Raw genomic sequence first — 70,612 nt, 5'->3', positions numbered from 1 at the left:
ACTAAGAAGGGTCCTTTCTCTAGCAGAAAGTAGCAGGGATCCTGAGCAGCGTTGGGTCTACAGAGGGAGAGACACCAGAAATGCCAGCTCTCCACCACAGTTCTGGACACCTGTGTTCTGGAAGGTGCAGCTTATGTCTGAGTGGCGCCAGGGCTGGGCTAGAGTCACGGAAGGAACGGCTGCCCAGGAGAGATGAATGCTGGGTAGGGTGGCCTGGCATCCATCTCCCTCAATCCCTCATCTCAGGAAATTGAATTAAAACCCATATTTTTCAGCTGCTGCCTGCCCAGCTGGCTGGCTGGCTTGTGGAGAGGGATGAAGTAGTGAGCTGCTCAGGGTGGGGAACAGTGGGTGTGGAGGCCCCTCATTCTCCCTCTCTGGGAGGGAAGGCATATCCACCTGAAGAGGGCCCTGGGGGACCATTGCTGTGATGGTTCTTTAGCACAAACCCAAATACTTTCCAGAGCCTGGCAGCTAGGGTGTGGGTGGTGGGCTGTTAAGTATAGAAGGTCAAAGTTAGAACTTGACCTGCAGTTGACATTTTGGGTGAATGAGTGTAGAGATAAGGAGAGATCCTGGCTCTGTTCTTGAGATGACCAGATGCCACTCCACACGGGACTGTATTTGTTAGGAGGACGAGAGACAAATGCCCATGACAGGTACAGAGTAGCATAGGACACAGAAGCTCATCCCGACCTTATAGCATGATGGGAGGGGGTATATCACAAGACACCCCTCTGCTGGGGTATGGGGCTTTGTCTGGTAAGAAAGTCATCTTTGTGCCCTTGGGAAGTGAATCAACCAGGAAAAAGCACCACGACATACCTGGGTGGATGTGTCATGGTTTTCCATCTGCACTCTGCCCTTATCAGCTCTATTTAGGCTGGGTGCAAGTAGAAACAGAGGTCTGACTGCCCAGTCTGTCTGTTGGACATTTTCCTTCAGGCCATAGGCTTCGAGGCAAAGGAAGGACAGGTGTGTAGTGTGTGTGTGTGTGTGTGTGTGTGTGTGTGTGTGTGTGTGTGTGTGTCACTTCCTTCTGCACAGCTGGCTGCCTGGACAGAGGAAGGTGTAGGTCATGGGTACCTTCTCAGACACCACAGTGAGCACCTGGTAACAAAGAACAGAGCAGGGTTCTGCTTCCCAGGCACAGATGTGAAGAACCAAGAACATGAACTAAACCAGGAACTGGATTCACAACTTCAAAGTGGCAGGACTCCTATGGGGGACTCTGACTGTAACCATTTCTGGACTGAGTTGCCTTCCTGTAGGTGATCCCATCTCCCCGTTCCGTGCATCCCCGAGTGCCAATGTCCTGCATTTCATGCTTCACTTCCTATCTGGAGGTTCCCTTCCCTTGTACGTCTCACAGTTTACAGGTTTATTTTCACAGGTGGCATCTCATTTGATTGGTCCTACATCAGGGCTGGAGGCCGAGTGGAGAAGCTGACCCCCAGCTTGGGAAAGCAGACTAGAAAGAGATGCAGTGCATTCCAGAGAGTGGTCTTGTGGACACCTGCTTAGCACCTGGCTGTGCTCTTTCTCTCTATAGAGAAGGCTGGTGTTCTCTACTTCTCTTGCTCTGGAAGGTGGCCTGAAAGGAACACAAGCTAGTGTCAGCTAACAGTGAGCGAGGCAGTGGGGCCGAGGCTTACTGGGCTACAAGGGGGAATCATGGACTTGCTGTCTGTCTATAGGGCACTTCACATAACTTTTTGGGACATTAGGTTGCTCCTTATTCTGAGCCTTATTGTTTTCATTTGTGAAGTGGGGTGTAAAATGGTCAGAACTTATGTGGTAAGGTTCTGTATGGCTCCCAATCCCAAAACTCTGTCTCCCAGACCTTTTCTCTTCTGCTAGGCTGACCTTGACACGAAAGGCTCAAGTCCTTTCTCCTTCCCCCTTCCTCCTTGGGGATTCCTGAAAAGGCACTCTGTTCCCCAGTGGTTGGACCACAGGAAGGGTGGCCCAGAACTTACCCGAATGGGCAATGACAGACCTGTTGGGAGCTGAATGATGGGGATGCAGAGAACTCACAGGATGCTCTGGCTGGGGACAGCTACAACCAACTGGGTGTGGCACGAGAGTTGGCTATGTGACCTTAGCCTGCTGAGTTCTGCTCATTAAGCCTCCACTTACCCAATTGTATCAATAACAATAGTCATTTGTTCAGCCTCATCAGAGACTATAAGAGGCTAGTACAAGCCTACTACTGGCACACAGACTGTCCTTACTCAAAGCTGTTCTCATTACCCCAGAAATAGGAACCATGATTATATAGTGCAGGTGAAGAAGTCGAAGCTCAGAAATGCCCCAAACTGACAGTGCTGGCAAGGCAGTCTCATTCATTTTAAGAGACCTCCTATAAGCACCATCACTCCTATACAAGCTATAGAGGTATTCTCCAGAGTGTCACATTTGAGGACATCCAGATAGGCACTTGCAACCCAACCCTTGCAGACCCAGACTGTGGGCCGAGAAAGGCCCACAGAGGGCCTGGGACTTGCTCAGGTAGCCCGGTTGCCAGAGGAGGCTTGGGACACAGTGAGGAGAGGGAGAGGGCTTTTTCTCTCTTGGATGTTTTGCGGTTGGACAAAAAGGTGGCCAGTCCTGAGGAAGACTCAACTCAGCCCGGAAGCTCTGCGACAGAGCTGGGAAAGGGGGGCTGTTACCTCCGCCTCCGCGCCCTGGGTCTGCCGCAGCTCCTCTGGCTTGTGGGCTGGTGTCAATGCGGTGGTCCTCATCCAGCTCCCTATCTCTGCCCCGGGCCTAACCCCGCCCCCAGGCGCTCATTGGCCTGCACCCCACCCCCAGCCTGCGAGGTCCGGGGGTGGGGGGAGGTGGTGGTCTGTCGCCTCCCTCAGCCCGGGGCCTGGCTGCGCAGCAGAGGCGGCGCCTCTCCCGCAGGACAGAGCGGGCCGCGCGGCGCGGGGCGGGCGAAAGCAGACTAGGGGCTCCTGGCTCCCATCCCCGGCGGTGACTGGCGGTTGCTCTGGACCAGCGTGGTCCCCGTGTGCACATACGCACACGCCGCGGCGCAGGGACACACAGACCCAGCTGCCCGCGGCCACACGCACTCAGAGACCAGGCTCTGCGCGCGCTCCGCGGCTCACACGCTCCAGCCAGAGAAGCTCCAGGCACCGATTCGCCGGCTGCGCGCCCTCCTGCACCTTCGGTCCCGGCGCCCCGCAGCCGGCCCGGCCCTGTGACCAGCAGGTAAGGTCCATCCCGGGCCTGTCCCTCCGCCCCGCAGCGCACGCCCAGCTCCAGACCCTTCTCTGGTGGGGACCCTTGGACCCCTCCTCCAGCCCAGAGGTCTCTGGCAGCCACATGCTACGCCGACCCAGAGCCGGTGAGGGCTAGCGCGGGGCACAGCGCTGGAGCCCAGCCTCTCTCGCTGCCGTGGGCTGCCTAGCTTCGCTCTGCCCCATCTAAATGTCTGGGACCGTGACTTAGGGCTACCATCCCGGTAGACCACTCAGTGGGGATCGGCCTAGCTCTCTCAGCATTTTCTGGTGCCAGAAAAGAACATTAGGAGCAGGCATGACACTGCGGTCAGAGGGACCCCAAGAGATCTATCTGTCTCCAAGGTGGACCAACGCACCCACGCGGGAGACACTGGAGTGTCCTTAGGGGGACTCGTTTCCACAGTCTGTGAGGGTATTTGAGGGGTGGGCAAGCTATGTTCTGGGGATGGAGGTAGGGTACAAACCAGTTTAGTTTGTTCCCCAGTGGAGATAACCTTTGGGATTGTTTAAAAAGGACAGTCCTCTGGTTTTCCCGCTGAGCAGAGAGGTTGAATGAGAGATGCTTGGGCTTTGGTGGTCTAATAAGGAAACGCCCTGCAGGGCCTGTGGGAGAAAATCGCTGCTGGAGTGGGGTTGTTGAAGTGGGTCCACCTGAGACCCCTACTGACTGTTTTAAAGGCCCAGAGTAGCTAGCTACTGGGAGCAGGACTGTATCATCCATCGTCAAGAGCATGGCAGGTTTGGGGGTCAGAGGGATCAGGCACCATTGCATGGAACCAGATCTTTAGGAGCAAGCACGCAGCAAGGGGACTGTGATGGCATTTCACTTGCTGCTAGGGAGGGGAGCATCAATGCTAGAAGGAGCTCAGAGAACCTTCTGGACCATCTTGGCCTGAGCACGAGTCTTGGTAATTCTTCAGGCCATTTCAGGGCTGATGTGTGTGGTTACTTTTGTTTACTCCAGGCTATGTGTCCCACAACCCTTCACTCCCCAAACAAGAAGAGCAACAGGCCTCTGTTGGGATTCTTCTGTGGCAGTTCAGGTGCATTCCCGCGAGGGTATGTGGGAGTTTAGAGCCCATACAGAGCATGTTGAGGGCAGTTTGCCCTGGGACTGCAGTTGGACTGAGGCAGACCATTCTGAAGGTATAGCAGGAGACTGGAGGGTGGCTGTGGGCATGGGAAGAGGACAAGGTATGGTAATTGAGCCTTCTGGGACCCAGGGATAGCAGGTCGTTCTAGGTTTGTTCAGGAGGACCTGGGATGCATTTGGTGTGATGGGCAGGTGAGGCTGGAGGTGCCCCCATTTCCAAATGCGGGCCTAGGACTCCTGCTCCTCCCTGACCTTGGAGAAAACAGGCAAAGGCTCCAGTCTGGGCACAAGCCAAAATCTGAACACACAAATTAAAGACAGTACCTACTGGAGCCAGCCTTGAGCCAGATCTCCTGACCATTCCATCAACAAGTGTGTGTGGTGTGACTACGAGTCAAAGTCAGCTGTGGTTCCTCTTGCTTTCTGCCATCAGGGGTAGTTCATGGGTGGTGGGGCATCTGTCCTGAGATCCCCGAGGGTCTGTCTGTCTCTGTGTAGTGAGGGGCATGTCTGTGGTGAGCCTATCGGAGGACTTTTTCCTGCACTTCCGAGACTGAGCTAGGGTAAAGCCTGCATTCACATCCTGTTTTGTGCATGTTTCAGGCTGGCAGGGGGCTGATTGGTGAAGCACTTTGGAGCCTTGTTTTCTGTTTTGTTTTTTTCACACAGTCACCTCTCTGTCATGCTTCTACTTTTGGACACCCTTTCTTTCTATTTGCATTGAATGGTGGATGCATTCAGTGCATGTTTACAGGTCAGTATACAGATAGGACAGTAGTAGGGCCACAAGGTGGCTTTCTCACAGAGAAAGGGGCCTAGCAGGGATGTATTTCATTGCCCAGGAATGGCACCGAGTATGTGAGGGACCCTGTGCTGCCTGCCTAATGGCAGGGCCCAGGGTGCTCAATACAGGGTGAGACTTTATTTAGGACCAGGAACACCATGCTCACCTGGAAGCCACTCATCTTGGAACTGACCCTGAGGTGACTGAAAGGACCAGAGGATTCATATGAGCAGAGTTGTGATGCTCCAGACAGGGGACATGGGGGCTTTTTACCCCAGAAGGCTTAGAGACCTCAGAAGCTGCCTGCCACTTCTGAATAGAAGGAACTGGGCTTCTATGCCTGAATGGATTGGACTTCATGGTCCAGCTGCCTGGCAACATGGAGGCAGGAAAACCCTTAGCTGGGATGTGTTTGTACTGAGCTCTGGATACCGTCAGAAGCACACAATAATAACCACCCCCATACTGACACACAGAGGAGTGACACACAACTGGGGAGGCATGCAGGCTTCCCATAACACCTGCCTGGGATCTGGGATGAAATAGAGGTAGGCAGCAACAGAAACACAAGATCTGGGAACACTTGGTCACAAAAGCTAACCTTAATGAAGGCCCAGGTGTGTGTGTGTGTGTGTGTGTGTGTGTGTGTGTGTGTGTGTGTGTGTGTGTTATTTGTTCACTGTGTTGCAGGAGCCTAGACCATGGAATGTAGCTTTTTTTTTCTTTTCTGTAAATCTAGTAAATATTTTAGACTCTGTGGCCATCATACTTGGTTGCAGTGACCTTGTCCTGCTGTGTTAAGCTTGGAAGCAACCACAGGGGACATGTGAACAGAAACTAAACCTGACTATGTTTTGGTAAACTTTTTGGAACCCAATATTTTAATTTCATACAATTTGTATTTCATGAAATTTGATTCTTTTAATTTCTTGGCCATTTAAAAATGCACCATTTAGAAATCATACTTGACTCTCTGGCTGTGCAAAAATAGTGAACGAAGGGTCCCTTGCTCCTGGGCTAGATGGTTAGAGGCAAGAAAGTGTCCAAGAGGTTGAAGAAACAGGACATCTGGTCTTGGAGCTCAAGATGCCTGAGCACTAGTTGCTCCCCTTGGTCTCCCAGAGGCATTTGTTTGTAGGTACTGGGAGAGGCTCCCAGTGTGCTCAGGGGACACCCCACCCCCGAAGTATAGCTGGAGGCAGCATGCATTAAATACTTCTGATGTTGTCTGAGCATGCCAAGGAGTCCCTAAGCCCCTTCTCCTGTTCCTCTTATGAAGAAGAAGCCAATTCAAAACCTCACCTTGGATCTCACAGTAAACTTGGCAAGACCTCAACAGCCAAGTCAGGAGGGAGGGGCTCTTTGTTCAGAGCTGGGGACCCTCGGGTAGAGTGAGTGAGTAAGTGGGCTTTCAGGTGGTGGGGTTCCAAGCGTGGAGTGGCATCATTCCTACTAGCTCTCCTTAGATTCTGAGCAGTACCTGGCTCTTCCCACCTTCTCCCTGGCAGATGGGCATGTGGCATACTGGCTGAGCGCACTGGCAGCCACTGTGCACCTTGGACTCTCTTCACTGGGAACCTAAGGCTTGGGTAGCAAGGCCCCCTCCCCCACTCCTCTCTTGCCCTGATGTCCTCCAAGGACCTTTCTTTCCTCAACATCTTCCAGGGATACTTTGCTGTCACATTGCCCCATGCCTCAGAATTCGGCTCACTTTCCTTCCGCTTGGTCCTGATCCTGAAGGACCCTGTGGTTGTTCTGCTCAGTGGCCAGGAAAGTCTCTTCCCTTAGTAGGGGTGTAGCAATCTCTTCCCACTCAGTACTACCCATTTTCTGATGCAGTCCTCCAGTGTTCCTAGCTGCTAGGCTGGCTCCAGCCTCCCCTACTACCTGATGTCCTGCCTTGGAGGTGGCTCTGATGCAGGGCATATGTGGAACCCAAGCCTGTATGAAGAGGGCAGGGATGGGACAGTGTTGTCCTCATGTCCATCCCTTAGGGGCTTCATAGGGCAGAGGAGTTCAGAGTAGGGAAGGATGCAGAGAGACACCAGACTCCAACTCAGGTCCTGGACCAGCTGTGGGAGGAGTTGTAAGTGGCCTGGAGCAGAAACCACACCCCCACTGAGCATGGCAGATGGCCTCTTCTGGGTTTGGTGCAGTGAAGGAAACTGAAGGGTCTACAAATCCCCCCTTCTTCTGACGAGGAAAGTCTCGAGGCCTGTGCGTGAGTCACCAATCCTCCAGTGTGCTGACTGGTGATGCAGCTGCTGTTGTCAGTTCCTGCTCAGCTCACTGCAGAACTGCTGGTGCCCTGGGAGGGCAGGCCTTCTCTGGATAGAGGGGTGGGCATGTTCTGGGGTCTCCCAGACCCTCCAAAGCTCATTCCACATCCCATTCCTGTCAGGCATATCTCTAGGCTCCACACCATGTAACCTTGGGAAACACCTTCCGGCTCTGGTCTCAGCTTGGCCATGGCTTTTCAAGTTGATCTCAGGCAGGACTGAAATATCCTGTTTACAGCTGCTCTTTCAGAAGAGGGAAACAGGTACAGGTAGGCCTACATCTGTACAGGCCAGAGGCAACCGGTAGTAGAGGCTCTGCACACCTCTGAGGTGGGTGAGAAGTCACCGGGGGTGAAACAGGCTCCTTTACAAGTGATAAAGTGTCAGAAGTCAAGGAACACATACATTTTGGAACTACTTTCTAGCACTATGAGGTACTTCCTGTGTGACCTTGGAGAAGCTGTATAGTCCCTCTGTGCCCCTGTCACCTCCCCTATAGAACGAGGACAGTGCCAGGAGCTTCTTCATACGTATCAGTCAGGTTACAGGAGTTGACGGGTATTCAAGTTGGAAGAGTGCCCAGCACACACTGAGTACTTAGTAAGTACTGACCATTAGGAGATAAAGAGCAGCCAGCCTGCTGGTCCTCGTAGATGTGATACAGGGTGGAGGTGACAGCACAGTGGCACAAGAATCATGAACACAGAGTGGGAGACACCTCACAGATGCCAGGCTGTGGCACATCCTTGAAGTGCTGCCTTGGGGACAGGCATGGCTGTCATTCCCACTTTGCAGACAACATGTAGAGGCTAAGCAGGAAGCTTAAGGGTCAAGGCTCAAACCTCCAGGGAAAACATCCCACTTCTCTTCCACTAAGAGCCTGGAGGCAGACCTTCCCTGTTCTCAGAGCCACCTGCCTAATACAGTGCAGGGTGGGGCATGCAGTGTGGCCAAGTCAAAGGGCCTGATGTCTCTTCTCAGGGTAGCCTGTCTCATTCCATGACAGGGACCCTGGCATCTCCAAGGAGTTTTGAGGCAGAGGCAGACTGGGTAGAGAGAAGCAGCAGGCTGATGTGCCAGACCCAGGGGACACATATTGGAAGGCTGCCTGTGGAGGCCTGTGTCTGGGCCCCACAGAGCATTGTGGCATGCATGCGCTAGGTGCCACTGAGAAAGAGTCGGGGCAGGACAGAAGCACCTGGAAGAGCAGAGAGCCATGCTACGTGAGGTCTGCAGAGTCGGGAGGAGAAGCCAGGACCTGGGCTATCTGTGGTAGGGGTCAGGTGGAGCAGCAGTGGTAACCCAGGACCTAGCTCAATGCTTAGTGGTTGCCCCACCTGAGGTACTCACCTGTGTGCACTCATGGCTCCTGTTTCGACATTCTGTGCATCTCCCTGGGTTTGTCTAGGAGACTGTACACAGAGCCAAGGATCCCTGTCCATATCTGCAGGAGGGCGATGTGTCCGTGAGCCAGGAGTCTCCTCATAGTACTTTCTTCTGTACATGGTTCTAGGTCTCTATAAAGGGACAGATGGCCATAATTATGCTTTCAAATGGAAGCCTTGTGGAATAAAGTGGTTTAGTATCTGTGGACATGACGTATTTTGTTTCAGAGAGGGGAGTAGAGAGACAAGGAAAAGGAGATGATAGAATACCAACACCGCCCCCTCCCCAGCTCTCTGCCATCATGTTCCCGCCACCAGAGAGGACCTTAGAGTTGCAGCTCTCTTTGTCCCAGTGTGCATCCCAAGGTTCTCACAAGGGTTAATGCAGGACCACTATAAGCCCATCTCCACAACTCAACTGGAGGGCCAGACTGGCAGGTGACCCCAGGCTGCACGAGGCTGAGAGGGTCTGGGATGGCTAGGAGGTAGGTGTGTCTGGGGACAGCCTGCTCCTAAAGGGTTTCCCTGGGGACCACAGCTCCTGTTTTGGAGTCTTCATCTTAAGGTTACTCAAGGTGAAAGACAGCTAGCCCTGAGTGCAGAGGACATCCTGTTCTTCCTGGTTTTTCTGTCCTAAACTAGCTGGGAAAGATGGCTTCTCACTCCTGCTGAGGTCTCCAGAACTAGATATCCCTCTATCCTAACCAAGTCTGAAGTTATTTCTGCAGGCAGAGTCTGGGTCTTCAGACTGGTAGAGGTGATTGCAGCCTTTGGAGGAACCACCAATGCTACAACCAAGGCTGCCTGTAGCCACCAGGAGTGTATGGGGCTGGGAGGGATAGGAACTCAAGCCTGTGTGCCTGATCTTTATCTGTTCACAGCCTTCTCCCAGTCCACCCTGCCCTCCTTACCCCCTCCCTATCTGAGGCCTCCTCAGCACCTCTGGGTGAGCCATAGACTGGGGAGGGGCATCCTTCTCTCTTCATTTTCCTGTCGCTGGTCTTTATTCATTTGGGTATTTGTTTATTGCCTGATGGAGATTAAAAAAAAGGTTGAAAGAGAGTATTAAGATCAAGCACTAGGGGCACAGAGGCATGAGTAACAAAAGCTGGACACACAGGACATGTGGGCACAGGGGTGGGGGGGGCAGGGTTGTTTCCGCTCCGTACAGCAAGCGCTTCTGTGTTAGCAGTGCTCTGATAGGGCTACTTAATAATCCTTCCCACAGCAATGTAGTAATAACCACCATCACTCTGAAGGGATGACGGCGCTCTGCTTAGCAGGGCCAGTGTGATGCTGCTGCAGTGAGTTGTCGCATATATGTTGTTTTCTATCCAAGGGCAAACCTTCCCCAGTGTAGAGCTCCTGAATGGCAAGACATTTGTATCAGTGGTCAGTTTTAGAAGCAGAACAGGCCCTGTCTAGGTGTGAACTTGCTTCCCCCAGTTTCCCCAGCTGTCTGTTTTCTGCTCCCTCCTGGGGCCCTGTCCTAAGGTGTGAGTACACCTTTAGTAGTCACTGAGGACAAAGTGTGCTGAGACAGGGTGAAAGGGAAATGTCCTTGTCCCCACTATGCAGTGGGAGCAAAGAGGCCCTTTCAGAGTGAACAGCTGATATAGAAGTTCATTTTCCCATACCAGAGCTGTTTGGAGTTAGCTAGGCCACCCAGGCTGGAGAGGTGTCTTGCTGCCACAGACTGCACAGTGATCCTGGCTTCTACTCCAGTGTCATTCGCCAGCAGAATGGATTTATTCCATCTCCTCTTGAAGATGTGGGCCCTGCATTTACAAGGGAAAGGGAAGGAGCTGGGAGCATGTGTGCCCTGCACAAGAGGCTCACGCTGGTGCCTGAGAACAAGGGAGCTTGGTAAATGTCACTGCTAGGTGGGCCTGCATATGCCAGCCAAAATGCTGTTCCTGTGTGGAAGCAGACAATGTTGAGACGTGGAGACAGCTGGTCTACTGCAGAGGAATAAGCTGCCTTAGAGTGTTCCAGTAGCCTGGTGGCTGAGCTGGCATGTAACCACATGCAGTGGCCTACTGCGGGCCCAGTGCAGATGGTGCTCAACTCATGTCAGTAGGACAGAAGGGTGAAAAAAGAAGTTTGGGCCCCCAGGGTTAACCAGGCCTGGAAGCCAGGACTGGGAACCCACTGCAGTTGACACGGTGTTTTGTCTTTCCTTCCCTTCAGCCTGTGGACAGCGGCTCTGGCTCTGATTCTCCACTGCTGGGAGCAACAGCCAGAGATAGAGGCTGGGAAGCACCATGGCCAGAGTCCTGCAGGGCTCCCTGACGGCTCTCCTCCTGCTGCCTGTGGTAAGGGCCTAGAGTCTCCCTGCACAAATGTACTGAGTCTCCACCTGGAGAACCAGTTGTTTCTGTGTACTCTCAGCCAAGCTGTCCCTTCCACTGGCACGTCTGTCAAATTCTGCCAACACTCACCGCCTCCTCCCCCGCCACACACTGCACCACTCACGGTTCTGTAGTGTGAATTAGATAAATGATTTTCCTCAACTGGTGCCGATTGGACTGAAATTTGTTACAGAATTTACAAATCTATTAAGATGGTGACATGTGCCATCACATTTAGAGTTGCATAGTATCTGGATAACTCAACTGTGTGCAGGGTCTCTGGTTAGGGCCACGGAATGGTCTTCTGGTCCCCATCTCATGAGACCTTCTGACATCTAAACTCAGGGGCTTGCCCTCTGCTCAGATCTCTCTTAAGCAAGGATGAAGATCAGGAGAGGAGGAGAGTTCCATTTGGGTCAGGACTAGACTGTCCTTCGAGCGCCTGGTACCCAGCCTTCTGATCTGTATCTACCTATGTGACAGGACAGGAACATCGTGTCTCTGTGAGCAGCCGGGGTTCGACCTGTCTTGGGACATGGCCCTTGGCAGCTCAGATCTTTGCCAAGGGAACCATTTCTGACCTGGGGATTGATGGAAATAAACTTAGTCATCTATCATGATAGCAGGGTGTGGCTGTAAAGTCCCTGGATCCTGCTGTGGAGCCTGAGCTGGGCTTTGTACCATACCATCTCTGAGCCTGTCTCTCTTCCTCTGAAAGAGAGTGGAAAGGCCTCTGAATCCTACCATTACCCCTTCGTCTGCTGTGGAAGGACACTCGCTCTGGTAGCCCTCAGTTTACCATTTCTCACCTCCCATTAAAGTGCAGCAAGAGCCAACACACCAGATTCCAACTCTGTTAACGCCACCCATGTGTCTTGGAACAAGTTAACCAACATCTCTACTTGGTTACACATCTGCCACAGGAAGTGATGAAAATAAGACTAGTCCCTCCTTTGCAACGTCGATGGGCTTCTAGCATGCATGCACACACAGACGTTCCGCGGCTAGAGGGCAGCACATGCAATTGCTAATGTCACCATAGTGTGGTGGAGACTGAGGCTCAGGAGCCTGTGGGACCCACTCATTGAGTTAGGGTCTGGGGAGAGTCCTCATGGCATCTGTAACAAAGCAGATGTTGTTGCCCCTGCTGATCTGAGGTCTGTCATCCTCCTCCTTACCATTTTACTTCTAAGTCAAAGCAAGGGGCTTTCAATGGAGCTCCTTGCTCTCTCATTGTCTGTTTTATATGTCCTACAGGCTATTGCTATGCACTCTGACTGCATCTTCAAGAAGGAGCAAGCCATGTGCCTGGAGAAGATCCAGAGGGCCAATGATATGATGGGCCTAAACGAGTCTTCCCCAGGTGAGTAGGGTGGCAGATGGTCCTGGTGTCCTTAGCACATGCAAGCTAGCTTTGCAGAAGTGGCGGGAGGGTGTGAGAAACTCTGGAGCCTGCAGAATGCCCTCTGAAGGCATGGTGTTTGACATCTGCTCTGCTCAGTGACACTGGGATGTCTCTCCTTGTGCCAGGCCAGGCTGGGATGTTCTGGGTGGCTTAAAGTAGCCACTGTTTTCTCTTGGGCTTGGTCTGGATAGCAGCTGTCAACAAGCTTGTTCATAGGCCACCTGGGACCAGTGGCAGCAGGAATGCAGCTGTTACGACGGCTGGGCTATAGAATATGTGGCCAACGGAAACAAGGGTATAGTATCAGTTCCTATCTGCTGGGTCCAGCAGAAGCCAAGGTTGAAAGCAGAAGCCAACCCCAGGGCTTTGGTTAATGTGGAGTTCCTATATCCTGTATCCTGTGCTGGATGTGGCCACATACATTTTTAGCCCGTTCCCTCAGATAATCCCAAGGATTACAGAAAGTGCCTCCTAACAGTTCATGTTAGCCTCTTGTCCTGAGGGAGGGGCGCAGCTCCCCCTGCAGCTCTAGGGGAGGTTGGGTGGGCATCTTGGAGACGCTGTCCTTTTCTCCTGCTCCTGTCCTGCAGAGCAGGCTGCTTATGCCTGGGGGTGGGGCTCCACTCCACCCTGAGGGGTGCGCCTTTCCCTCTGGACTCACCCAGCCCTTCAGAGAACAATCTGCTTGAACACATGATTAATCCGCAGCCCAGGAAACAGAATTTCCACTGGGCCAGCCTTACACCAGCAGCTTCATCACAAAGACTGACCAGGGTGAGGTGCTCTCAGCATGGCATGGCTGCTTCCCTGCCAGACCAGAAAGTGGACTCTAGCCCACACCAACTAGAGAAACTGAGGAAGCAGGCAGACGGGTACACAGTGGGAGGAAACCCAAAGACTATGTGAAGGATCTCTGATCAAAGTGGCTCCTTTGTCTTTGTGTGGGTGGCAGAGTGGGTCCTGAAGGCAGTAGCTACCCAGTGCTTGTCTACCATGTGGGTAGACCCCATGCAGCCTGCCCTCTGACCTGGAGCCATTGATCCCAAATGGCCACCCTCAGGAGGGAAGGAAGAGAGGTAAAGGCATACTATATGAGGCTGTGTACAGTTTAATTACACTCCTCAGTTGTACACCCAGTGGAAGGATTTGACGAGACAGGCTTGCTCCCACCCAGGGTGTCCTTGTCTGAAGGCTGAAGCAGAAGATGTCAGGTGTGACTGGAGCACTCATATAAAGAGGGGAGGGTGGGGATGGGAGGGGCTTTAGAGAAGAAGAGGCAAGAGCCAGCAGGAACGGGAAGGGCTTGGGTAGCTTGGAATACCCACCCACCAGGGGTCTTTTTAGGAGAACATCCACAAGCCACAGTCCAGAATAAATGAGAATCGGCTTGACATAGTTACATGACATTCGATAGCTCCCAGGAGGTTCTGGTGAGACGCTAGAGCTATGAAAACCAGGGGGAGGGAGTGGGCATCAACAGCGGGTGAGCCAGGACCAGTGGGAGAACACAGAAGGCTGGGATGTTTGTAATCACTCCTACTTCATAGATGAAGAAACAGGTGCAAGGGAACTCTGCACCTTGCTTAGGGACACAGTTCATTGCAAGTGGGACCTGGGTTTGAGCAGGCTCTGTCCTTAGTCAATGCTGCAGGACAGCATACTCTGAGGTCTGGCCTGATTTCCATATCACTTTTGAAGATGTGGAACAGCTCTGTTTTCTTGGGTATAACGGAGGGGCGATTACTACCTAGCAGCTGTCATCTGCAGGAAGCAGGAAGGCTTGAGGACCTCAGAGTCACTGCATCATGGTGTGGGAAGCTATAGGCTTCCCACCTTCTGCTAGGTTAGGTTCTTCTGATGAGGTAGACACCATTTGGAACTCTCTGGAAAGGGTTTCTGAAAGAAAGGGGCATGTAGTCTGACTTTCTTGGACCGTCAGCCCCCAAATGGAGACATGGAGACATTATTAATTATAAAAACTTGGCCTTTAGCTTAGGCTTGTTCCCAACTAACTCTTATAACTAAAATTAACATATTTCTACTAATCTATGTTCTGCCACAGGGTTCTTTACCTCTCCTCCATTCTGTATGTCCAGTTCCCTCAGGGTCTCACTGGCTTCTCTGGAGCATTTAGATTCATCTCCAGTTCTTCTCCCCCCACTACCCCCATCCCCAGAAGTCCTTCCTAATCTCTCCTGCCTAGCTATTGGTCATTCGGCTCTTTATTAAACCAATCAAAAGGCGCCTTTCACATAGTGTGATCAAATATCCCACAACAGGGGAGAGCTGAGAACCAGCCCAGGCTTCAGGGAGCTGAGGAGATGGGGTGGGGGTGGGAGGTGGGGGGTGTGGGAGTAGGGGGGTGTGGGGAAGGGAGGGAGAGCAAGCAAGCCTAGGTAGGGGTGGCTTAATACAGGTGAGAACTGTGAGCCTGCACTTACAGAGTAGGTGCTAGCAGCTCAGGTTTGGGTCTTCAGTGCTCATGTCTGCACAGCTTGTCAACCTAAGTCAGCTGTGGTGCTTTCTTCCCTTGAAGATGAGGTCGCCCACTCAGAGAGCCACTTTCTTGCTTCCTTCCCGTTATCTAGAAGCTCATGCCAGGGTGGTAACAGCCAGCGGGTACTTTTTTTTTATTTCGAGACAGGGTTTCTCTGTGGCTTTGGAGGCTGTCCTGGAACTAGCTCTTGTAGACCAGGCTGGTCTCGAACTCACAGAGATCCACCTGCCTCTGCCTCCTGAGTGCTGGGATTAAAGGTGTGTGCCACCAATGCCCGGTGCCACTGGGTACTATTAGATAGGTCCAGAGATCTGAGCTCCCCCACTCCATGACACTGAAGTTGAAGAGTGAAAAGTCTCCCTGATTCCAGATTTCTTCTTTGCTGGACATACGAAGAGTTGTGGAGAAGGAGAAGACGACTTTGGGTCTGTGTTCAAGAGGGCCTGCCCTGCTCAGAGTAGAGCCCCACAAAGGCAAAAGGTGTTTGCGTAAGTGCTGCAGTGGTAGAAGGGCCCACTAAGGAAGGGCAAGAGCAGAGGAAGGCGGCCCCTTGGGAAGGCTGGGCTGAGTGAAGCATCCATCAATCTGTGCTCTAAGGGTCCTGTTACAATCTGCTGCAAACAAGCATCTGAATAGGCAGTTTCCAGGCATCATGCCAGGGTTCAGGGGCCAGGACAGCTAACCCCTGTTGTCAGCCCCCAAGGGAAGGCCTTCATGTTTTCTGAGCTTTGTATGAGCCTCATGCCTGCCTCTAGGGGTGCCTTCATCTGGGCCTTCAAATTAAACAACCTTGTGCCCCTAGAGCAGGGGCCATCTCACTGTACTTGGCAGTGGCCGCTGAAGTCCCTAGGAACAATGTAAGATAACCATGAACAGTCCTTTCCTACCTTCAGCCAAGGTCAGCAGCATCTGGACCCAGGCTCCAAGGAGGTGTGTTCTCAGAGCCAGCCTTTAGCTGATGGCAGAGTGTGTCCAAGTTTGACAACTCTAGAGAACCATTTCCACCACTGTGTCCATGTGAGTCAGGCATGAGGGAAAAGGCCACAGAGCAGGTGAATCAGCCTAAGATCGCATTATCCCTGGGAGTGGCGTGGGATGAAGAGCTGGGTTGTGTTGTTAGCCTTGCTTGGGGAGAGTAGGGATTGGTCAGCTGTGGTCTCCTTCTACCTCTCCAACCATGTTGTCCCTGAGCACTTATCTGCACAGACACTGCCAGAAAGTAATGGTGACCCCGAGACAGGCCTGAAAAATGAAGAAGAAAGCCTGCCAGTTTGCTTCAGCTCCCGGGAGTGTGAGCTCGGGGCTGCTTTTATACACATGTATACCCATGCATTCACTTGCTTCTCAATGCCATGGCCACCCCAGGGTGGTGTGGCTGGGTAGCCTCTTAAATCACCACACAGTTCAGGAATGCAGACCTTGGTGAGCTGGTCAGCCACGGCACATGGCCACTTTGTGCAGTCAAGAGACTGTAAATAGGGGACTTATGAGAATATGTAGCGTGTCACAATGCTTCGCAGTAAAACTGAAAAGTTAAGTACACAGTGAAATAACGATAGAAGTATAATTTATTGGATTCATGGGCCAAGAATTTAGTCAGTTATTCTGCACCATACATAATGTGTGTGTGCTGTGCTGTGTCACATGACTGGCAATGAGGTGTGTGTTCCCACCAGCATCACCGCAAACACTCGAGTGATTTTAACATGGTGATGGCATCACTGGTGGCAGGGATTTCTCAGCTCTAGTATAAGGTTAGGAGACAGCCATGGCATATCTAGAAAGTTGGGACTGTTGCAATGAAAGCCTGGTTTGTTGGAGGCAGGGGCCATGTGTGGTACTGTGTGGTTGGGGATAACTGTCTTGGCCAGGCACCTGTATTCCCTCATCTTCTTGATCTTCAAGCATTGGAAACACCACCCCTCTATTTTGAGCGTGTGTTAAAGGGGTTTCTTGGGAAGAGGATCTGGGATGGAGGTATGTTTCACCGTGTTGTTTCTCATTCCAAATCCCTGGATCCTGCATGGGACTTGAGCCAACTCTGAGTCTGGCTCTGCCGTATAACATATGAAACGGCTACAGCCAGAGGTGCTGTCACTGGCAAGTCACGCGGGGAGTCTCAGCCAGCTCTGGGTGGGTGCCCAGAACTCCTGACTGGGGAGTTCCCTTTCTGCTGCACTGTAGCAGTGCCCTTGGAGGAGGCAGAGGATGGGGAGGGGGCCTGCTCTGCACAGGGAACCGGGGCTGGTATATGCACAACAGGCCATGTAGCTCTGTTCTTTGAACCCTCTACCTGGATCAGGGTTTGTTTGTTTAGGTTGTGGTCAGCAGCACATTCTCTTTTGTAGGACTTTGAGCTGTGAGCACTGGGAACCTTACCGTGTCTGGGAAGAGCTGGTCTGGCTAGTCTTCAGTGAATGCCACATGCTGAAAGAGATAGGCAAGGCCAGCAGCACCGTGGCAGGTCAGGAGAGGGCCCTTCATGTTGCCTTTCTGGACTTGTCCTAGGTAGAGTTCAGGTGCCTAGACCAGCCAGCCCCAGCCCCACATCCAAACCTGTTGGCCTTCCAGAAGCTCCAACACTAACCAGCCCCAAGCAGGAGGAAGTAGGTGTCTATAGAACCCCTTGCTCTGAGGAACTTGCCTTATGTAGGCTTCATAAGAACCTGATTGAGGGCTTGCGCAGACCCATATTCTCCAGAAGATGGCCCCTTTGGAACTCAAACATATATCAGACTCTCCTGAGGGCTTGCTAAGAACAGATTGCTAGGTGGTCCCAGGGTATTTCGTACCTAAGTCTGGCTGGGGCCTGAGCATCTGTGTTCTAGGAGGCTGCCAGGTGTGTTGCTGGCTCCGGGTCACATTTGGAGATTTGCTGCCTTCAGCTCTGCCCTTTCCCCTTAGCACTGAAATGGGAGAGGGAGGGGTCCTCGTTTGATGAAACAAGAAACCTTGGCTGTCAAGTGATTTTTCAGGAAACTGAATTGTTCTTCACCCTCAAATTGCATGCTTAAATGGAGGGCTTTCTTTAAGAATACCTGAACATCCCTGGGTGGATCTTGAAAGGAAGGGAGGGCTGGGGCTTTTTCTGTCACTCTGGTGTCCCTGGACTCATGAGTTTTGAACTCTACGTGGAACTGGACAGAATCATCACCATGACAACCTCTGATTAGCTCCTCATTCTGTTCCCTTCAAAGACTAATGGCTCATGCACTCTCTGTCTCAGCTCCACGCCTAAGTAGATTCTGTCTCCTCCGCTGTCACAGGACTCACTGCTGCTTGGTATGGAGTGTCATGTCGGAGGGAAGGTGGGGACATCTCTCAGAGTGCGCAGACTTTCCTGCCTTCAGTCCTCCATAGGGCTTGTGTGTGTTCAGCTGGGAGGGCTGGAGTGGGGGCTGGTGCCAACCTAAGGAGTAGAGAAGAGGTCACCAGGGGGATTGGGTGGGGAGTCACCAAGTGAAGCAAGCTGTAAGGGGTTCAAGGCCTGCCCTAAAGGGGGAGCTTGAGCACCTTCTCTGAAACCCACGTTCCTGGCTGCTGTCTCACTGTCCTGTCCTACTTTTCCTTTGCAGCCTTCTTAGCCAGCTCCACTTCTAAGCCTTGGCATTCTGGGGTGTTCTTCTGTGAACTCAGTTTCTCACTGGATAATCATCCAGCTACCCTGGCCACGTTGCCCATTCTCATCTGGTTTAATTTTGGCTCTTACTTCTATCTCAAATCCAGCATACACCAAACATGATTTTCAACTTGTCTAATTCTCTGACCATTTGATTCCTAACTAGTCCATATATTATGACAGTCTATCCATCCATCTGCCGCTCCACCTACCACTTACCCACCCACGGCCCACCTATCCATCCACCTATCTATACACTCAAACATCCATTCATTCGTCCATTTGTCTATCCGTCTTCCCACCCATTTATATCATCATCCATCCATAAAGACACCGAAGCCAGAAACCAGGATGACAATGACATCAGTGATACTTTCTTACCTCTCTGGTACATGAGTCATCATCGCATAGACTATGCTGCAGTTATAAGTCAACCTTAAACAATGGCTTTCTTTTTCTTATACAAGTCACCAGTCAGTACAGTTAGCTATAGTGGGAAGATAGAATTTAGTGTTGCCTGGTCATTAAGAGACCCAAGCTCCTTCTCTGTTGGAACACTGATACCGTTTGTATGATGTAACAGGTTTTCTTTTGGGCCACAAACAGCTTCCAAATCATGACACAGAGACTTAATACTCAGCCTTATCTTATATTTGTCCCAATAGCTCTTATAACTTAAATTAACCTGTTTCTCTTCATCTACCTTTTGCCTCAGGGCTTTTTACCTTTTTTTCATTCTGCATGTCCTACTACGCATCTGTTTGGCTCCTTGTTCTTTTCTCTCTCTCCCTCTCAAACCAGATTCCTTCTCCTTTTTATTCTGTCTGCCCACCAGGACCCCATCCCTCTATTGCCTGGCTATTAGCCATTCAGCTTTTTATTAGAGCAATCAGGTGCCTTAGGCAGGCAAAGCAATACATCTTTCCATCATTAAACAAATGCAGCCTAAACAAATGTAATGCAGCTTTGACTAGTTAAACAAACATTACACAACAGTATGTGGTCTCAAGGGTATGGCTAAGAAGAAAGAGAGAGAATGGTAGTAGAGGCCCTGAGGGTAGCTTTGGAGACTGGTTCACCTCTTCTACCTCCTAAGGGCTTAGAGTTCAGGGTAGTAGTCACATGATACTGGAGAGCACTAGTCATCTATGCCATACTCCAGCCCTGTCTGCCACAATCCCTGTAGTTCCTGTCTTTAAACGGTCCTACACAGTCCTGTCCCTCTTTACTGCTATTACTCTGAATCAAACCCCTTCATGGTTCTTGGGATACCACCATATCCTGGCATGGCTTTCTGCTCCATTCTTGCCATTGTGCACCTCTCTGAATCACCTGGACTTTATCTTAAAAGTTCTCTATGGAAGGCACAGAAAGATCCCCTGCTACCATCTAGAGAGCAATTCTTACCTCTCAGCTCCCCAAACCTGCAAATGTGCGACCTTACCTGACAGGGGGACTTTGCACATAATCTGATGATATAGGGAGAGCACCTTGGGTTACCTGGATGAATGCAGAGTGATCATCAGAGCCCTTAAAAACAAGGAGAGATGGGAGAGTTGAGGAAGCTTAAGATGCCAAGCTCCTAATTTTGGAGCTTGGGGGAAGGACCGCAAAGCCGAAGAACACTGGTGACCACTTGAACTTGGGATCTTTGAAAGGCTCATCCCCTCAAACCTCTAGCAGTCTTGCTGATGCCCAGTTTTAGCCGGGTGAGACTCATTTCAGGCCTCTTTCCTCCAGGACGGTATGATAGCAACTTGTGCCACCCAAAGATGCTAAATTCCCTTATATAACCCTCCAGCCCCAATAGGAAACTAGCATAACACTCACTCAGCATAGTACTCCAAACCATTGTAAGTTCAGTGAGGCCCAGACTGGCTGCTTTTGATTCATCTGTACTTCCGAATTCATTGTGTCTTCACTTAATCTCTTTTGAATTAATGAGCAAATGAGAAGGAGAAGTAGAAAGGGAGAGAGGAAAGGATAAAAGAAGGGGGGTGTAAGAGCACAGGCATTGTGAAGGCTTCAGTTGCCACCAAAATTAACTTGCTGAGCTGTGGAAACTGCATGTGTTGTTCTGTGTGTATGGCAGGGACATAGTTTCTGTCCTAGCCAGAAAACCTAAAGGCCCTGTTGGGAGCCCACCTCCTGTCCTGTCTAAAGGTGGTCAGTTTTTATAGGTGTGTGCCTCCCACACACCCATAGGTCCTGAGGTCCTGGAGATCTTGTTTTGCATTTTCTTGCTGTCCTGGCCTCATGAGAAGACAAAACTAGGGACAGAATTTAGGACTGGGAGAGTTTCCAGGCTTGTGACAGGTAGGTCCTTGGGAATCCTGGGGAAGGTACTCGGTAGATACATCAGAAAGTAGTCCTGGTGGCTCTTGTCATCTCTGAGGCAGCAGACAGTCCCTGAAATCTCTGCTCCAGATCCTAGCTCTGGCCACTCTTAGTTGGGGGTACCGATAGCCACCTGGCCCTGGCTGTGACACTGGTCTGTTAGTCACAGCAGAGGAGACCACATGTAAATCTGGGCTCTTCTAGGCAGATGCAGAAGGGAGTCCCTCCCTGCCCTTCCTACAGCTTTGTCCTCTTGTGAGCTTCATGTACACCTGACACAGGGAAGTCAATGAAAAAACTCTAAGAGCATGTATCACTTATCCTGCCTCCCCCTCTGATCCCCGACTCAGGATACTGGCTGCTGCCACTCCTTGCCCCTCAGCTCTCATATCTTTGCCCTCTGTGTGGCTCCCTGACCTCAGAATTGTCAGCTGGAATAGCAGCTGGTTGTGCCAGGGCCTAATGTTCCAATTATGAGAACATCTGCTGGCCAGGGCTTCTGGGGTATGGGCCAGACGTGGCCGTGCTTCACGGGCATTTCACAGTTAGCGTGGGCCATGGCAGCCAAAGATGTACTGTTGGGTCTCTTTCAAGGACACGATGTCACAGACAATTGGGTGCTGGTGAGACATCCTGGGTGGACAGGAATCATTGATAGTGGCCTGATAGGACATAGATAGCTTTCCTCAGTTGGTTCACTGAGTGTCTATACACTTGGACTCAGCATATAGAGCTTTAACAATTTTCCCAGCTCCCAGAGGGTGTCGTTCCATAAGCAGGATGCCACAGGCCAGTGTCACTAGTGTGAGTGCTAAAGGAGCAAGGTCTAAATTCTGAGAGACCTATAAGCTGAGACTGTCTTGGGCTGCCAGAAGTCATTTTTATGACAGAGGAGCCATGGGGTCAGGAATCCTGCCCAGGCCACGGCTCTGCCTGCTCAGGTTTGCTCTGTGTCTATCAGCAGCTGGTCATTGAGTTTCTATGTCTCCAGCAGGGTTGCCTCTCTAGGGAGTGATTCCCAGGAGCATCTCATTGAAATAATAAAACTAAGGCTAATGACAACCAACATGCGTGAAGTCAGCATGCTGCTGATCATAGAACTTTCTGTATAGGAGCTCATTAGTCCCCCTAGCAGTCCTGGGAGGTGGGACGTGGCCAGTCACTCACTTCCCTTATGGGACACTGAAATTTTCCCACTTTGTAGACCCTCTGAAGGTCAGGTTCCTTTCCCGAAGCTCTCTGCTGCTGTCTGACATGCTCTGTACCCCTCCCCACCCCCCCTTCCGCACTTTTGTATATATTCTCCACTGCGTCACTAGGCGTGCTTCCTTTGTTAACTCCTAAGTGTGGTATCCTGGGGCTTCCTCCTCCTTGCTTTTCTTCTTCTTCACATCCTTTCCTTGGGAGACATGACTCATGAGCTAGAGAGACGGCTCAGCCATTAAAGGCCAGGCTCACAACCAAGAAGACATTTCCTCGCCACTCATAAGCTAAAGGGGAAGTAAGCCTGGCAGGCCAGGTAGGGACAGGGACAGGTAGGCAGGGACAGCAGGTGTCATGCTTATGAGTTGGGGATCTTAATGGTTGGTGTGGGGAGTCACCAAGCCATGCAATTTGAAAAGATTCTGGTCCTAGCTGAGGGAGATCTGGGAGGAGGCTGTGATCCCAGTGAAGGCAGATAGGGTCCATGTGTGTCTGGAGGAAACCAAGAAGGACTTGATACTGTACCTGATGGAGATGCAGTAAGCGACTCTCAGGTATCGAGCTGGGCTGAAACCAATGTGACGTTAGTAGGAGAGTCTGGGTGGAGTTCAGAACTCCCCGCATTTGGCTTGTCTTTGGCCCCTAAAAGTGGGAAAATCCAGTAGGTAACTAACCTTGGGGTCAGCCCAGAGAGTGGCTAGAGGCCAAGGACTAGAAATGTCTACATGTGATTCTATGAAGGCCCTGAGCAGGGTGAGCTCATCCAAGGTGAGTGGCAGGTGGCCCAAGACAGGATGTCTCCCAAATCTGTAGCCAGTCAGGTGGGCAGAGTACAGCCCAGCTGGAGTTGAAATTGTTCCTAGGATTTGGCAGAGAAGAGTTGTTGTTGACCTTGATGAGTGCTGCCGCAGTGCAGGGGAGGGGTGGGGAGAGAGGGTAGCCATTCGGGGAGAGAATGCACAGAAGGACAGGGGGATCTCAGGAGCCACCAAACCTCCCAAATCAGAGCCAGTTGAGCCTGGAATACTCTTCTTCCTCACCGCTCACTCAAGCAAGACTTGGTGATTCCTAGGTCTCGCTGTGTACCTGTCCCTCCCCCTCTGCCAGCCGGTCCCCACCACAAGACTCTGACCTTGGCCTCCTCAAGGACGCTGCCTCCATCATCTCTCTCTGTACCAAATCTTTCTACAGTCACTTCCATGCTTCTGTCTGGATACTTTCCATCCTCTCAGCTGGGGAAGCTGTGGCTTCACTTCGGGGGGCAGCTTTGTGTGTGGCAGATTCTTGCTCCAGGCCTATGCTGGGAAGGAGGTGGGTTGCGGGGTTCAGTCTCAGGCCAGCTGGTCTGGCCTCAACCCATGGAGGAGTGAGCTTCACTGTGGAGGTGAATATGTTGCCAGATCCCACACTGGTGGTGAGATTAGGAGAATGCAGGTGTCTGGCAGGTAGCTGGCAAACTGTGGCATGGAGAAGAAGGCCTTCCACAGAGCATCCTGCTCTGAAGTTCCTACAGTGTCTTTCCAAACTAATCCTGGGGGGCTTTTCCGGGTGCAGGAACAAGCCTTTCCCACACAGGAAGACTTACCTTCTCTCTTTGTAAACTGTTTGCCTTCTGCAAGGGCCAACTTCTGAGCAGTTCATGCAAAGTGTGTGTACGTGTGTGTGTGTGTGTGTGTGTGTGTGTGTGTGTGTGTGTGTGCGCGCGCGCGAGCGCGCACGTGCGCGTGCGTGCGTGCGTGCGTGCGTGCGTGCGTGCGTGTGTGTGTGTGTGTGTGTGTGTGTGTGTGTGTGTGTGCCTGTGTGTGGTACTTGTGTATGGTGTGTGGCTGTTATTTATCAGTTGTCACCAAATTGCAATACCTAATAGAAATAAAAAGGGAAGATTTATTTTAGCTCACAGTTTCGGGAGTTCTGTTTGTGGTTGGGGAGGCCCAGTAGAGTAGCTCAGCTTATGTGTGGTGCCTAAGAAGCAAATAAATGGGGAATTCTAGCACCCCACTCACTTTTCCTTTCCTCCCTTTAATTTGCCCAGGATACCAGCCCACCCACCGGTAATACCACCCATATTCAGGGTGGATCTTTTCTCCTTAGTTCATCCTCTCAAAAGATGCCCTCAGCATCACCAGAGGAGTGCCTCACTATCTCCTAGGTGATCCTAAATCAAGTTGATGTTTTAAATGAACCATTACAGAGGGGCATGTATGTGTACATCTATCTTATATGTTGTGTGTATGTGCACCTGCATATGTGGGATGTGTATGGTGTGTTTGTGTTTGGTTGTGGTATGTGTACATGCGTGTGCACATGGTGTGTATATGGCGAGGCATACTCTCATGGTAGCTCTCTCCTCCAGGTTGTCCTGGCATGTGGGACAATATCACATGTTGGAAGCCTGCTCAAATAGGTGAGATGGTCCTTGTGAGCTGCCCTGAGGTCTTCAGGATCTTCAACCCGGACCAAGGTAAATAGAGCCCAGAATCTCTCCCGGCTGTGTTAGTTTAGCCTGTAATCCACAAAGCCATACCCCTGCCTGGAGCTCAAGAGTACCTGATGGGCAGATGGCAGATGGCAGACAGGATGGGATGGTGTTCTTCATGTTGGTATAGGGCATGGAAATGCTTCTCCAGGTATGCCAGGTATGCATTGCCAGGTGAGTGTCTTGGTAGGTGAGAGCAATCTGGGTTCTAATCCTTTTCCCATTAGGGACCCCCAGCAAGGCAGGCCATCCTCAGAATTTTGGTTTAGCAGATGGTAATGTGACACAGAGGCTGTCTCTCAGATGGTTTGTAAGGATAAAGTGAGGTCACTTATAGAGATGCTATGTAGCACCTCACCTAGTGCATTTTGCATATTCAGCAGTAAAGTTAGCTGACATCGTCACAGTTACCATGGTGATGACATAGCCACGGAGAAACCACAGAGGCCTGGAGGAATATATGCATGGGGCTCTATGATCAGACACTTGTACCACATTCTTCAACCACTTGATGTGGACAGGAACCCAACCCTCCAGCCTGACAGCCCACCAGCACACCCGTTTGCTCAGCAAAGCATATCCCTGGTCCTTACTGCCCTCAGATGGCTGTGAGGATTCAGGGAAGAGGAGTTGGAGTCCTGCTCCTCTATCCCCAGCTGTCCAGGAAACGGCCTCGGACACCAGGGGAAGTAGTCTATGACATGTGGACAGTAGCTTCAGTGATATGTGTGTGATGGTCTGTCTTAGTTAGGGTTTCTATTGCTGCAATGAAACACCATGACTGATAAATCAAGTTGGGGAGGAAAGGGTTTATTTGGCTTATACTTCCACATTGCTATTTCATCACCAAAGGAATTCAGGACAGGAACTCAAGCAGGGCTGGAACCTGGAAGCAGGAGCTGATGTAGAGACCATGGAGGGGTGATGCTCACTGGCTTGTTTTCCCTGGCTTGCTCAGCCTGCTTTCTTATAGAACTCAGGACCGCCTGCTCAGGGATGGCACCACCAACAATGGTCTGGGTCCCCCCCATCAATCACTAATTAAGAAAATGCCTTACACTGGATCTTATGGAGGCATTTTCTCATTGAGATTCCTTCCTCTCAGATACCTCTAGTTTGCATGTCAAGTTGACATAAGACAAGCCAGCACATGGCCTGTGCTAGGAAACCAAAGCTGGGTGGAGGGTTCCGTGGAATTCACATGGAGTGTCTGCTCATGATCTGGTACCAATGAAATGATGTGTAGACTTCCCGGGGTCAAATTGGGATCCAATGGGCACTGTGATATTGTATATAGAAATGTGAATCAGGGAGCAAGGAGATACTCTGCCCCAAAACAAGACCCCAGTGTGCCTGACTTCATGGAGCTGGTGTCAGGCCTTTTCTGGGAGGCCACAGCCAATAATTTGCCTCCACCCAGGCTTGCAGGAGGAGGGAGAGAAAGAGTGGTATTCTCTGGGGTCCTGAGCCTCCATCTTTGGTTTCCCATCCAGAGCACAGAGAAGGTGGGTTTATCTATATAGCCCTCCTCACTTTACCCCACATCTTGTCTACCTCCTGCTAGCCCAGAAGAGGCTATTTTCTGAATGTTCCTATCCTGAGGGCTTGGCCCCAGGGCAGGCCAGAGGGTAAATTCTGGAGGAGGATCTAGGCAGAGAGGCAGAGTGAATAGAGGGAAAATGGAGGCTGTCAGGGACAGGGCCTGGCTACTAAGATTTATTCCCGTGGAAGCCAGCTGAATCCCTCCCTCCAGGAGCTGCCCATTGCTTTATTTCAGTTAGTTAGTTGAAGCTTCTGGAGCATCCTCCCTAGGCAAAATTCCAGCCACAAAACCTCTCCTCCCCCCAACAGTAGCAGCCACAAGAGGTGACAGGAATAAGGGTAAAGTGATTTTCTTCAGCTGCACCCGCCTCAGGGAGCAGGGAATGTTATTTACACCTGGCTCCTAATGGTTCATTAAAGCAGGGCCTTTAGCACCTCTGTTCACAAGCCTGGTAGTGAGACCTGCCCTCCCCACAGAAGGGAGGGAACTGTAGTCTCTCTTTGCTTTCTCATTCATGGGAAGCTCAGTGACAGTGGTGTTGGGTAGGCCTTCCCGAGGTGCTGGCTTTGTGGGAGCCCTGGCCAATGTCTCCCCTTCCTCCTCAGGTACTGACCTGGGGGTGGAGTTAGAGCCACTCCTGATCCTGCTATGTCCTAACATGGGATCCTCAGGCCCTCAGGACCATAGCAGAGTTCTCTCAGAGTTGGGGGGCTGGGGGGAGAGAATGCCTTGTGTGAACAGACCTTACTTCAGCCCTGCTTACCTCTGCAATCATATTCATATTCTCTCTCTCTCTCTCTCTCTCTCTCTCTCTCTCTCTCTCTCTCTCTCTCTCTCTCCAGTTTGGATGACAGAAACCATAGGTAAGAGAACCCTTGGGAGGACAGACAGAATTCCATTTGCCTAGCAGGAGTTCAACCTTAGGAGATCCAATGCCCCTGACTGCTGGAATGATGGTCAGGTGGGGTAGTGAGAATGGCAGGACCATCGGGGACCAGCCTCTTCCCTCCTCCCCACAATTTGGCCGTCATGGAGGCTAGGAGAGATGGAGGACACAGTGGTTGGCTTCAAAGCCCTTTAAAGCTGGACCAGGAGTTTGTCACCAATGGAGGGGTTGAAACCAAGTGTGTGCATAGTGCTTGCATGTTCCTACAAGTGGGCTAGCCCTGTGTGTGAGTTCATGCAGACTGTCCTTCCAGCAGCAGGGAGGTGGGAAGGTACCCATTGAGCAAGAGAACAGAAGAGAATTAAGGGCAGATTACCCAGGGGTCAGGGAAGAGGTCAGGGCAGACTTCCTGAAGGAGGTGGCACTTCAGCTTAGAAATGGATTTTTAAAAGTTGAGAGGAAATGGGGTTAACTTGTAGCCCGTCCTTAGACAAATATCAGAAGATGGGAGAAAACTGCAGATGAACTTTTTGGGATTTGGGGGGTCAGTCCCTTTGGTTAAAAAACAGACTTGGAGCAGCATTAGAGGTTGAACTTGGAGAACGAAACCCCAAGCCCCAGGCTTATCCACTCCCCTTTCCCCACCCTGGAGGCTCTCTGGTGGTGACTAAGCCATGGACCACTCTGAGCATCACAGCCACACAGGTGCCACCCTTGTGAGGTTGGTGCTGCCAGAGGGTGTGTGCCAGAGGGGTGTGCAGCTGCTCAGTGTGAGGCAGCCTCTTGATCCCTACCCGGCTCACTGCAGACTAGGCGGCCTTAGCCTTGGATAATGGGGCCAGTTGATAAATGCCGCATTCTGACCCATCTTTGTGTTTTGCAGGGGATTCTGGCTTTGCCGATAGTAATTCCTTGGAAATCACAGGTAAGTGGGGAGCTGGAGCTGCCTTGGGCTGGTGTGGGTGGAGGGCAGCTGCTGTGAGAGCTCTGAGACAGGCTTTGTAGCTGGACTTTATCCTGTCTTGAGTGTGTGGCTTCTCTGAGAAAGCTGAGTGTTGTCTCCTTGGAAGATGGCACTTAGGTCCCCAGAGAGAAGATGGTATGTAATGGGGGGCGGGGCGCAGAGCTAGGGGTGTCTTGAAGCCCTTCATGTATTTCGAGTGTGGAGCCTCTGCATTACAAGGCTTTGGTGGCTTTGAACTTCCCACAGAGGTTCTCAGACTTGAGCTTTGCACTCCAGTCACCTGCATCAGTCTGAGCATCATAGCCTTACAGCCACAGCCACAGCTGGGGACTGGAGCTGCAAGGGGCTGTGTGCCAGAGAGATGTGCGGTGGCTGGGTAAGATGCAGCCCGCCTCCATTCCCGCTCTCTTCAGACTTGGGAAAGTGCAAATTGGGGTTTCACCCCAGTCTCTGATGTAGCTACCTGGAATGGGGCCAGTTGCATGGCCAGTCTCCAGTTGATAGGGTGGGGCCCTATCAGGGAGGGTGCTGTGCTCCTACGGAATTGCTGGAGCAAAACAACCTAGTGAAAAAGATGCTGTCACTGTGAGGTTGTGACAATCTGGAGAGTTCCCATCTTCCGGAGATTTCTATCAGAACAATATTCATAGAACCATTTTGGGAAGAGAAAGGTTTATGTTTTTCTGAGCCTACATCGTGTTATTAAAATAAAGAGTGAAAATAAAAGACAGGAAATGGCTTTTCCCTCTAGGAAGCCTTCTTTTTAATTGATTTTCAAATCCCTCTGTACCTTTAGTCCCTTTCTTCTTCCTACCTCTGTGAGATAGGCAAGGCAGAGTCAACCAAAGCCCAGAGAGGCAGTGGCTTGGCCATCTGGCTCCCAGGGGAGGTAGGGTGGGAAGGCATTCAGAATTTCTGAACTGTTCAAGAGCCTTGAGAGGAGGTTGCTAGCGGCAGCAGCCTGAGACACATTTTTCAGAAGAGGAGACAATCTGGTGACAACATTAAGTGTGAAGTCCCTGGCCTGCTGGACTCCCTTCTTGGCTTGTCATGGGTGTCAGAGAAGCCGCAGAGACCCTCCCATTCGGAGTAGATTATTCTTCTGGGCAGGGTCATGGCTCTGCCATCCCTCCCAGCCCCATTCCTCCAAATCCTAGGGAGGGTATGGCCAACGCTCTTGGCTGAAGGCAACTGGCCTTACACCTTCAAGAACAGATGCTGGTTAGAAAAGTGACGGGTCTTTCCCCCTCCCTTCTGCCTCACACTGATCCATCACCTCCTTGTTGAGCTATCCAGAGGCTACCTTGATCACAGAGGACAGGATCCTTCCCAGCAGTGTGTGCTCCAAACTCCCTGACCACAGTGGTCTTTTACCATACTCAAGTTGCTGGTCTCTGAAACCCATAGACGACATCAGAGAGTGCAGGATGAGGTCCCAGAATCTGTGCTCTACCAAGCCCACAAAGTGACCAGGGTGTACAACTCAAGTTTGAACCTCTCTGTTCCATCTCTGGGGATTTAAAACTACCCCAAGTCCTATTCCTTTCAATGTTTCCTAAGAGATGGGTAACTCTTGAGCTGCCAGCTAGGGACAAGTGTATGGTGCTGGCTGGAAGAAAAGGCCTGCTTGCCTTGTGCTTTCCTGGACCTTAGAGGCTCTCCCAGGCTCAAAATGACATGATGTCATTCAAGGCTGAAGCAACCCACTCACATAAAAAATAGCCTACACTCTGCTTTGCAGGTAGCAAATGCCTCTTTCAGTAGCTGTGACTGTTCTGTGCCTCCAGCGTCCCACACAATGGCCTTAAAGTCAATGAAAAGAGAATGAATACGCACTGACGACAGGAGACAGACTACAAAACTCTGAAAGGCAAAAAGAAAGCAACAAAACAATAAAGGCCCACCAAGCTTTGTAAGGTTGGAAGTGAGAGAGAGAGAGTAAGCCTGGGCTTGCCAAAAGAGTAAAGCCAGGTACCCTATAAGTGCAAGAGGTTCCAGCTGCTGGGAGACCCAGAGCTCTGTGCTCATGTGTGCCAAATCCTTACCTCACACTCACCCAAGGAGGTCTTGAATATACCGGATGCCTTGTTAGGGTCCCTGGGACTGGGGCTGAGGTTGGACTTGGAAGCTGCATTTGTGATGAGTTTCTAGGTGCTTCTGCTCATTGACCTTTTGAGAAGTGCTGATCCAGGGCCCAGGGGCAGGCTCCAGATCCTCTTGTGGTAAGTGGTTCAGAATATTCCAGAAGAGGTACAGGCATGCTGGATTCTAGGTTAAGGGATCAGGTTGCTCATTTATCCTACCCCCACGTCCCCATCGTCATTAATGAAAGATGAGTGCCAGGTTTTCAGCAATCACTCAATCTTGGGCCTTCTAGCTTGAGCCTCCAGGTGAACACATGGGTTTTCAGGAATTCCCACTCTGAATAATTTTCAGCGTCATTTGAAGCCATTCACACACATTGCTTAGCTTTCTGTTCTCTGCAGACATGGGGGTCGTGGGCCGGAACTGCACGGAGGACGGCTGGTCAGAGCCCTTCCCCCATTACTTCGATGCTTGCGGATTTGATGACTATGAGCCCGAGTCTGGGGATCAGGTAAGCTAGATGGAGGGTTAGCTCTGAGGAGCTCAGGGCTCTGGGGAGCACACACAAGCACCTGTTGTATACTGATTCTGAGGAGCTCAGGGCTCCGGGGAGCACTCATGAGCACCTGTTGTGCACTCATGAGCTGGAAACATGGAGGGGAGGGTGTTCATTCACCCTGCTGGGGCTCTGTCCTACCACAAGTCCCCTCAACCCGGGCTACTTTTTCAGGACACTGCCCTCCATATAGCCCAGCAATCGAGGGCCCAATACTGGCCTAGCAGGGAGTTTCTTCCACCCTTCTTCAGGTGGCTAAGGCTGCTTTCTATTCTGATTGATCAGGGCCCTTGCTTCAATATTCTAAACATGTTTTGGGTACTGACCTTTTGCAGACAGGAGCGGGCATCCAGGAGTGGAGTGATGGCAGAGAGGGATGGTCTGGGACACTGCGTGTGGGTCTAGGGGGTAGTGGCTGGTCCTAAGTGGAGCCCTGCATGTCCTGTGCCCTGCTCCAGGATTATTACTACCTGTCGGTGAAGGCCCTCTACACAGTTGGCTACAGCACTTCCCTCGTCACCCTCACCACTGCCATGGTCATCTTGTGCCGCTTCCGGTGAGAGCCCAGAAGTGTTATAGCCAGAATTGTCCATCCTGTTCAAAGTGCTTACCTCCCACCATCCCTGGGTGTCCTTGGATGGCAGGACCTATCTCTAGCATAGCAGATGGGAAGGTGGCCTGAGAGGGCAGCTCATGTTTCCAGGATCACACATTCGGGCACTACCCCTTCCAGAAGTCTCCTTTGCTTAATTTAATCTCCCTGACCTAAGTAGAGAGGCTGTAGGAGGGAGAAGTCTGGGGAAGCAGAGGATTATTGAGGTGGGAGACGAGGGTGGTTTGGGAGAGGGACCCCCATAAAGATGAGCCAGGAGTAGACCCAGAGCAGATGCCTCACCCCCTGAGGACGTGAAATGCTGTGCCGCTCATGGCCTCTCCATCCTGGTCCATGTAGGAAGCTGCACTGCACCCGAAACTTCATCCACATGAACCTGTTTGTGTCCTTCATGCTGAGGGCCATCTCCGTCTTCATCAAAGACTGGATTTTGTATGCCGAGCAGGACAGCAGTCACTGCTTCATCTCCACTGTAAGTGAGCCAAGCAGCCCAGACATCCCAGGACTCTGCCCTGCCAGCACCCTACAGGGAAGGTGTCCCTGCAGGTGAAAGCCTCGTCCCAGTCATGTGGAATTTCAAGAGTTATGGAGTGATTACTGTAGCCAGTGTATGACTTCTCTCCCAGCCAAAACACAATCAGGCGTGCGGGGCACTTGTACATCGTGTGATGTACTTGTATTGCTGTGATTGGTGTAGTAAAAAGCTGAACTGTGAATAGCTAGAAAGGTGTGATTTCTAAGGAGAGAAAGAAAGAGGAAGAGGAAATTAGGAGACCCAAAGCAGATATGGAGAGAGTTGGACACCCAGAATGAAAGAAAAGTAAAAAGCCACATGGTAAAATGTAGATTAATAAAAGCAGGTTAATTTCAGTTATAATAGCTAGTGGGACAAGCCTAAACTAAGGCTGAGATTTTATAATGAATAATAAGTCTCTGTGTCATTATTTGTGAGCTAGAACCCAATGAAAAATCCAGCTCCACAGGCCCTCAGCCTGGACATTGGACCAGGAATGCCATGTGATAATGAGGCTCAGACAGGTCTTACCCAATCCTTCACTATGTAACCAGTCATGTGGAAATCTGTGTGTCACCTCTCCGGGGTCTTTGCAGATGCTTCCCCAGCACAGATGTGTGAAGGAGGTATATGCAAAGAATCGGCTTATAATAGGATGGATAAGAACAGACTAGGCTTGGGGGCTTCACTGGGAGGGCTTGGTTTGAGAATCTGTTTGAGAAGAGATTTCCCAGGACCAAGGTGTGTGTCTCTACCTGCGATGTGTCCAGATCCTTATTTTGTAGCAGTGTCCTGTGGGGACTGCTGGTTGTTTCTCTTCCTACTTACCTGGTTACAGTGCTGGGCAAGGGAGAGAGGGTAGGAGAGAGGAGCTTGGAGCTTTAACCTGTTATCACCTGTCTTTGTACTTTGTTCCTGGCTGAGAAGGTTATCCTGAGTCCTAGGATGCTGTGTATTCTGCCTCCTCCATCCAGGAACGCCTATAATCTTAGGTCCTTGGGGTACCTGAGGCTGAGCGGGCCAGTGCGGATAGGCTCGGGATTTCCCCTTGTTCTGTGGAACTGGATTTCAGAATTTACCTGGGGGCAGGGCAGAGAGCTCACCTTTCCTCTGCTGTCTGTGTAGGTGGAATGCAAAGCTGTGATGGTTTTCTTCCACTACTGCGTGGTGTCCAACTACTTCTGGCTGTTCATCGAAGGCCTGTACCTCTTCACACTGCTGGTGGAGACCTTCTTCCCTGAGAGGAGATACTTCTACTGGTACACCATCATTGGCTGGGGTAGGTCACTGGTTGAGTCCACATGGGCTCAGGCCTTCTGGTCAGTTGTGTCTTTGGTCCCAGCTTTTAGAAACATCAGGTGACAGAGCCCTTGCCAAGGCTGTGGGTTTCTCGTTAATTCTTAGAACCATTTCCTTTTATACTTACTTCCTGGGGGACCCCATTTTCTGAGGGAGAGCTCTACCCAGGGGTCATCTTGGGAGACCAGATGGCCTGAAGTATGAGAGATAGTTGGACCCCCATGTCCGCACCCCCACCCCCCCCAAAGCTAAGAATATCCTGGGCAAGTTGGATTTCCTTTTCCTGTTCTCCAGGGACCCCTACTGTGTGTGTGACCGTGTGGGCTGTGCTGAGGCTCTACTTCGATGACGCTGGGTGAGTACAGCTCCAGAATGAGGCTGCAGCACAGAGTACATTTTCAGGCATGGGTTCCAGTGTCTGCTTGGCTTCACATGCACTCCCTACATGTCGTTCTGAATAAAACCCAGCCCTGGCCAGATCAGTCTTGTCTCAGCCCCAGACCTTAGCCTGGTCCCAGGCTCCTACTTAGTGTCACCCTTGCGGTCAGCCTTGTCTTAAGTGACACTCCAGCAAGAGAGTGGGTACATTTCTGAGCCCATCTGGTATCCTTTGGAGAGAAGGAGGAAGAATGTTGAAGGTGAGGTCCCTCTCAACCCCAAGGTTATCCTAAGGACCCTGGAGCTCAGTGGGATACATGTCCCTTCCAAAGATCCCACTATGATCCTGATTCTTGGGCTCCAGTCTCTGCCATGACAGAGGAGCAGAGGGAAAAAGCAAGTTTCCCGTGAGGGCTATCCTTCTAGCCAGTCCAACTCTACTTCAAGATTGCCCTGGTCAGGGAGTATTGGGGGGGGGGGAGGGTTGCAGGCTCCCAGCTAGAACTGTGTTTTGCAGGGGTCTGTTATAATTTCTCCTCTTTGCCTGCCTTTTAGCTGCTGGGACATGAATGACAGCACAGCTCTGTGGTGGGTGATCAAAGGCCCTGTGGTTGGCTCTATAATGGTGAGTGTCCTTGGAACAAGAAGGGAAGGGAGAGACAGACAAAGAGAATATAGGAGAGGGAAGATGAGCTCTGTCACGGCCTTATCATATGCTGTAGCACTGATGCACAAATTATTAAGTTATTCCTCTAGTGTTGGACTAGGCTGTTATTCCATTTTTAATTATTATGAAAAGTGTTAGGAATAATTTCATGCATAATTTTGAGCATTTTTAAGTTTTTCTTTAAAATGAATCTCTAAGGTGGAATTGCCGGTCAAAGGGGTGTACATTTAACATTTCAGATCCTTCACCATTTTGCAAAAATGCTTTAACAAGTCACACCCCCCCTGGTGGTTTTGTTCCCCAACACTCCCTGTACCAGTCATTTGATGGTACACAGTCCTAGGGAGGGTGATGGTGGCTTCTGAATGGCATGTCTGTTTCTCTGTGTTGTTGGTGGGCCCAAGTCCTTACTTCTAAACAACTTTTTGGTGGCTTGTACTTATTTTGAATATTCCTGTGAACTTCTTTCAGTCTGTCCTCTGGCAGATGGTTTTTTATCAGTGGACACTTTATCAGTGGGTACTTTGTCATGTTCTCAGGACAGTGTGACTTCCATGCATTGGGGTCCTCAGGCTTCATCTTTATGACCCCCAACCTTAGTTCTTATATAAGGAGGATTTCCATTGGCTTAAGCTATGCAACCAATCTCCTCTTAGTTGCTTCACTACATGGTTATGGTTTAGGTTATCAATGTATTTTTTAAAATGTTGTATTTATTTTTTGTCTTTTTAAAAATGCTATTTATTTTTCTACTTTTATATTATATTCTCAGTCTTCTTACAGAATCTTATATTGTGAAAAGTTGTTTATCACAAATACCTACGCACTGTGAGTTGGAGACCTTTGCCTTTGTGCTACTCATATGCCTGTCCAGGTGGCTATGCCAGCTACTGTGACCCTGTATGTTTTAGCTCCTTATATGTAAATTTCTTGTTTGTTCTGTTGAACATTTCTTACACATTCACTTAGCCAGGTAGATTTTGAGTATCCTTGCTAAGTTGTTAGAAAAGATCCAGGGAGATCTGCATTGAATTATGTACCAGTTTGGGGGAAAATTGATTTTCTCCAAGAACAGGACAAAATTCCCTGTCTGATGCATCTTTCTTGCTGCCTTGGGCCTTGGTTGAGTCTAGGAATCTTTCCTTCATTGTAGTATGTGTTATTGGGGTCTTATAGGAAAGTGATCAGTTTTTGTGATTTCTTGCCTTAGCTACAGTTTTGAATTCTCTCATGAGTTCAATCCCTGTTATTTGGTTCATACGGGGTTTCTACATAGAAAATTATGCAACCTGTAAATGAAAACAGCTTTTGCCCATCTTTCCCAATGTTCCTTTTATTCCTTGTTTTTATAGAGGACAATGTTTGCTCTAGTTTTTGGCAGTTGCCTTGCATGCAATTGGGCAAGGGTTTCTTCCTGGCTGGCTTTTGTGTGTGTGTTGTTATGAAGTTAAGCAGGGGTATTTGATCACATGTGCTGAAGAGACCATGCCCTATGTCAGAATAGAATAATATACTAGTCTGGTTTTTCTCTAGTGCTAGGGATACATTTGTATCTGGCTTTCAGCACCTGTGCTTATGTCTTTGGGATAAATCACTAGGAGTAAGATTCTGGGACAATGGGTGTGCATTTACTCTTCGCATGGCTAAGGACAAGGAGCAAGGATGCTCACTTCCCGTGCTCCCCATTCTATGCTGATGCTCCTATTACTAATTAATTTGCCAGTCTCACAGGGATGATGGAGCTTGTTTTTTTTTTTTTTTAATCTGTCATCATAAGGAATAATTGTACATTTCTTTGCATTCCTAGGATGAAATCTTTGTGGTTATGATCTGCTTGCTCTTTTCATGGAACACTAACTTCTGTTTGTTAATGTTTTCCTTAAAGACTTTCCATTGTTCTCCATGTATCTTAGATGTCAGTGTCAGCTTGTTTTTGTTCCTGCCTGGCTTTTGTTTTGCTTTGCTTTTGAAACAGGGTCTCACTGCATAACCAAGGCTGGCCTCAGACTCATGGTCTCCCTTCTTCCATCTCTTAAGTTCTGGAATTGTAGGTCTGCGTCACCATGCTCAGCTTTTTTGGGGGGCTGTCCCTGCCCCCGTGTGTGGAAAGGTCAGAAGAGATCAATCTTTGGTGTCATTCTTCAGAATTTGTCCCACTTGGGTTTTTCCGAAGGGTTTCTCACTGCCTGGGAATGCAGTCTGGGATCTGCCTGTGTCTGCCCTTGGGCCCTCCGATTATAAGCACATGTTGCCACGCCTACCTTTTCCTTCCTTTTTCCCTTCTCTTAAGCTGAGTTCTAGGGATCACACTTAGTCCTTATGCTTGGAAGTTTTTACTGGCTGAGCTACCCCTCTGCTTCCTCTTTATTTTATTATTATTATTTGGTAGCAGGATCTTTGACATTTTGTTTTTACTTGCTCAGAAGCAATTACATTTCAGGGAAATTGCATTTTCTTCGCAAGTTTGTACAGTTACCTGGGCCTATTGCTTTGTAATGCATATACTTTTGCCTATTGTTAAGTTTCCTTCTGAACTTATTGGTCTTCTCAGGCCTTCCACTTTCTAGTGAGTTGTTCTTGCTCATTTTAGTTTCCTGGTTTTGGTCAACATTCTCTCAGGATTTGAAAATGTCTGCTTCTTTCTTGTGTTGTCCTCTTTCTCACTCCTAGATATTTAATGGTACTTTCTCCTTAGCAGTATTTGCTGAGTTAGCTTGAGCATTAATTAGACAGCAGCAGAAGCAGAAGCAAGCATGGCAGAGAGCAGGGGTGTGCTTTCTTGTTCTAATTGATCTGTGAAACAAAGAGAGCAAACAGTATCCTTCTTGATCAAGCCCCCTATTGCTCGCTTCTGGTTTCTTTCTCGTGACTCTTTACCTGCTTAGTATTCTCTCTTGTATAAGAGCATTCTCCAGCTTTTGGATACTTAGTTGTTCTCAGTAGCTGTTATTGTTTTTAAATAGAATCGTGTTGTTCTTTTCTTACGGCGACTTTGGCTTTGGCCCAGGGATGTCGCTGTGCCGTGCTGTCTTCTTGTTGTGCCTCCTTTGCATTTATTTGCAGCCCTTCCTCCTCCTTTCTCAGTACACACGCAGCTTCCCACTTTGTTTGGAGAGCATCTGTCCCTGATGGCAGGCACATGCTGCTATTGCTGTTCCCAGGCAGTCCTCTAATTAGGAACGCTGAGGCTGCCTTCCTGTATTCCACGACTCCCCATCCATGCCCCACCTCTGCCTCTCTGTCTCTGAGTCAGGATCTTGCTGTATATCCCAGGCTGCCCTGGAATGCACGATCTTCCTACTTAGGCCTTGCATGCCCTGGGATTACAGGCCTGCATCCCCACCATCTGCTGAGCTCGGGGTCACCTGTGCAGTCGCCTCTTCAGTCACTTTGTCACCCTAGTCCTCTCTCCTCTCTCTCTCCCAGACAGTGCCCACCTCCTGGCTTACTCACTGTGCTCTCTATTTCCAGGTTTTTGCATAGAATTCTTCTTGTTGTATTTTTCTTTCAGTCTGTGGGAGACTTAGAAGTCTGCAAGGGAGCTCGCCTGGCCAGGAGAGGGTCCTGGGAGGGGGGAGGATGCCAGGCTGGACAGAGATGTGAGTTTGCCTTTAATTCACTCCTCAGGTTAACTTTGTGCTTTTCATCGGCATCATCATCATCCTTGTACAGAAGCTGCAGTCCCCAGACATGGGAGGCAACGAGTCCAGCATCTACTTGTAAGTATGTTATGTGGATATGTGGATGCCATAGCCATTTCCGACCACATGGCCTGCACTCGGGGTCACAGGCAGGACAGAGCTTGAACTTTGCTGGCAGGTTGACCTAGCATGGGCGTTTGCAAGATATCTTCCTCATTAAAGTGCCTGTGAACTACAGCTGCCCTCCCAGGCCTCAGCCAATGCAGAGCTCCTCAGCTATACCGGCATTGCATGGAAAGGGAAAGAGAGAGAGAGAACGACAGAGCCTCTGGTGGCAGGAAAATCAGTGAAGAACTCCAGAGTCCCTGGGGTAGCTAGGGTCTTGGTTGTTTAGAAGTTGGCTTTCCTTTGGGGATGCTGGTTCTGTGGGAAGAAGAACCGATTGGAGGCATGGCTGGGACAGGCCACTCCCCCTGCATCCACTATGCTGAAACTGCCAAGTGCCTGGCAGTCAGCAGGGGGACTTTCTCCTTGGTCATCCTCTGCATGGGGACTCTCTCTCCACCTTCCCTCAGAACAGCTCTGTCCACCTCTGTGTCTGTCTGATCTTCTGCCTCAGCCACCTCTGTCCCCCATCGAGGCACTGAGTACAAGGCTTTCACTACACTTACAGACATTTGAGTTCCGAGAAATAGTTTTGCAGTCGTTACTCTAGAAACACATGGCTGCCCCAATCCCAACCCCTTCCCATTCTGAAATCAGACGGAGCTTGGGTTGACTCACCCTTTGGGCTCAGGAATGGGGTGTGGCGTGTGGAGACACCGCTAATGCTAAAGAGAAAGGTCAGAGGCTCTGTGAGGTTGATGCCCGGGAGGGACATAGTAGCAGCCCAGCGTAGAGGAGGGCGGCCATGGGACTTCACAGCATCACTGGGTCTTTGTTATGAATCCAACCTGAGGCTCGAAACCTTGATGGCTTCCCTGAGAAACATGAGGGGGACAGTAGAGAGAGGGAGGCAGATGGCTCTACCAGCCGTTCTCTTAGGGAGAACGCTAAGGAGTGCTGCAAAGAGGCTGAGCCCCAGGCCCTCCTCAAGGCTCCTTTGGGGGAGATGGAAACCACTGTATCCCTGTGCCAGTGGTTAGTTAGCACAGGGACTTTAATATTTACTGCTTGTTCTCTGCCTCTGAAATAACTACATAACATTGAAAAAGGACACCTTTGTGGTTATTTTACGGCCTTCCCCCTGCCTGTTTCATGTTTTTGTCACAATTATTTAATATATTAAGCACCCTTGTCTATTTTTCATGTTTGGCAGCTATTTATTTATGTATTTATTTATTTACTGCTTTTAAACAACATTTCCTTGTCTGTGTCTGTGATGTAATAGGGAGTTATTGATATAAGCCCTGACCTCTTGTTAAGGCTCTATTGCTTCTTGCCCTGTACTGGAGAGAGGCCCTTGTCTCAGGGAGTCACAAAAAAACCCCCTTCTCCCCCCTGCCACCTCCTTGTCCAATGTAGGAAGCCAAAGTCACGTCTCTATGCCAAGCCTCAGTTTCTCTTGCTTGCTTTGTAGACTGGCTCCCCTATTGACTGTCACCGCTTGTCATTGGAGCTGGTGAGAAGCTAATTTAACCTCATTCCCTCCTGAGCACTGTCAACCTTTCTCAGTCTCCTCCTCTTCCTGGTCAGATCTACATCTTCTTCTTCTGAATCATCTTCTTTGGGCTGAATGGGAAGCTCCTTCCTGCTTCTCCCTACTTTGCCCTTTCAGAGATACACACAAGGGCTCGGGCTTAGTAAACAATGATGCACTGGGAACACTGATCACACATTTGCCATATCAAATGCCTTGCCCCAGACAGCAACACTGTCCATGGCCTGATGGGAAAGAACAGTGGGCCTTCCTAATGCATAGATAAGAACCACTTGTAGTTAGCACATGGTATATATTTATATTTATACTTATATTCTGATGTTAATCCAGAACTTTGAAGAAGCAGCTAGTTGGTTTGCTTTCTTAGTGTAAAAACAGCTATTTACAGGTTTGACCAGTGTTATTTGGTAGAAAAAAATTCTAAACCTATGATTGCCTCCAGTGTCAAAGATTAAAAAATCATGTGGATGAAGTCTGTAAGCCAGGGAAAGGCTAAGGCTAGACAAGGGATCAGCTTGATCCTGTTGAATTCAGCTCTGTGTCTGAGTGTTCCCAGGGTCACTGAGATCTCATTGATCTGGGTGACAAAGCCTCTGAGAGCTGCAGATCGTGAAGAAACACTTGCACACAGCTGATGCTCACAGGCACAGCTGGGCAACATGGGCAGGCTATCCCTAACTAGAAGCTCCTTCTACAGTGGAGGACACTAGTGCTTCATGAGGTTTGGTGAATGCAGGAGGAAGAGGCTAGGCTGTGATTACAGTGCAATCAGTCAGTACCAGAGCTGGCTTGTGTCATCTTTCCTGGTCCCTGGGAATCCACAGATTGTAAAAGATAGGGTTAAGCCAGTTTGTAAAATCAAAGTCCTCCTGGATGAAGATCCCTGGTAGGCTCCAGACATCCCCCCAAAATTACTCCACTCCCAGGGCTTTAGGGAAGCTGGCTCTAAGGGGAGGAGGTGCCTGCACTGGGGAGGAGGGAGAACTTGGGGAGGGCAGGGCATGGTGGGAGATTCCAGGGCTGTGCCTGGGATCCCACATGTGTGTATTTTGCTGTAAAGCCCCTTCTCATCTGCCCACAACAGCTCTCTGGTTTTTTCCTCTGTTTCCAGAACAAATTTAAGACTGAGAGTCCCCAAGAAAGCCCGAGAGGACCCCCTGCCTGTGCCCTCAGACCAGCATTCACCCCCTTTCCTGTAGGTTGGTTCCAGCTGTGCAGATGCTAAGGGTTTGTCCACTGTCAACCAAGATGCTCCTGGCTCAACCTTGAAGGACCTACCGGATGTGGGGCCCTATGGAGGGCAGGGAAGCCTGGGACTGTATTAGGGTCAGCAGGGGCTTAGGTTAGGGCTGTGCAAGCATTCACCCCTGGGCGGGGCTGGGTTGGTTTGCTTTGGCCTGAAGCCTGAGTTTCTGCTGGGCACAGCTCCCTGACTCTGGAGGGTGGAGGAGAAGGACATTTTCTGGAAGACTCAGAATGAGCAAGGAATGGCGCAGTCCAGTCATGATGTGGCCTGGCTTCATTCTTAGTGCCCATGACTGGCTCTACTTTTGGAGGTGGGCATTGGAAGCTACCTCTTAGGTCTGAGATGGGGAGGGAAAACCTATGTGCACCCCCCACCCCTGCAGGGATTCTCCACCACCTCCTAGGACAGGCTCTGTGTGGGCAGACAGCCCTTCAATCAGGATGATCGGACAAGGGCTTGACTTACAGCTACGGCCTTCCAGTCCCTGTACTCCATAAACCCTTCCCTGCCAATGAGCATGTGCCCCAGAGTTTTGTAAGGGTTGGTTTGGGGAAACTGTTATCCTGAGAAACCCAGGAAAAGAAAACCACCCAGCAAGTCAGTGGCCACAAAGCCTCGAGCCTGGTGTGGATGCTGTCTGGGATCCCAGGCTCATTGTGTCTCCTTGTTGGAAGAGGAAGTGATGAAAAGCCATACTTCTAGCAGGGATGCTATTTCTGGAGAATGTTTCCTGGGGACTGGGCAGTGTTCTGAAGGTGCAGGTGAGCTCAGCGTCTGGAGACCACCATCACCTGTAGACTGCCAAGGAAGCAGTAGTAGTGCATGGATTCTTAGGCTCAGAGGTGAAGACGATGGGAGTGCTGTCTGCACAGGGCATAGATAGCTGTCTGTCTAGTATCCTATTGGATGTTTCCTGGTGCTGCAGTCCAGCCAGACCCTCACACAAAACATGCTATTTTGTGTGCCATTTCCCTGGATAGATGTGAGAGCCGAGTGCCTGGAATAGCCCTGACATTCCCACAGATGAAGAGAAGTCATGTCAGAGCTGGACCTAGAAGCCAAGGTTCCCTGACTTGCAGAGGGGGCACAAATTCCCATAGGCCAACCACTCCCCCCTACCATGAGAAGTCTCTGTCTTCTGATTGGGGGAGCCCACCCAGCACACTACTGAGTCTCCTGTGCTTCCTTGGACTCTGTGTGTGGGGAGCCCTCCAAGTTGGCCTGGGTGTATCTCTAGATGAAACCCTTCTCCCCTCTTGCCTAGTTATCCTGGGAGACCTACATACTGCCTTTCTCATTCTCTGGTCAGCTCTTCCGCCTCCACGCACCCTGTTGCTTTTCAGTGAGTCTGTTTGCAAGTCACCACAGGCCAGGGGCAGAGATTTGGGAGAGGGCCTCTTCCCCTCTTTCTCGGCATAGTCTCCCCTGAGAGCCCTCTGGATATCACCCTTGCTTTTGTTGTTCCTGGATTTGATCTTCCTCTCCCATCAGGGCCACCCATCCCGGTAAAATGTCACTAAATTGTCCTTTTGCTATTTTCAAGAATTTTTAAAGGAAAATCAAAGGAGTCTGTTTTCTGTAAAATGTCATGGATCCCCAAAAGGGAGGGATATGGGACAGTTTTGGGGGGAATGGAGAAGTTTTGGGGAGAAAGGCTAAAGCTTGGAATTCAAGGTGATTGAAACTGAGCAACAGATATGTGGATATTCAGTGTCTTAGACTGGCCCTGTCTACTTCAGCCAGGGTTGAGGGTTCTTAGCCACTTGGTCTGGGCAAGGGAGAAGACAAGGCAGGAAGAGCCACTGTTCTGTAGACCTGGAGATCCTTATTTTCCTTATTTTGATATCTCTCTGTTTCTGTACACACAGACACAGACAGACGGTCAGACAGACAGAAACACACACACACACACACACACACACACACACACACACACACACACACGGTCTAGTCCTTTGTCATTTACTGAGGAACACACAAGAAACTTCTCATGAATACCTTGCAATAGTGCTTCTCCATTATACGCCCAAGCTTAGGTTGAAATGCAGTTTCTGAGCTGCAGGTCAGTAGGCCAGAGTGGCACCATAGTAAATTACTGATATGCAGTCAGGTACTGTTCCTGCAGTTGGTCTGGGGACCTCTTGAGTAGCAAGGTATCAAGTTACACTTATAAAATAGGACTACAGCACCCACCTCATAGGTAATATGAAATAAAAGACGCCATTTATTGAATAAGTACCACAGGCCTGGAGAGGAACAGCCTGCTGGGAAGGCTGAGGTTTGCTTCATCTGGAAATATGCAGTACATGTTCTTGCCTCAGCAGAGTAACATGTCTCCAGATTCCAGCTGCCTTTAGACCCACTCTCAGCTGGCTTCAGAAGGCAGGTCTCTGAGTGTTAAGGACCTAATTGTTCCTGCATGCTTGTCTTCATTGGCGTCTAGTCCACACCTGATCAATGCATTCACTTGCCAGTCTGAGGTGCCCAGAGCCCTCCATGGGGAGGTAACTTGGTATCTAGGTGACATGACTCTCAGTCTCTGGTAGGGAAACTAGTGTCCCTGGCTTATGCCAGCTCAAGCATGAGCAGGACCAGAAAGACTCGGCAGATAAAGAAGTGTAGCTAGATGCCTCTGTGACTGGGGACAGCAGTGTGCACAGCCGGCCTGGCCTGGCCCCTGTGCTGCCTCCTCAAGGTTCTTGTTTCCGCAGGCTTTTGCCCTTTAGCCTCTGTCCATATACCTGGATGGAGCAGTCTAGCTTAGTGTTGTTCCGTGGAATTCCTCAAATGTCCTGTGTTTTTGTATCCAGCGTGGTCACTACTAGCCATATGAGACTAGATTGCTGAGATAGTAGAGTTTTCATTTGATTGGATTTTAATTAATTTTAATTTGAGTTCCACCTGGGTAGTGGCTACCTTAGTAGGTAAATACAGGTCTAGACTAATGAACCCATTAAGTCTGGCCTGACGCTTCTCTCCTGTGTCCTTACACTGAGAGGAGGTGGGGGTGGGAAAGAAGAGATGGTCAGAACACCCAAGGTGATCTTTGCTAACAAGCCCAGATCTCTATCTCCTGCCAGCTGTGCTTGAGGTTCACAGCACGAGTTTCCAGCCATTTATCTTACCGGGTAACCTTGGCAAAGCCATGCTGTCAGTATGGGGCTGACACAGAGATGGCCTCTGGCTCCCTGTCTGATTCCCAGCTCAGGTCTTATCTCCGGAACACACCTGCCTTTTAATATGACTTGCCTACTAGTGGCCACAGAGTGTGTGTGTGTGTGTGTGTGTGTGTGTGTGTGTGTGGTCTGACAACCGTACGCATACACATGTACTAATGGACATGCATTCCTTTGTCCAGAGCAGACTGTGTTTTTAGTCCTTAGCTTCCTCCTTCTCTCTTAGTGACTTCCTAGCTTGTCTCCATTCCCTCACTTCTCTGCCCTCCCTGTGCCCTGTGAACTAAGTCCTCCCAAGTCCTACTGCAGTTTCGTCATTGCCCAATGTCCCCGGCTGACAGAAGTGCTAATCTTGTCACACCCAGCAGCTGCGTGCAGAAATGCTACTGCAAGCCACAGCGGGCTCAGCAGCACTCTTGCAAGATGTCAGAACTATCCACCATTACTCTGTAAGTGTGTGTGGCCGTGGCTGTGGCCGGGTGCCCTGGAGGGGTGGGGGATGCATGCTGCTGTTGCTGCCACCGCCTTGTGCCTGTGTTCTGCTAGGCTGGAGGAGTGCCGAGAGCCTCCCAGCCTGCCCTATTCCTGGCTGTTGCATGTTGACATGTGTCTCGTGAGTTCTCTGGAGTCTTGTGGGTGGGGCTGGAGGGCCTGTGGATATTAGAGTTGTGGCATTGCAGGCATCTCTTGACTTGGTGGCTACTGCTGATGCCTGCCTCATTCTACAGTTAGTGGCTTCTTACAGAAGCACGTCCTTCCTCAGATCCCCACTTCTCTGGGCTTTAGTCTTGGCAGTTGCTGAGCCCATGTGCTACTTGGCTGAGTTCAGTCTTCACACGGATCCTGTAAGGTGGCTTCTTGCACTGTCTCCATTTTATAGACAAGAAAATCGGAGCATGATGAGGTTGAGTAAGTCACATGACTGGGAAGTCAAGGACTGGAACCTACAGTATCCTAAGAATCATACCCCAGGTCACCCATGACACCCACACAATGGGAGGTGTGGACTTCCTGGCAACCCACAGATAGTTTGGGTGGCCCTGTGCATCAGAAACTCTTCTTGGGACTGTAGGACTCTTCTTCCAATTGATGACTCTTCAGGATAAGAGATCAGAGGTAGAGGCTATGTCACTGCCTTTCTGGGTTAATTACACTTCACGGCTTATAGCTTACCTGGGAATTCCCATTCCCACACAGTCAGCTCAGACATCTGCAGGTTCCACACACTGGGTTTATGAAGGCTCTCATCTGTCACCTCTGCCCTGTCTGCCAAGGGCCCCTGAGGTGTTCTGAGTCCCCAGTTGTCATCCTTGCTTCAGAGCTGTGGGAGAGCAGATACAGCTCTTGGACCACACTCTGGGAAACTATCTATTCAGCCCCTCATCTGCCCTGTGGCTGGGAAGGGTCTGACACTGTTTCTGAAAGTCAGTTTCTCAGCCTGAACCCAAGACATGGACTACTACTGTGAAACTGGCGAGGCTTGGCATCTTGGTTCCCGGGTTCCTTTTTACTGTGCTGGAGCAAGAACTTGGAATGGGCCCACTGTAGAGGGGAAGTTGGAGGAGAAAAACAGGGTCCTAACCTGCTCCCAGCTCCTCCAACTTCCATTCTGTTCCCACACACATGGTGCTGCTTTCTGGTGACAGATCCTGGGCACTGAGAGGCAGGAGGGACCTGGTTCCTGGGAGATACTGGGTTTTAAGGACTAGCTCGTGTGCCTGGCAGCCCTGCTGCTCTTCCATGTAACAGGCATTTCCAGTGTTGACTATATGCCTGAAGGTACGTGCTGTGAGATCTAACAGATAAAAGAGGGCCCTATTCAGGGCCACCGGGTATAGACAGCAATGAGGAAGGACTGCTAGCAGCCCAGGTGGGCTCATTGCTGGGATTCACTCACATCCCATTTGCCCCATGCTGCCTTCAAGCAAGGTGGACACTGTGAGCCCCACAATTGTGGGCTCCTTCCTTTCTGGGCTGAACCTTCTCCTAAAGATCACCTCAAGCTTCTATTCATTTCTCCTTCCCCTACTCTCCCTCCTTCTCTTCCTCTCCCCCTCCTCCTTCTTGTCTTCCTTCTCATAGAAGCCGGGACACCAAGGACCTTATTCAGAATCTAGAGATCTGGCTTTTCTAGAAATCTGGAGTCTGACATTCAGTGGAATGCTTTTTTTCCAGAAAAATTGGGAGGGGGAGATGAGGGGCACATGGTAGAATTGCTCCCAGTCAAATGGTCACCCTTATATTTACTGTCCACTTCTGAGGACTAAGCTGTGACAGGATAGGGTGAGGCTGATGGTCCCAGGGTAAAACATCTGCAGAGGAGAGCTGGGCTCTTTGGGGAGACTCCTAGGGGTCCAGTGTCCTGGGATGGGGAGAGATGGGGCCCACCCTGGAAAGCCCCTGTAGGAATTTACTCCCTCCAGTGCAGCCTTCCCAGCCCACGTGTGCCTGAAGGACCTCTTCTGTCCCTGTACTGCTAGACAGGGTCCTGCCCTACTCTTGGCTCTATCACAAGAGCTAAGAGCAGGAGAGGGTCCCAGGAGGCATGGGGTGCTCTCTTGCTGACCCATCCTCAGGGTGGACCTCATCCTTTGTCTCAGTTTCTGGGGAGCAGCTTTCTCCTGTGCAGGTAGAATTTCTGCCCAGCCAGCAAGTCCTTCCTTAAAACCATCCCGTGTTCCCCTCTGGTCCACCTAGTACCCTTCCTCCAAGTCATCAACATTGCTCTCAAGTGTCCCTAGTTATCCTCAGACTCAGAAAAGCCCTATCTCCATGGGTCTTCAGGCAGCTCTTTTTGGGTCATGCGGCTTCCTTCTGAGCCAGGACTGGTTTACTTTGGCTCAAGACACTGGATCCTATCCTGAATTTTCTTCCAAATTACATACTATGCAAGGGACCCTATAAATGATACATTTTCAGTGGCCTTGCAAGATACTGGCTAGATACCCTGTAGATTGGGGAAGCCTCCTTACAACATCCTAGGAACTCTGGGCTCTAATTGGCTCCCTTACTCCAAGTCCACTTGCACCAGTGAAGGATGCCAAGCAAGTCTGTGAACAAGGGCACTGAGGGGTTCCCAGGGCTGATGACAGGCCCTCTGCCCTCTCTGCCCACAAGCCCTGCAGTCCCATGAGCAGATTTTTACTTTCTCCTGACAGACGGCTGGCTCGCTCCACCCTGCTGCTCATCCCACTGTTTGGAATCCACTATACGGTATTCGCCTTCTCTCCAGAGAATGTCAGCAAGAGGGAAAGACTTGTGTTTGAGCTTGGACTGGGCTCCTTCCAGGTAGGTATGATTCATGCAGAGGGCATAGCTCATTGGAAGCTAAGCCTTGACCTCTGATCTGCTGACAGCTCCATAACCCTGTGAATCCTGACTTCTAACCCCAGTGCTTGTCTCTGACATGAGTACTAGAGCATAAGTTCCCTACAGTTCTTTCTGCTGTTCTGTGATGCAACAAAGTCTGGCTGTCACTGTGCCGGGGGATACTGACCCTGAGATACTTGAGATAAAAGCTGTCTATAAAGCCCATGAAAATGGATGGCTTTAAGACCCTTGTGCTGTGACCACATCCTAACTTCAGCCCTGTACTCCAGCCACGTGAAGACTGGAGCTCTCTTATTTACCTTGAGTCCCTGGCGCAGGGGAGCCCAGTCAAGGGCCTGACACAGAACTGAACAAGCTGGAGGTTCCTGGACAGATCCTTAAATGAATGGTTATGGGGACAAGAAGAAGAAAAGAACAAATGCATGAGCGGGAGTGAGTTGGTGCCTATAATGTGCGCACACATCACAGCTAGGAAGTGAGTACAGGCACTAATGGTGGTGTATTGCAAAAGGGGGCATCTCTCCCTAAGCCACATCTTTAGATTGGCATTTGAGTTTGATGGTCAGAAAATACTCTGCCCAACTGCCTTGAATTTTAATTCAAAGCCCTTTCCTGTGATTTCACATTCTGGTGAGGCTGGGAGCATTACAGATAATGCTCTGACCCAGGAATTACAACCCAAGGCTCCCATCTTTACGTTTGCTGGCATTGTCAAGCCATCAGTCCTTTGACATTTTCAAATGACAGCCCAGGGTTGTAAGGTCCTACTGACCTGGTTTCCAGCATTTAGGAAAAGGTTGCTTTGTTTCATGCAGAAGAGCTAAATCCGTGCTCTGCCAAGTACTTGCCACACGTGAAGCAGCTTGCAAAGGGAGGGCAGAGCAGGGTTAGTGATGGATAAAGATCATATGGGTCTCTTCTGTTCCAAAGGAGTCCTGTTCTCAGGAGCCTGCTGAATAGTAGCAGAGCCCAGAGAACATTCTGCCTCCTCTAGAAAGGGTGAGTGGCTTCCCTAGGGCTGAAGATAGTCTTCAGCGATGGGAAGGATTTGGCCACGTGAATGTGAAATCCAAGATGAGATGTCTGTCTGTGGGGACTGGTCTATCAGCCATCTGGCTTCATGGAAGTGCCTGTCTTGGTGGAGTAGGATGCATTCCACATTACCATGGAGCTTTGCACAGGCGTACCCTAGACAGTGTCTCAGGAGGTCCCTTGCTGGTAGGCTCATGGTTGCTTGTGTTCTCTCCCCAGGGCTTTGTGGTGGCTGTGCTTTACTGCTTCCTGAATGGGGAGGTAAGACAGTTTTCCCACCTTCCTTAGCAGTACAGGTGGGCTTTGCAGGGGCAAAGACGAGCAGATTCCTCAGATGGGATTTCTCAGGTTCCCAGTACTGAGGATAGGTGACATAGATGCCAGTGCTATGTGGCACCAACATCTCCTGGAATCCTTCACCCATTCCAGAATCACTCCAACCCTACAACTAAGGCCAAAACTGAAGACAGAGTAGAGCACAGTTAGTGAAGTCATGTCTGCTGAGAGCACAACTCCAGGGTACATTCTTGCCACAGGACACGCCTCAGTGAGCAGGGTTAGTACCTATAGGTTAGCAGGCTGTGATGGGTAGAGCTGCTGAGCTCTGGTAAGCCAGCCTGACTATCTCTGCTAGCACAGAGCCTATGAGAATTTGGAAGAGGCCCTAAGAAGAAACCTAAAGTCTTCCTGAGGTGTTTCATTCCCAGAGCTACCATTTGGGGCTCCTTCTCTAGATTTCTGGGGTAACATTCTGGATCAGGGCCCAGGATAGAGGTGCCAGGGTAGTGTTGGGGACTGGCTATGAGGATGGGGTTTCAAGTGGAGAGAGGTCTTTTCCCCAACACTCTAGTCTTAGTGGAAAGATCGTGGCCTCATCAGGCTCTCCCTCTTGTTTGCATCTAAGACTCAAAACAACTAAGGATCCATGACCAGAAGGCCAACCTGGATCAGACTGTAACAGATCAAGAGAGCCCAGAGAGGCCTTGCACAAAGATCCTCGGAGATCTGTAGCTGGGAGTGTGGGCAGCTTGTCAGGAGTCTGCCGAGGGAGTGGAGGCACGAAGTGGAGAAAGTGGGTGTAGATGCTGTTCCTGGTCATGCAGTTTGTGTACTGCACAAAGGTGCTTGGCTGAAGTGGCACATGGAGGGTTATGTTTTCTTGGCAGGGCCAGCATTTACTATATGCAGAGCTACATGGGGGTTTGCCAAGAGGCATGGGCTGTTTCCTAATTCTCAGTCTCAGAAATCTTCTCACCTTGGAAGCATTCAAAGCTGTGGATGTCTAGGCTTATCCAGAGACGTTGATATCACCATTCATAAGCTTTGGGCATCAGGGACATTTTAAGCTATTTGAGTAAACCTCATATGCACCCCACAGTGACCAACAGGGGTGACGATCTTTATTTGATCCATTTGCTTCAAGAGGGTTGCTAGGAGAACTCTCTTTGACAGTTCCACAGGACTGGTCTCTGAGAGGCCCAGACAGCAGGAAGCTGCCCCAAGCCCCTAGGACAAGGCTGCAGGATACAGCTGGGAAGTAGGAGTTGGGTGGATAGCCATGGTAGCAGCTGGGAAAGCACCAGGCCAAGGCACAGAAGATGCTCACCGGGAAGTCACGGACACACATTGCTCGTTGCAGGTACAGGCAGAGATTAAGAGGAAATGGCGGAGCTGGAAGGTGAACCGTTACTTCACTATGGACTTCAAGCACCGGCACCCATCCCTGGCCAGCAGCGGAGTGAATGGAGGGACCCAGCTGTCCATTCTGAGCAAGAGCAGCTCCCAGCTCCGCATGTCCAGCCTACCAGCTGACAACTTGGCCACCTGAGCCCTGTCTCCCTTCTCTTGCACAGGCTGGGGCTGCAGGCCAGTGCCTGCGTGTGTTTGTACCTCTCCTCTCTCCTTGGGCAGGCCCTGGGTAGGAAGCTGGGCTCCTCCCCAAGGGGGAAGAGAGTGATAGGGTGTAGGCTGATATTGCTCCTCCTTTTTGGGTCCTACCTACTGTGGTCCATTGAGCCCAATTTGACATGTAAATACACCTCAAATTTGGAAAGTTGCCCCATCTCTCTCCCCCAATCCATGCCCTTGCTCACCTCTGCCAGGTTCCAGCTTGACCTATTGTGTCAAGGCCAGCCTCAGTGATGGTCTGATCCCAGGTACAAGGCTTTGTGAGCTGAGGCTGAAAAAATGCCTGCTTTGGAGAGGCTGGGGTAGTGCCCACCCGAGAAGCCTTTCACTAAATTGACTTTGGATGTGGGCTCTTCTCAGCCTGTACCAAGTCCTACAGTCAGCCAGGGATGCATCTCAGTGGCCAGAGCATCCTTTGGAGTGGGTCAACCTGAGGCTCCTTTTGCTTACCTGACATCTGGGTTGTCCAGGTACTCAGTTCCTGCGTGCCTGGATGATGGGAGGGTTACAGGGCTCTTCCAATCAAAGACTTAATTTGGGGTGGGGTGAGGGTCAGGGGATGTTCTGGTGCTTTTCATTTGATCTGAGAGCCGAGAGCCAGGAATGCAGATGCATTTGGGAAGGAGATGGGATGGCTGAAGATCTTACAGTGTTCACGACTGTGCCCTGACTCAAGACTTGATCGTGTGGTAGCTTCACTTCTACCCATCTTGCCTACGATGGATGGTCTGAAGAAGCCGTTCTCCAGCCGTGCCAACCACAGAGAGCCCCTAGCTCTCCTCTCTCAATTTCCCCTGAAGTCAAAGCCATGTCTAGAATGAACCAGTCACCTTGCAGTGATATCAGTGAGTTCTGAAGCAACTTTCAATTTCCACAAGCCAAGTCCTGGGTCCAGGGATCCCCACTGCTATACTTCTACTGATGACAAGGAACTGTAGACGCCGCCCCCAGCCTGGACTCCATTACTAAACTCAGATGTCTGCAAGACTTCCTCCATGTCCCCTTGACATTTGAATCACATGTCGGCCTCTTAGAGTGTTTGGAGGGATGCTGTGTCTGTCATGCTGATAAGCAGAGGCTGCAGGTGGGGGGAGTGGTGGCTATCTAGTGCCCATCTTGACTCTCCAGCTGTAGGTGGCACAGCCATAACTTAAGACTTTAAAACAAGGCCACACCCAGATTTGGGAAGATAGAGGGAGAAAAGTAATGCCATGGGGCCATGTGGCCCAGCTCTTTCCATGTCGGTATTTGTTTTTGTCCCTGCCTCTGTGGACTTGTTCATGGTCATGCTCTGGAATGCATGGGGAATGCCTGGCTTGCTGTTGTATTAAGTAGAAGGAGCTAGGGAAGATTTGAGACAGTGTTGCTGGAGAAGCCATTATTAGACTGGAGAAGGTTCTAGTTGATACGGTGTAGACATGTGTTCTGTGTGCTTGACTAGTGAATTCAGTGTTTGGATCTTTGGCAAAGCCAGAAGGGGAAAGCTCCTCCTTGTTCCTTCCCAGAAATATTTGGTGGCTTGGACCAACCACTGGGTATACATTGACCCTTTACCCCGAACCTTATCCCCCTCCCTATCTCCTCCTCTGTTCTGAGAACCAGCTTATCAGCCAAACAAGAGACAGCTGATCAGCTTGTGTTTTAGACACCTCTAGGGAGCCTGAGCTATTTAGAGGAAGCTGTGGTTCAGGGTTCCTATTGACTCAGAATGCTGTGACTGTGAATGCATGTGTGCTGTGCTGGGCTGACGCATCCTTGTTTGTGAGATGAGGTGTTTTTTAGTGCTTCTCCAGGTTTGGTGTTAGTTAAAAACCAAGGCAGGTAAACAGACATGTATTCTTGTGTATCTTCCAAAGGGTGTGCACACATGTGTGTGCATACACGTGCATGTGTGTGGTGAGGGGAATGGTGTTCTGCTTATTTTCCATTTGGAGAGCGCAGTGCAAGTTTGTAGAGCAAAGGAAAGCTCAGGCCATGGTCATTTGAATAGGGCCTCAGATAAGATGTGCAGAACTAGTCTTCTAGGCCGGGCAGGGACAGGTGGCCTGTGGCACCCTCTATCCAAGGTGTGGCCCCAGGGCTACGAATCCCATTCTCTGTCTTTACCCCACCAGTGGGTCTGCTTCACTGTGGAAGAAGAAACTGTGACTTTCTAGTTGCATCACTGCAAAACAGCAAAAACCAGATCAGCCCTGAGCCCTCGCTGCTTCCTGAGCCCCTGCTGCTGCTTTCTGAGCCCTGGGCCTGCATCCTAGAAGTTCCAGGTTCCTGATGCTTTGTTTTTCTGTCTGAAGGATTATTATTGATATTATTATTTTGCTAGTCTTGTGAGCAGATGTACCTGAAGAATTCTGCATGTTCTGGGAGGGTCTGGCTCTCAGGCCACAGGCAGTCAAGGGACAGCACAAGGCTGGGTGAAACCCTTCCCTTTTGACCCTCTTACATCTATAGCGCAAGCAATAAGACTTAGGGATTTGGGTGTTGCCCAGTGTACCTCTGGGGTTCTGTCTAAACACCTACCATCTTCTCTTGGAACAGGCCCCAAGCAAGGCTTGCAGTAATACAGCCTGGACCCAGAGAAGGGAAATTGACTAAGGAATCCTGTCTGGTGGGTGAAAAGGGCTTCATGGACTTAGACACCCTGAGGCAGTGTCAGAGTCGATCCAAGGGCACCCAGCCTGTAGAGGATCATTCCTGAGAAGTGGGGTCTTATTCTATGAAACTCTGAAGGCTAAATCTCATGGACCACATTGTTTAGGAGGGAAGGACACCCTTGTCTTGTCCCACCTCCTGTCATGACTGTCCAGCTACAGGGTAAACAGGAAGTGTCAAAAAGGGTCTAGTCCTCACAAAAGGGCATCTACACTGGGAAGGCTTAGGCTGCTGGGAAGTCAGAGGGATGGGGGGTCCTGCGGTGGTTTTTATCCTTGGCATCCACCATGCTTAAGGCCTAACTATTCTCTCAGTGTGCAGTGGTGAGGTTCCCCTTGACATGCTCAGGAGCCCTCGGCGAGTCCTTCCCTAACCCCATCTCCCCGGACTGTCTTCTCTGGGGATGGGGATTGGGAGCTTGATCAGGGCCCAGTGCTGGAAATAACCCTGCACCTGTCACCCAGCACCGGGTTTCGTCTGTACCCTCTCTTCATTGGAGGAAGAGCTATGAGAGACTCTTTAATTCCTTGTATACCCTTTGTCCCCTGCAAAGAGAAGGCTGCAAGAACTGTGACACTGCAAATACCACTTGAGTCTAAGGAGCTTGGAAACCAGCTGGAAGAGCCTTGAGCAGGAAGCCTGGGACTTGGGGTTCCCCAGCTTAGCCACTCACCTGCTGTTTGACCTTGACTCATCCCTATAAGGGGAAACTCAAAGACTATTAGAGCTGGGGGTGATTTGGAGATCTGAAGGGTGAACTTTCCCTATGGGCTCATGAGGAACCAGGTGGGACTAGCATGTTTTTAAATGAGAATGTGGCCCTACCAGTATTGTACAGCCCTGTGTGTGAGCCAGATACAACACTCCAAGCAGCCCTATGGAGTGTACCTTTTGCAGGAGTGGCTGCACCTCCAAACAGTCTGGGAGTCCATTATATAGTACAGGAGAAGCAATGGAGTTGGTGTGGTATTAAGGATACCTGCTAGCGAACTTAGCCCTCTCCATCTGTTCTGGGTCTCCATACTTATTCTCAACCCCTAATCTGTAGCGGTGTGTAGCGGTGTGGCCATGGTTACATCATCATCTACCCCCTAGCTAGGGATGAGGTGGAAGTGAAGTGCTCCCTGTAGGTTTCCAAGCTCTGAAAACCACACAGCTGTGTGCTCATTCTTAGGGTGAAGATCCTCAAAAGATATCCCTTGCAACCAGTCTACTGCTTTGAGCCTCCTTGGGTTAACTGTTACCCCATTTGTAAAAACCACCAGCGCCAAGGGTGAGGGTGAGGCCACCTGACTCTGGGTGGACATTAATCTCCAGCTTTATCTTCATCACTTTGTTCAGTTTGCGTTGAAGGTAAGGATGAGGAGAGCCCTGAGTGCTGTGAGCACCTCTGTGCCATCTGCCTAGGAATCCTCCATGGGTATGGGACATTCCTCAAGTGGGACAAATGCCCGTTCTTTCTCCTCCCCCTGAACTCCAGGTCCTGTGGTGTGTCTGTACTCAGCTGTGTGTATTTTGTCTGCCGTCTGTCTTCTGAGGCTTTGCGTATGTCAGGGCTGGCTTGGTTCAGCCCTTGGTACTCCAGATTAGCTCCAGGCCCACTCATGGGAGCTGGACCAGTCTGGGTTTAATTTCCCACAATAAAGATAAATCCCACGGACCTCACTGCTACTGCTGCCTCCATTAACGCTGTGCTCACACCTTGTCTGGTATTTTAAGGATGTCAAACTGCTGTAGATGACTCAATAAATGTCTTATCATTTGTCTTGGTGCCTGTAAATTGCTGAAAGCGGAGGGTAGGGAAAGAGGCAGGAGGGGAGAGAACCCCCCCCATAACAGATCTGATTATTCCAGAGCAGTGTAGTGTGCAAGGCCTCATGGCCTTTTGGATTCTAGAAGAGAGGGGTGAGAATAGGATTGAGTGAGCTGAAGATGGAGGAAGGAAACCTTGGCCTTCAGGGGACATTCCTGTGATGTGGGTGGAGCTAGGTTCACTTGGGTGTCTGAAAATCGAAATGGCTTACCCTAAGGTCTTTGATGCCTCGGGACTTTTATGTACTTTGGTGGGAGCAGCCCCAGATTCTAAAAGCTCTCCTTCAGGGACTGTTTCAGCTCAGCCTAGGTGTGCCCTTGGCTGTCAGTGTTCCACCCACAACATTCCTGGAGAGTCAGAGCCACCACCAGCCCTGCCACAGCAGGTAATGGATTCTAAGTAGCTCTCATTTCCTTAAGGGCCTAATGATTATGATAACTTTCCCCTCATTGAGTTATTCCTATTTTAATTGCCATCAACAGAGTCAGAGAAAGAGTCATAGAATTTGTATCAGGGTGAAGAAACAAGAGTTACCTGAAGCTACCTGTCTTGTCACAAAACTGATGCCCAGGCTGTTGTCACAGTACCTGCCACCATCCCAGTGATGAGTTCTTTAGGTTGGGGTCTTGACATTGCAGTTGAAGTCCATAGTTTGAGACAATTCATGGCAAAGCATCCCACATGCAGCATCCTCTCTCTGGTTGTACATTTCTTGTCCAAGCCTCATCTGACCTTTGCCTGGAGCTGTTCTACCTGGCAGGCAGCATGGTGTTTTCCTGGACCCATCTGAGAGGAGGTCAGGGTTTCAAATCTGGAGATTTGTAAATCATTCCAAAGTATTAAGGAGGCCTGAGAATAGGAAGTACTGACCACAATGGGCTGGAAGTCTATAGCCATTAATTACAGAGCCAGCTCCCCTCAGCTCCCAGACCACTCTGAAGTGAAAGCCAGTGAGATAAACTGAAAGCCAACAGATGTCAGCCTTCCACCCAAGAGGCCCTGGAGGCCTCTTACCAGGTGTCTAGGAGGCTGGTATGTGTGCTTTTCAAGGTTGCACTTCCCTTTTCTCCTTTTGGGAGATTGTCAGGCCACGCCACGGTGACCACTCATTTAACAGACACCTGGATCTGATCTCAGTGGGTCAGAATCTGCTGGCTGCTCCCTCAGAAGACCTTTCTAGAGCTGTCATTCTTTGACCAGTACAAATGGAGTCTCCGTAGTCCATTCTTAGAGGTCCTACTCAAGGAGCACAGGTGAAGAGCCAAGCATAAGCTGAAAATCTTGAGTTCCATGTTAAGACGGAATTTCTTGGCAACTGTAATTACCAACTATTTAGTTCACGGGAGTTAAGTATCTTTGTCCCAAACACTAAAGACTATTTCAGTCTCTTCCCATGTCCTAAGGAAGCCCTGAACTCCATTGTTTTTCATCCCTAGGTAACTCATGACTATTCTTTGGTAATAAGTGAAATTCCTTCAGAAATCCAGGGTTCTCAAGCTTTTGGCTGAACCAGATCCACCATATATTGTTGGACCCACCTTCACAGTTTCTGATGCAGCATGGCTGAGTTTGGGCTCAACAGTCTACTGTTACTGCCACTTGGAGCTAGCACTGTAAGAACCACTCCTCTAGCCATTCTATCCAAGGGAATGTGGCTGGACACCCCAGCCTGTTTGTGAACCCTGGACTTGGACTGTGATTCAATTCCTGGGGGCTAGACAGCAAGCATACACTGACAGCATGAGGTCACTGTTTTAGGAGACACAGAGGTCTACAAGAAAATTGGCCTTTAGATGTCTCTTGAGGCTTCGCCATCACCTCTGGATCCTGTAGACCATCAGATATAATCTGAGAATCCAGATCCAAGAATATAAGCTATCTGGAGTCTTAGAACCATCTTGGAGACAATTAGGGTCAAGTTCAGAGGTTATAGCTGAAAAATCTCAATAAATAAAAAGTGGCCTAAAGGAAACAGGATTTATCCTCTTCACATTCAGTCTGCAATAGAGCCCAGAACCGGAGCTGTGGTTCACGGTCCCCAGGGGCTATCTCTTTTCATGTACAGTGTTAGGATGGGAGTCTGGTCCCAAAGTCAAAATGGCACCTACCACTCTGGAACTAGACTTGGAGTGAAGAAAGAGAAAGCAGGTGTTTTCCTGTCTACCTCCCATTGCCATTGTCTAGTTACATGACACACCTCACTCCAAGACAGGTGTCTTAGTCAGTGCTCTGTTGCTGTGAAGAGACACCATGACCACAGCAACTCTTTTTTTTTTTCACACAGGGTCTCTCTGTGTAATAGTCCTGGCTACATCAGAACTCACTCTGTAGAGCAGGCTGGACTCGGATTCACAGAAATTCGACTGCTTCTGCCTCCCAAGTACTGGGATTAAAGGTGTGCTCTGCCACCACCACCCAGAGGCAACTCATATCAAAGAAAGCATTTAACTGGGGCTGTCTTACAGTTTCAGAGGGTTAGTCCATTATCATCCTGGTGTGGAGCATGGCAGCATGTAGTCAGACATGGTGCTGCAGAAATAGCCGAGAGTTCTATATCTGGATCTGCAGCAGCAGGAAGAGAGAGCCACTCGGCCTTGCTTGGGGCTTTTGAAACCTCAAAGTTGACCTCAAGTGACATACTTCCTCCAACAAGGCCACACCTCCTATTCCTTCCCAACCTGTGCCACTCCCTGGTGCCTAAGCTTTCAAATATATGAGCCTATGGGGTCATTCTTGTTCAAACCATCACAGCAGGCAAACTATCATATCCTCCATTATCCTGGAAGGCAAAGATGTACACTGACTATAGAATAGTAGTTTGTGTCAGACTTTCAAGTCCCCGATTCTCTGGCAAGTCTGGGGGTAGTCACCTGGCTCTTCCCACACCTGTGAAGAGATTGTAGGTCCCACTTTATTCGGAAAAACAAAAAAACAAGGAGATGTAGCATCCTAGCTGGACCACAGAATGACTCTGAAGATTCTCAGTTAGAAGTGGTTGTTCCTACGCTCAGTAGCCTGGCTTAGATCAAGGATGGACACGTGCTGGGGTGTTTTGGGTTTCCTTTATTCTTTGAGCTCCTTCAAATGTCTGTTTTGTGAGTGTATTTTGTGCTGTGGGAACTTCTGAACTCATTACTCATGTTTTAGTTAGGGTGATATTCAGAGATGGCTCCTTTGGCGAGGAGAATGAGCATCATAATTGCCAGGAATTCTTGATTGTCACCTCAAGAAGACACAGGCTAAATGCTTTTCAGCTTCTGCCTTTGTTATGTTTCCCCCTAGTGGACAGCGCTGTGCAGTTGCACTGATGAGAACTCAACCCCTAGGAAGCCTGGGATCCAAGATTAGGAACTCCCTGTGGGAAGCTGGGTACCAAACACCCATTCTATATTAGAGAGGCAGTCCTTAGCAGAGGGCTGAGTGTCCAGAAGCAAACCTTATCTTTTAGACATTGATGGAAAGGTCTCTTTTCTTCACTGGTGTGTTTATTCCGTTAAGAAGAATGCTAAGAACGGTGATCTTTTTGGAGAATGACAGGGCCTGCAGTACTTGTTGAGCATTTATTTCTCATTGAATCACTCTACAGTGTGTGCCTTGCAAATAGAACTGCTCTTGAAAGACCCCCGGAGGCTCAGGCCCCCAGGATTCCGGCCCAGGACTTCGACGACCCCAATCACCAGGCGGAGTTGAAAGCTTGATGCAAACAGCAAGAGGCTTTATTGTAGTTGTTTAACGAGCTAACCCCATGTTACCTTGGGCCTGTCATCCATCCACCATGGCGGATGGCTAGGAAAGATGGCGAGAAGTCACTGCATAGAGATCTTATAGGGCAGCGTAAGGGGAGTGTCTAGGGTTACACACAGGCTCAGGTGTGCCTCTAGGCTTGCCCTGTGTTGATTGGTCAACTGGTTGTTATGGCCCATAGGCCCTCCCAGGGCGATTGCTATGCTCTGAACATCATTGCTGTGCACTTGTCTGTAAAGCATACCCAGAGCCGTAAAGCATAGCACCACCAGCTAACTTCTGATTGGTTCCTTGCCACGAGGCAGGCATCTGACCTCCTAGTAACCAAGGCAAGGTCAGGCAAGCATGTGCTAGGCTGTTATGGCTGCTGAAATGGGGAGCTGGTCCCTTTAATCTCAGGCACTGGTGAGTGTCTCAGAATGGTCCTCGCTGTCACAGCTCAGGGTCTGCTGAGTCAGCAGTAAAGAAAGAAACAGACTATGATTTCCAGTGGAGGTCAGCGTCATGAAGAAATGAAACAGTTATGAAGAGGGCAACCCCACAGCTGGGGAACTTTGTTAGAGTGGGAAGCCAGAAAGCTGGGAATGCAGGAATTTGTGCCATTTTCTGAGTCTTGCAACTTTATTAGGGTCTCCAGAAATACTAATTGCAAAAGCATCCCAGGTAAAGATCTACCATGAATGGGTACTCTGGGGTTTTAAATGAGGTTCACTCATAATATGCAGTGACTTTCTATAGTCATGATAATAAATTACTTCAGGCTTGAGGAGGGACTGCTAGATAACTGACATCCATTCTTTGACAATTCCTGAGTCTAGACATCAAGTCAAGATGTTGTTGGGGCCATTCTCTGCCTGGAGGCCCTGGGGAGAATGTTGTATCTTTTTTCTTTTTTGAGTTTTGGATATTGCCAGTGATTTTCTTTCAGTATTCCTTGACTTGTAGGTACATCACCTCACTCTTCTGTCATCACATGACTTTCTCTATGTCTGAGACTCTGTGTCTGCTGTACTTCATGGTAAGGACCAAAGTCCTATCTGATTTAAGGCTCATCCAATCCAGTGTGATCTCAACTCTTCTCATCTCCAGACACTTATTTCCAAATCTGGCTCCATCCCTAGACACTCAGAGTCAGGGCTCCAATATATCATCTGGAGAGACACAGCTTATCTCAGGGAATAAGCTTCACTGGCTGAGCTGGCACACTGGAGTCACTTGGGCTATTTATAAAGAAGAGTTGTGGCTGAAGGGAAATCGGGGCTCGTCAGGGTCCTGGAGGCAGGAACTGAAGCAGAGACCTTGGAGGAGCACTGCCTGCTGGCTTGCTTCTTATAGCTTGTTCAGCTTACTTTCTTGTACAACTCAGGACCACCTGACTAGGGGTGGTACTGCTCCTGTGGGCTGGGCCCTCCCATATCAACAATTAATCAAGAAAATGCCCCCACAGACATGTTTACAGGCCAGTTTTGATGGAGGCAACTGTGGAAATTGTGTTTGTGGGGCTCAGTCACCCCCTTGCCCATGGTTCGTACCTGAGAGGGGGAGTGTGGATTGAGAAAGGCTAGCTAAAAGACGTTAAGAGAAAAGACAGAAACACAGGATAGTGTTGGGAGGACAAATTCAGTCTATACTAAATGTGCAGAGTTTATTCTTCAACATTCTTAAGTACTCAAACAAAAGTGGGGATAATGGCAGAAGACTTCTACTATCATGTATAAAGGGCAAACAGGACAGACTTCCTTCCCTTAATCCTCCAGGTATTTGGTAGCCACACCTGCCATCCGGCCTTCAGGGTCAATAGTAAACACACCTGAGCCCAAGTATGTTGTTATTTAGATAAAGACATCTGCTACTAAGGCGGAAACATCCTGCAGCAGCCAAGCTTTAGACTTACAGGTCTAAGGACAGTTTTGAACTCTCTAATCTTGAGGCAAGATGAAGTGGATCCCTCTGTATGAGCTCTAACAGGCAAACATGACCTTGGTTGCTAAACTGGGTGTCATCTCTATGCACAGTCCATAACGTGGGCACTAGTCTGTTCAGGAGCTCCTAGAGCTTCTTGTCCAGCACCACAGACAGCTCCACAACAGGGAGTCTTCAGGAGAGTTCCTGTGTGTTTGTCTGCTGTGAACTTGGCAAACGCAGGCTCTATGGGGTCTGCAACTCCTATTATTTGGGGTTTCCTCTTTGATACAAAAACAGGCATAAAAAATCTTTTTTTTTAAAAAATAATCTTTTAGCATGATAAAAGCTGACAACAACCATAAGCATAACGATGTTTTGTGTATTCTTTATTGAACAATATTTATGTAATTGACTATATAGTTAATTGCAATATAATTTAGCCCTAAAATTAATTAAAGTGGAATTTTTTAATTGATTGACCTCTATACTGATGAGAACAGAATCATCCAATTAAAATTTCAGATACACAGCGGGTGATGGGTTTTGTATTGCAGAACAGAGCCTGACTCCCACATGTGTCTGTCTTCTCCAGTAGCAGGGGGCATCTTTGAATCATGGTACCCCACCATTTCTGGCTCTCTAGCCCTGTGTATGGTAGGGAATGGAGCACAATAATCTAACTGTAAAGTAAGGCAACATTCGCTCATCTGCAACCCACAAACACAGCCTGAATGCATCTCTGACAACTTCTCTTTGGACTGATCTCTATAATGTCCCCGGCTAGGTTATTGCAACTTAACGTGTAAGGAGGTGAGGGGAGAGGAAGCCTCAGTGCAATTAGGCTGTACACTTGCCCCGGCCTGCGGGGTTCTGGTAATTCATGGGTGCCAGGGGGACTAAGCCTGAAAATAAATGGGCGAGAAAGAAAGAGCAAGACCAAGCAGTGTCCTTGTCAAGGTCTCATTTATTGATTATAAGCAAGGAGTTCTTAAAGAGAAAGGAGGGAGTAAAGAAAGAGGAAGTAAGGGAGGGGGAGGAATGGGTGTTAAATGCCCTCAGGCCTGAGCAGGTGTGGTTTATCTCGAACACTAACCTAAGGGGTGGAGTGCTTGACTAAATTGGCGGTTTAGCTTGGAGGTCGCCAAGCCTCTTGTAAAGGAGAATTTTATATCTGACCAGGGCTGGCTCCTGACACACACTTACCAGATCAGGGACAAGTTCCCCCAAGACCTTTGAACACCTTTCTGCGATTCTGGCAATTGGAAACTGTTCAACAACTGGGACTCAAGCTTGTTGGTCACCTGAAGCAGAACCTTCCTCTGTTAAAACACATAATGTGCCTGAATGCACAGACCAGAAACTTTGAAGTTTCGCCCCTTGGATGATGTCACATGTTCCCTGAAGCATTCAGTCACCCCCTCACCCCACCCAGATTCAAAACTTCTTTCCAGGCACTAAGCGTATCGGCTCTGTGGAGATGCCAACACCAGTAACAAACTGATTCACTTTTCACTCATGGTCAGGTGGCGTCCCGGCTTGCTTCTCTGTGGCTGTGGTAAAACACAATCACCCCGGGAGGGCCTATGGTCATAACAACAAGTTGACCAATCAACACAGGGCAAGCCTGGAGGCACACCAATCCTGAGCCTGTGCATACCTCTAGACACTCCCCTTACGCTGCCCTATAAGATCTCTATGCAGTGGCTTCACAGAGTCTTTCCTAGCCATCTGCCATGGCGGGTGGATGACAGGCCCAAACTAACATGGGGTTAGCTTGTTAAACAACAATAAAGCCTCTTGCTGTTTGCATCAAGCTTTCGACTCCACCTGGTGATTGGAGTTGTTGCTGTCCTGAGCCGGAATCCTGGGGGCCTGAGCCTCTGGGGGTCTTTCACAACCAAGGAGGGAAAACAAGAGGGGAATTGGAGCTGGGAAATGGATCATGGAGGAGAGCTGCTTACTGGCTTGCTACTGGTGGTTTGCTTAGCCTGCTTTCTTATATAGCCCAGGATCACCTAAGGGGGGCACTGCTCACAGTGGGATGGATCCTGCCCTATCAATAATTTTAATCAATAAATGCCCCACAGATAAGCCCACAGGCCAATCTGATAAAAGCAATTCTCAGCTTAGGCTCCATCTTCCCAGGTGACTCTCATTTGTATCAAGGCAACAGAAACCATCTCAGATGGAGAAGATGGAAAGACAATCCATCAGTGTTGTAAGTGATGACATCATGCTTACACTCTCGAGGGATTCAGGAGTATGTGGCTAAGATGAGTGTTTATAGTCATCACCTCTATTATTTACCACTCCTTCTAAGAAGTTCCTAACTTTGGGAATGATTGCTCTCAAATAAGGAGCTCACTCCCAGGTTAAATGATAGGCATGTGAGCCGTATGACAAAGCTACCTCTAAGGCTTCTAGGGACAAGGAAAGAGCTCACTAGCAAACATGCAGGTGACACAGCCATTAGCAGTAGGGAGTGAGGCAGCTGGAGTCATTCAGGAAACACAGCAGAGAAATCAGGGGATAATCAGACAATGATGGAGATGGAAAGGAACTAAAGGGAAATGGGCTGTGCTGCTGCCGTCTGGCTCACTGGGTCTAGCCTTGACTGAAGGCTGACCTGGGAAACAGGTGCTGTGGTACTGTCATCTGGCTCACTGGGTCTAGCCTTGACTGAAGTCTGACCTCTCCTCTCTGACTTCCTTAGGGGTTGATGCTGAGTTATTTGAACAGGTTGCACAGTGCAAAGATATCTTCTTACAATTAATTTTTCAAATAAATACACCAAAGTACAGAGACACACAGCGGGTTCACATGCGTACTTCAGACCTAACACTTAAAAATATATTATCACGTTTAAATAAGCCATTTTTCTTATTAAAATATTTTTATTAGGTCTTTGAGAATTTCACACAGTGCATTTCAGTCTTGATTATGTTTGCCTGTTCTCAACTCCATCCTCACTTTCCTCACACAGTTTTGAGTTTTCTTTATTTTTTTCCACAGTTGACTAACAACCATCTTTTTCTTTTTCTTTTTTCAGAGTGAATCTATTCTCAGTACTGGAGTTTTTATTTGCTAGTATGTTCTCTTCTAGTTGGAGTATTGTCTCTCCACTGTTTGGCAGCTCCATTAAAACTATACTTGTATAAAATCTAAGAAACTTCTATAGCAGTAGGTTTCCCTATGGCTTTTTCAAAGGGTTACCAGATTTTAGTGATCTCTCCCAATATTTCCTCTTCTAGCCTGCCCTCCCAATCTTCCTACGTTGATTTGAAATGTTACAGATAGAATTTGAAGTCTCCAGTGTCTCCTTGTCTATTTCCACCATCAGTCACTACTGCATACTGACTTACAGTACTTAGAACATATCCTCCCCATACCTCCTCATACAGTTCCAGAGGTGTGTTCCAAGGGCAATGTCAAGGCTCTCCAGGAAGTTTTAAGCCAGGGAGTGATGCTTCCTTTTTATGTAAAGGTCATTGTGTCCTGGTGGGGGAGGGTGTATGCTGGGGGAGTTTCTGGGTCTTGCAGTATAGTCTTCGAGTAGAGGTGAGCCGTCAGGGATGAGAACTGAGAGGGTGCAGAGGTTTGGAGAAAGCTAGCGGGAGGTGCTCTTGGCTTGGTATGATGAGGGAAAGCACCTAGCATCAGGCTCCTGGCTGGAGCCAAGGGTGGTGGTGGGGATGGTCACTTTGAAGGGACCTGCTCCCCTTTCGGCAGCCATAACAGCCGAACACGTGCTTGCCATAAATTTGCCTTGGTCACTTAGAGGTCAGATGCCTGTCTCGTGACAAGGAACAGGAAGGACTAGGAACCAATCAGAAGTTAGCTGGTGGCGCTAGGAAGTGGTGGTTTTACATTCCTCGTTGGGCTGGGTGGTAGAGACAGACCCGTGTGCATGCATTACATTAAAGACCTCCAGAATGGTCGATGGGAATGATGCAGCTGGCTCGAGAGACAGAGGCCCTTGCCTCCAGACTGAATGTGCTCAGCCTAAAGGTAGAGACTGTGGGAGGTTTTGGAAAAAGCCTGGCTTCTTCGGTCCTCTGGGAGGAGTGGACAGCTCCAGGCTTCACAACCAGGTTCTGGGAATGTTGATAAGAGGACCCCGCTTGGAAAGGGGTGGCAGTTCCCCAGCTCGTATTTACCGCCAAGAATGTTGCTGGGAAGGAAGTGTCTACAGAAGCCAAAGGGCTGCAGAGGAAGGGACAGGGCAAGGACAGATTGGGCTCTGATTTTTGACAAATTTAAATGAACACTCCTCCGTAGTTCACTCAAGTAGTAAGACCTGCCTTTGGCCCTCAAATGTTCCCCCACTCGACTTTGAATGGGTGCTCCAGGACCAGATGGGGCCCGTCTCTGATGGGAACCACATTCTCTAATCTGGGGAAATGTCTGCATAGTGTCACAGGAACCTTGGATCACACAGAGTGGCCTGGGGGACATGAGATGCAAGGCTGCTTCCCCTGGCCACAGGCAACACAACACACATGGATGCCTGGGGTTAGAGGTCAACCTTTTGTAGCATGATGGAACACCATATCATGCCATTTGATTATACTTTTGCGTCAGGAACAGAGGGAGGCCTAAAACGGACCATGGCATGAGCACTTTATTTTATTTTTTTTTTAAACAGAGGGGCTAGTGAGGGAGGGGAAAGCCTTGAGAATACAAGTGGGAATCTGGGAATCATTTCCTCTCCCAGCAGGTTCCCTTAGCCAGAGTTCCTCCTCCTGGAAAAAAACAAAAACAAAAACAAAAACAAAAACCCAATCAACTCCTGGGTCTGCACTGCCCTCTGCTGGCCATTTTGTTGATGACAGGTGTAGTGTAGCCGCGTAGCCTGTTGGGTTAGTTCCCACACTGCTGGTAAGGAGATTATGAGAGGAAAGAGCAACCTTAAATGTTTGCTATAATTAACAAGGGGAGGAGGCACATCTGAAATATCTTGAAAGAAGAATGTGACCCACAGAGCACTACAGGGCTTTAGTCTCAGGACTTCTGCTGACACACATTTGTATTTCTCTATGACCACACAGAAAAGTTATTTCTGGAGACTACACACAAGGCACATACAAGAATGTCTTTAGCGCCATTTAGGACGTGAATTTGCATCTAGGAACTTTCACATTCAATTGTAAGCATAAACATCCGCGTCCATCTGGTCATGCTTCAGATTTTCGCGAAGGGTTTTGCTTTTGTCTTTATTTTGAGGCTTTGGAGAACGCTGAAAGTGGGAGAGATGAGGGTCCCTCCTCGGGAGCTCGCGGTTTGCTGGGAGGTTAATGAAGTCAGCTGACCGCATGTACCAGTAGGTTTCTCATCTGTAAATGCAGAAAACCTCGAATGGAAAATATCCCGGGAGAGACTTTACCCAGCAGCTACCGATTCCTAGCAGCTATTTGCACAGCGCTCACATTGAGCTGAGTTTCATAAACGGTTAGACATGACTTACGGCACGTGGGATGAAACATGTAGACTACATACACCGTTTTGTACAACAGACTTGAGCCACCATGGCGTTTGTTAGGGCAGGAACTTGTTCCCCGTGGACATGAGAATACTGGAAGAGGGCAGCAGCCTGTGCGAGCTAGGTAACCAGACAAATACACCCAGCAGGCCGGTGGAGGCTGTGGGAATGCTCGGCTCCTTCCCTGGCTTGACTCCAGCATGTGTGGGCTGATGTAGCTTTGGCCTGTTCTCTCTCCAGCTACTGATTTCCGACTGATGCCTGATGGGGACACCATCACTGCCCCCCCCCCCGCCCTTTCATTTCACGTGTTTTGCAGCCAATGACAGGCTGTAGGAGTAGGACCTTGCACCCTGACCTCGGGAAGGGAAAATTTTTGTGGCTCAGTGCACGTGCCCTCTTGCCCTCTTACTGGTGCAGGGTCAGGACGAGGTCAGTTCGGCTTGGGTCACTGGGTCTAGCCACTTCCTCTGCCCCCTTGGCCTTCTTCACACTTCTGTGGGGAACTACTCTCCTCAGTGACTGCCTCTGGGGTCGACATGCCAGCCTCTGCCACTTGGGGACTTGGATGCGGTTCTTCCTTCGTGTTAGATGTATCCATTTCTTCCTTCATGTTTGTTAGATGTATCCATTTCTTCCATTTCTTCCTCTAGTACACGTCCTTGAACTTTTTTTTTTTTTTTTTTTTTTTTTTTTTTTTTCGAGACAGGGTTTCTCTGTGTAGCTTTGGAGCCTATTCTGGCACTTGCTCTGGAGACTGAACTCACAGAGATCCGCCTGCCTCTGCCTCCCGAGTGCTGGGATTAAAGGCGTGCACCACCAATGCCTGGCGAACTGGGTTGTCTTTTAAGCCTTGAGGTCACAGAAGCAAGTCACGGAGTGTGGATATAGCTGTGCCCAACTAAGTTGCTGTGAAGAGAGAAAGACATAAGAGAGCAGATAATGGGTAAAATGGATTCAGCTAAGCCCTGCAGAGAGGGGGACTGCTGGACCCCACCAATGTCACCAACACCCTTTTCTTGTAGTTCTCTTAAGCCTTTCCCTTGAGGAATCAGGTGACCAGTTCCTCCTGGTCCCTGTGGCTATAACTCCTCGATGCCGAGTTTCAGTCAGTGTCAATGTCTGTTAGATTTCTGCAGTGGGCACTCGTTAAGCTATGGATTCTTTATTTTACTGAAAATAGATTCTTTCTTATACAATGCATCCTGACCATACTCTCCTGCTTCCCAGCTCCTCACCTCCCCTCTCACCCAGATCAACTCCTGCTCTTTTTCCCTTCAGAAAAGAGCACCTTCCAAGAGACAATAACCAAGCATTGCAAAACAAGACACATGACAAGCAAGAGCCTTCATATCGAGGCCAGACAAGGCAACGCAATAGGAGGAAGAGAGTCCTAGGAACAGGCAAAAGAGCTTAATGCAAATATTCTGCTTATCCCACCATACATCCTAAAATATTATATGGGAAATGAGTGAAATTAATGAATAAACAGGTGCATAGATATCATGGTTTTCTATTATAATGCACACAATTCAATCAGATACAGATAAAAATAGAGAGATGCATGTATTTTTACTTGATACTTGGGGTCAGTGGTATGAGTTCTTGAGTAATAAGATAATGAGCAGAGTGTTCTTATTTTTCTTCTTATTAATTGAATTTTTTCATGTATTTCACATTCTGACTGCAGTTTCCCTTCTCTCCTCTCTTCTCCCCCCCACCTCCTCTCTGCCCCCCATCCTCTCCTCTGTTTCTGTTTTGAAAGGGGTGGGGCTCCCATGAGTTGCACACTCATTTCGAATGGTGGCACTGACACTAAGCATTTTTCAGACCTTCCCAAAGCCTGTGGTAGGGCTCTCAGAACATTGTCCAGGCTTTCCAAATAGCATTAAAAACATTTCCTGTGGTTCTGCCTTCAGAACAGAGGGGCTGTCCACAGCACCATGTCTTAACTGTGGGTCACCACAATGTGACAACAACCAGAGGCTTCTGAACATTCAACAATGAAAAGCTAATTTAAAATCAATCATGTACTGAATGGATCCAAGGTGGTTTTGGCAAATTTTCCTATATCACACCAGGGGATTTCATTGCAGCTTTGGTTCTGAACCTGTGTGTGTGCTCACGTGAAGCTAGATTACACCAGCGAATGTTAGCTGAGACACCACAGCAAAGTTTTCTCCCTTAAAGAAACTTAATGTCCCAATTATGTAAAACAAAGACCAAACATTTCCTACAGTCACTCCTCAGTATGTATCAAATCAGAATATCTTTGAATGTTTTATGTTAAATATTTAATCTTAAAAATCTCCTTTGAGTTGCTGACTTGATTTTCATAAAAAATTTGCTAAATGATATTTTGCTTAGAGTTATAAATGAGTTTCCACAAATTTCAGAAATGTTCCCAAGTGTAATTCTGCCATTTTATAACATATATTTGTGAGAGTGATCCTCAGTTTTGATGATTCTAAAACCAAAACATGAGTCAACTATGAAGGCACTCTATGTCCTGCAACATTAAATAGTCAGTCAAGATTTAATTCCTTATCTAAAAATGGATGAGTACATCCCACTCATTAGCATGCAAATTTGCTTGTCTTTAATAGATTATACAATTGCATGCACACCAAGGAATTTGCTTCAGAATAAATCTCTTCATGATTTATTATCGCTAAAAGTTTTATTTGTACATCTAATTTTTCTTTTATTGAAAACAGATTTTTCAATACAATAGATTTTCATGCAATATATTCTGATTATAGTTTTTACTCCCCCTGCTCCTCCCAGTTCTTCCACAACCTCCCTCCCATCTGGATTCATGCCCTTTCTGTCTCTCATGAGAAAACAGTAGGCATACAAGGAATAAGAATAAATTCAAAAATCAGAATATGACTAAACAACCGAACAAAAACAAGAGCCAAATAAAAAAGCACATGAAATGCATATAGACACTTAGACACACATGTTTACACACAGGAATCCCATAAAAATGTCAAAACCAGAAGTCATAATATATGTCCACAGAACCTGTAGGGTGGAAAACAAAAACAAACACAAGAAACTCCCTGACTTGACATTATGAGACAAAGAACCTCCAATCTATAATATATACACAAAGGTCCTGTAGGGTAAAAAGAGAGAAAAATGGAAAATAAAATGCAAATAAAAACTGAAAATATAAGATAAAAAAATTTTAAAAAGCCCTGACACAACATCATGAGACAAGGAACCTCCAAAGATTCTGTTGAGTTCAATTTCTGTTGGCATTTACTGCAGGGCGTGGGGCCTACTCTTAAGAATAACTTGTTTTTCCAGTGAGGAAAATAAATTTTCATTGCAAGTGGTCATTGATTGGAGAGAGCTGCTGGGTTAGAGATGGTGCATGTGCTCACTTCTCTTTTCAGCTCTAGGATTCCATCTGGTGCAGACCCGTGCAGGCTCAGTGCACGGTGCCTCAGTCTCTGAGTTCATATGTGCATTGCTCCTGCTGTGTTCGGAAGGCCTTGATTTCTTGGTGTCCTCTATCTCCTCTGTCTCTTACATTATTTCTGTTTCCTATTCTGCAGGGTTCCCTCATCCCTGAGGGGAGGAATTTGATGGAGACATCTCTAAAGGAATGAGTCTTCCAAAGTTTCTCACTCTCTGAATATTGTCTGGCTGTGGGTCTATGTACTTTTTCCATCTGGTGCAGGAGGAAGCTTCTCTGATGATGGCTGAGCAAGGCACTGACGGTTGAGTATAGCAGAATGTCATTAGGAGTCATTTTATTGTTAAGTTCTTCCTGTAGAACAGTATTTAGTTTCCCCCTAGGTCACTGGGCTATCTGGTCTCAGGTTCTTGGTCACCCAAGCAGTTTGGGTATGGGTTGCATCTCACGGAGTGGACCTTAGCTCAAATCAGAGATTGGTTGGCTTCTCCCACAAGCTCTGTGCCGCTATTGCATCAGCATATTTTGCAAGCAAGCACATCACTCTTGTAGATTGAAGGTTGTGTAGCTGGCCTGGTGTTTACTTTTCTTCTTTGGTAGCATGCAGAGTACCTTTCAGTACCACAAATACTAGTTTGGGGGGGGGTGAAGACTTTAGGTAGGCACCGTCATGACTTCTTTGTGTTCAATGTGTTGTGTAGGTACTATCTTCAGCAATAGGGCTTTGGCATCAGTTTGTGGAGAACCACCAATAGCCTTGACAATAGTCTTGATTTGGAGGTTCCTCTGAGACCCTTTTGGTGATGAGAGATGTCCGGTTGGGACTCTGTCTTCTCTGTCATTTGCCAATGTTATTGAGATTGCCTTCATGTAGGTATATACTATAAGAACCTTCGATTTTATTAGGTTTCCATAAGACTTCTTGGATGGCTTAGTAAAAAACTAAAATAGCTAAAAAGCTGCCCCTCCCTACATTCCTTCCCTTGCCTCCCTCTTCCCTCCTCTTTTCTGTTTGATTCTCCTATCTCAGTCCCTCCCATCCATCCAGTACCGTCTATCCTATTTTCCCTTCTTCATGAGATTCATCCTGTCACTCCAGTCTCTTAGTCTCTACCTACCATCTGTGGTTCTAAGGATTGTAGCTTGCTTATTAATGATTATTGACTTAACAGCTAGCAACCACATATAAGTGTTTATATACCATATATGACTCTTCTAGTTATATTCATTTACCTTTGAGTTTCACAGTTTCATTTGTAACAAGTGAGTGGCATTCTGTGGTAAAGATGTACCAGATTCTCTTTATCCATTCATCCATTGACGGGCATCTCTGGATGTCTATAGATGAATTATGAAAGGAGCAACAATGAACATGGCTGAGCAAATGTCTCTGTGTTAGGATGAAGCATCCTTTGGG

General features: G+C 49.2%; 1 protein-coding gene across 4 annotated transcripts; it reads left to right on the top strand.

Moving 5' to 3' along the window:
- Nucleotides 1-11,053: 11,053 nt before the first annotated feature.
- Adcyap1r1 (ADCYAP receptor type I) lies at nt 11,054-50,545 on the top strand. 4 transcript variants are annotated; one of them, XM_035448762.1, is made up of 16 exons: nt 11,054-11,104; nt 12,398-12,503; nt 24,555-24,662; nt 27,063-27,083; nt 27,990-28,031; nt 30,557-30,666; nt 31,170-31,267; nt 31,664-31,796; nt 32,964-33,117; nt 33,432-33,492; nt 34,071-34,140; nt 37,810-37,901; nt 44,274-44,354; nt 47,064-47,193; nt 48,487-48,528; nt 49,907-50,545. In XM_035448762.1, the coding sequence occupies exons 1-16, from the start codon at nt 11,054-11,056 to the stop codon at nt 50,093-50,095; spliced, it is 1,488 nt and encodes a 495-aa protein (XP_035304653.1). In that variant the 3' UTR covers nt 50,096-50,545. The 4 variants fall into 4 exon arrangements, with proteins under 4 accessions (XP_035304653.1, XP_035304652.1, XP_035304654.1 ...); XM_035448761.1 differs by having other exon boundaries at nt 44,271-44,354; XM_035448763.1 differs by lacking the exon at nt 44,274-44,354.
- The last annotated feature ends 20,067 nt before the right edge of the window (nt 50,546-70,612 follow it).

This window comes from Cricetulus griseus, chromosome 8 (genome assembly GCF_003668045.3).
Source record: "Cricetulus griseus strain 17A/GY chromosome 8, alternate assembly CriGri-PICRH-1.0, whole genome shotgun sequence".
NCBI lineage: Eukaryota > Metazoa > Chordata > Mammalia > Rodentia > Cricetidae > Cricetulus > Cricetulus griseus.
Note: the sequence above shows the minus strand (reverse complement) of the source record. Positions and strands in the feature narration are given on the sequence as shown.

Bases quoted from the DNA above. Each gene is read 5' to 3' on its own strand.
- Adcyap1r1 (XM_035448761.1), top strand. From the start codon at position 11,054: ATGGCCAGAGTCCTGCAGGGCTCCCTGACGGCTCTCCTCCTGCTGCCT. The intron at 37,902-44,270 runs GTAAGTATGTTA...TGTCACACCCAG, and splicing joins AACGAGTCCAGCATCTACTT to CAGCTGCGTGCAGAAATGCT. The intron at 44,355-47,063 runs GTAAGTGTGTGT...TTCTCCTGACAG, and splicing joins GAACTATCCACCATTACTCT to ACGGCTGGCTCGCTCCACCC.